At 49.2% G+C, this 71,331-nt stretch overlaps 3 protein-coding genes across 6 annotated transcripts; 1 reads left to right on the top strand and 2 right to left on the bottom strand.

Moving 5' to 3' along the window:
- Window positions 1-20,703: 20,703 nt before the first annotated feature.
- LOC122394287 (polyubiquitin-C) lies at window positions 20,704-25,984 on the bottom strand. Of its 2 annotated transcripts, none has more exons than XM_043391045.1 (2): window positions 25,878-25,984; window positions 20,704-23,790 (listed from the first exon to the last, which is right to left on the bottom strand). In XM_043391045.1, exon 2 carries the CDS (start codon window positions 23,788-23,790, stop codon window positions 20,821-20,823), a length of 2,970 nt encoding a protein of 989 aa, XP_043246980.1. In that variant the 5' UTR covers window positions 25,878-25,984; the 3' UTR covers window positions 20,704-20,820. The 2 variants fall into 2 exon arrangements, with proteins under 2 accessions (XP_043246980.1, XP_043246981.1); XM_043391046.1 differs by lacking the exon at window positions 25,878-25,984 and having other exon boundaries at window positions 20,704-20,847; window positions 21,076-23,790.
- A 347-nt stretch (window positions 25,985-26,331) lies between these two features.
- LOC122394288 (translation initiation factor IF-2-like) lies at window positions 26,332-39,212 on the top strand. 3 transcript variants are annotated; one of them, XM_043391048.1, is made up of 8 exons: window positions 26,332-26,505; window positions 32,360-32,524; window positions 32,970-33,080; window positions 33,537-33,634; window positions 34,614-34,753; window positions 35,244-35,395; window positions 37,954-38,426; window positions 38,752-39,212. In XM_043391048.1, the coding sequence occupies exons 2-8, from the start codon at window positions 32,380-32,382 to the stop codon at window positions 38,887-38,889; spliced, it is 1,257 nt and encodes a 418-aa protein (XP_043246983.1). In that variant the 5' UTR covers window positions 26,332-26,505; window positions 32,360-32,379; the 3' UTR covers window positions 38,890-39,212. The 3 variants fall into 3 exon arrangements, with proteins under 3 accessions (XP_043246983.1, XP_043246982.1, XP_043246984.1); XM_043391047.1 differs by having other exon boundaries at window positions 26,345-26,376; XM_043391049.1 differs by having other exon boundaries at window positions 26,360-26,505; window positions 34,617-34,753.
- Window positions 39,213-50,145: 10,933 nt separating this feature from the next.
- LOC122394289 (sodium-dependent noradrenaline transporter-like) lies at window positions 50,146-54,925 on the bottom strand. Its single transcript, XM_043391050.1, has 2 exons — window positions 54,367-54,925; window positions 50,146-52,617 (listed from the first exon to the last, which is right to left on the bottom strand). The coding sequence occupies exons 1-2, from the start codon at window positions 54,682-54,684 to the stop codon at window positions 50,314-50,316; spliced, it is 2,622 nt and encodes an 873-aa protein (XP_043246985.1). The 5' UTR covers window positions 54,685-54,925; the 3' UTR covers window positions 50,146-50,313.
- Between the last annotated feature and the right edge of the window lie 16,406 nt (window positions 54,926-71,331).

Raw genomic sequence — 71,331 nt, forward strand, 5'->3', positions numbered from 1 at the left:
GATATATATGTTGACCTCGAAAGGTCAAGGTCAAAGGTTGACCTCAGGTCACGTGACCTCGAGGTCATCATGCATATCATTCGATGCGTCTTGACGAGCTGAACACAATGAGACCACCCACGCGTCTGTATCTTGTTCCTGTACGGAGTTATTGGCCAAAAACCTTTGGTGACCTTTGATGACGTCACATGACCTCACAGCTGCCCAACAGCAAAACAGACTTCAAGGTAGTGAAGGTCGATCGTATATGAAGTCATGTATGGTATATGGGGCCATTCCAACCCGTTTTAGTGGTAAAAACAGGGAGTTGATTTTTCCCCCATTGACTTATAATGGGGAGGTCGCGAAATTGACCTGACCTTAGGTCACCGATATCAAAATTCTGAGATATACAAATTGTAGCTACTAATGACCTAATAATATCCTGCGACTTTCAAAGGCCTCCGACATCTACTGTAGCTCTGGCACGGTGACAAAGTTGCAAAAAAGTGACTTGAGGTTGGGTCATTCAAAGTGACCTGGTGACCTGACCTTAAAAGGTAGGAGGTTCAAACTTGCACACCATGTGTAAAATTGATGAGGGAATAGTCATACCAAATTTCGCGGCGCTACGCGCCGCGGTTTTCCCGCTATTCGCGAAAAACCTCAGGGGGGGCGGATATCCGCCCCCCCCCCGTCGGTGCGCGGGATATATGTGTCTTACAGACAAGAATGTTTTTTAGACGACAAGAAAAAAGAAGCGTTAGGTACTGTAGTGATTTTTCCTCAGTTGAAAGCTTTTAAAAACCGGCACTTTAACCCGCGCCCCGCTGGGGGGGGGGCAGAATCTGCCCCCCCTCCCGTTTTTCGCCAATAACTTCTAAACGCGTTACGCCAGCGACGTCAAACTTTCAGTACCTTATCATACATCAATTTGACACGTTCCCTGAAAATTTGAGCGAAATCCTTCGGAAATGTTTTGAGAAATTGACGTTTTAGTGACGTCATGTTCGCCATTTTCGCCTCAAAAACGGCAAAATTTCAAACGCCACTAACATCTTCATTTTTAAAGGAATCAAGACGTAACAAAAAAAGGTTATACGTGATTCTACTTTGTCTATCAAATGGCTATCTCGGTTTTTTGAAAATTTTGGATTTTGGCCAAAATTTTTCCAAAAAACTGCCTTTTTTGGGAAAATATTCATAAAATCCAAAATTTTGAGTTTATCGAAAAAACCGGAATATATGTCAAAGAAGTGGTCCATGTGCACCTACATACCAATTTTTAGAAGAATCGGTTCAAAAATGTGGGAGTTATTCAAAATTTTATGACGTCACGACACACAAATTTTTTGAAAAATGATTTTTTTTTGAAGTTCTAGACCTCGTACGGAAACAAAAATAGCACCATTCGCTTCGCCGGGAAAAACTGCATCGGATAGACACTTTTTTAGGCCTTAACAACCAACTTCAAAATTTGACCTCACTTGACCTGACCTTGACCTGACCTCGACCTGAACTTCATTCAGAGGTGGTCCATATCACTTATTGAGTGTGCCTGTTGAATTCCATGAGTAAAACGACCCATAAAACATGTGTCGCACATGCCCTTTTCTATATTTTGTTTTTGGTGACCTGACCTGACCTGACCTGACCTGACCTTGATCTTGACCTTTGAATGACATTGTGTGCAACGAATATTGTCTTGGTAGTCTAAGAACACGTTTTGGGCAATCAGTCTCAGTCCATTCTTCGGCAACTACGGTGCAAGGCCGATACTGTAGAAACTTGCATTTTGTACCCTTGACCTGACCTTGACCTGACCTCTGACCTACTTAAGCAAAAAAAATTGGGCTCTTAAGATCCGCCTTGTTGAGAGCTTTCGATTGCCGTTTTCCCCGTCTTTCTACGACCATCGGTTCGGAAGTTAGACAGGGGGGTGGCAGAATCTGCCCCCCCTCCCCCCCCCCCCCCAGCAGGGCGCGTATGGCTGAATAGCCCAGCGGGGCGCGGGTTAACATGCACGAGGTGAAACATACCTACCATAGCAAATAACCTACGGATCAAACTCGAATTTTCTCGTCGCGCATCAGTACTAAATGCATATTGTGCAATTCACATTTTTTGCGAATATGAATTATAAAAGAAAAAGGTTTTGTTTGTTGTTTAGTCACTAATGAAATTTCCACCTTCCACAATTTAGACAAATTACAACCTATGTGCTGTGTAGATAACACTCAAAAGTCAAAATACATTTAATGATCGACCAGTTACTGCAGCAGTCGGTCAAAATATTCAGCAAAGAAACCATAGAGTTCAGCGCCTCCCCTGCGGAAGGCCTGGGGGCGCCTCTGCTAATGGTTCACGGTTCACGGGCTGTCAGGGCCAGGCCAGGCTGCCGTGACTGTGACGTGGCTTTATTTCGTCGGCCACCGAGAGTTGCGTCAGGTTCAGCGATACCCAGCGTCACACGTAGGCGTTCAACAATCGCGTTCAACACGTGAACGTTGATGCGCCTTAGGAATAATGTATTCTGTTGAAATAAATTCCACTGTTTGTTTGACAAAGACACGGGCTGACAGACGATGAAGATGCTCGTTGATGACATTAATCGTCGTGATGACAGCTCGTAATTATTAGGACGAAACACAAACGAACACATTACGTACCTACGTAACCTTCGTACTCGTACTAACTATACTTTATTCTGAACGTACTTTCGAGTACCGTCACCTGTCTGCATTATGTAACAATAACGACGAGGGTCGTCGCCTCGCCCGTCCTCCTTTCCTGCGTGGCTTTGTGCTGACAAAGGCAGACATACTGGCCTTAGTACTGTTGTTATCGGTGTGCTCGACTTTTCACTCAGGTTAGAGGCCCTATATGCTGCGGATTGCGGTGTGTACTGTTTGTACATGTTCGTTTAGTTCAACTGAGGCTATAGAATTGCGGCCATAGTTTGCGTGCACATATATATTTGGAGACATATGTCAAAACTTAGTTTTCCTCGTCTCCTAAACCTAAACGTTACATTTCATTAGAGCTGTTCGTCATATCAGAGGCACCGTTTCTCAATCTAGGTTTTGCAGACTTCCCTTGCCTAGGTTCTCAGTAAAAATGAACCTTGCCATATCCACTCGTGCCAATGGACAATGGGGTTTCGAAGTTACATAACAAACAAGTTACGCTGTGAAACATATATGCGATGTTAACCAATGTGAGCCAAGCCCCTGCTGCTTTAGAGCTGCTATCATTAGTCCTCACGTCTTCATCGACATTGCCGAGCGTGTCCCTGCACGTCCATTGATTCACCCCGCAGTCCGCGCGGTCGGCTTGGCTCCGGAGCGCTCGGGAACGTTCATTGAATGTGCCCGGTCACGGTGACTCCCGCTCGCCCGGCGCCGGAGGCGCGCCTCAGCGGCCGTGCCTCTGCACGTCGACCCGTGACTCTCACAGACAGGCGGACTTCGGAACAAAGATTGTCAGAGAGGCTGGCTGCTAGGGTGACCACTCGTTCAACCTTGGTTGCTGTGGCGACTGTTGCATAAGCCACGTCCTTCGTGCTTTGCAGATAGAATGTTTAGAATATTTCCTTACTGCCCAATGTCTATCGACCCGAGCGTGTGTGGGTGGAAGGGGGCTTTCACCAGTGAATGTTCTTACTTCTTTGCTCTACATACGCTGTGTCCGAGCTTCCAAGTAGCTGATGAACACGATGAAGATGAAGTTCAGATCACTGCACTGTGCCAAGCACACACAAAATAGTGAGGAGTGTAGCACAGTATACGAGTATCTCCCCGTAGTCAATTCATATTTATTTAGATTAGGTGAGGCAAGCGACGTGCCAAGCTAGAACCGGCTGTGGCTGGCTCCAATTCGGTCTAAGCCAGCAGCGTGACGAGAGTCGAGATATCTAGAAGAAGGCACAGCTTTGAATCTATTAAAAGTGTAGGCATCAACACTTTATACGAGTATACACATGTTTCGAGTCGTTTTGCAGTACCTGCCTACTAAGGAAAAAATGTTTCGTTCGTCGCATTTAGCAGTAAAACGTCTTCAACGGACCCTGAGGCGGGGAACACAACACATAGGTACGGCACCTTACGTCATCATAACGCAAATCATAAAAGAATCAGTCATTGTGAATTATACGACATTTTTAATAAACAAACATCGAACACTCAATAACCACAAATACAGTCAAAATTGGCCGAAGAAAGAAAAACATAACCACGAAAAAAAAATGATCAAATGATTCCTAGGGAACGTGTCTATTATATCATATAATATATTATAGCCTCTCGTCTCATCACACTGCACTGTTCACAGTGTACAGTACCTACACACTGCACACTGCACAGCCTGAGGTCTGAATTGTTATCTTATGCGTGGTTCACACCGGATCCGTAATTTCCCATACCTGCTACATTGCATGATTAAATCGAGACATCCAGGCATTTAAACGGCACGTGCACTGTACCACACTTTTCAAAGTTTAATGCAATGCTTTAATATTACCAGCCGTGTGGTTCAAGGGGTGTGGTTAAACACGTTGAACCACACGGCTGCTGACGTCACTTTCATATAGTTGTGAGCTTTTTGGCAGGTATGGGAAACACCTTCCAGCCCTAAGGCCGGGAATTCAATAAATGTCACCTCGCTTTTTTAGCGAAAAGCACCTCGGGCCTAACGGCCCTCGGAGTTTTCGCTAAAAAACCTCGGTGACATTTATTGAATCATCCCGGCCCCGGGCAGGAAAATATATTCCTGCCCGGGGCCGGGATGATTCAATAAATGTCACCGAGGTTTTTTAGCGAAAACTCCGAGGGCCGTTAGGCCCGAGGTGCTTTTCGCTAAAAAAGCGAGGTGACATTTATTGAATTCCCGGCCTTAGGGCTGGAAGGTGTTTCCCATACCTGCCAAAAAGCTCACAACTATGATTGATAGTGACGTCAGCAGCCGTGTGGTTCAACGCGTTTAACCACACCCCTTGAACCACACGGCTGGCAATATTAAAGCACTGCATTAAACTTTGAAAAGTGTGGTACAGTGCACGTGCCATTAAAATGCCTGGATGTCTCGATTTAATCATGCAATGTAGCAGGTATGGGAATATATTGACCGTTACGTGCCGTAATGAATACGTCGGCGATTAAATAATATCTTGAAAGTGGAGGGCACAATGCAACGCGCATGCGTAGTTCGATTTTTTGGCGACGTAACACCGTATTCGTTACGGATTCGGTGTGCACCGGGAATTGCCATATTGAGCGCCGTCCTTCGAATCAAGTGCGCCAAAACTATTTTGCTTATAAACAATCGAAAAATGGGCTAAAGCTAAGAGCTGTTTCTTAATATCGGTGCGTCAGAATTTTAATTGGTTTTGCTCTCTTCTTTTTAAATTTATCCTATCACTTTTGCATAGTGGTTTATAATTGTATGGAGGCATATCATTGTTAATTAACTACAATTGTGGGCATGATACTATACAGAAAATCTTTTATCCTTTTTTGGCATAAACAAGAAAACATGCCTATGCTGGTCAACGCTGAAGTTCATTTTCTACACTCGTGAATCGCTGCTATCCATGGGCAAGATCAACGTACGCATCGTACAGTTTGCTCAATTGGCTTGCGAAGAGGCGGTGCAGTGTCCGTCCAAGCATCAAGTCTAGCAGGGGCAATATGGGCAGCGAAGTTGACTCAGAACTGCATAAAAGACGTGGCACTAGAATCTATGTATTGTAATTTATTTTGTGGACTTTGAACTTGACCTGTTAACATACCTACATGACAAGGGCTAGGCTAGGCCTACGAAGGAAATGTTATCTTTAAATAAACGAGTGAAATGTAATTACGGAACATAAATTTTATGTACAGTCCACAGCAGAAGTAATGTGTGGTTTCAGTCATGGGTTTGTTCTGCTTCTGAAGCCTAGGAACGATTAGCCAGACTGCAACGAGACTTTAAATGTAGCTTACATGTATCTTTACCCTTGCAGCTACAACTTTATCTATTGACGTCTTCTTTTCAATCAGTCCGCATTTAAAAATCGTCGGTCAAAGCCAACCGTTGAGATTGGTAAAATCACACATTACTTTAGCGGTGGGCTGTATGTCACTCAAGAGATACAAAGTAGGTTGTGATATACTGAAGGGCGAAGGCATACCTACATGAAATAATGCCTAAAAATCAGTCGGCGAGTTGATACGATTTTTTTCAAGTAGAAAGGTCCGCACTTGCACACGAGCAGACCGCTACCCGCTACCCAGACCAGCCCAATCAATCGCAACATGTGAGAAGGGGTGGGCACGTGCGCATGTGCCGACCAATACTCTCGCTGACCTTTGCAATCTGCATACTTTATATGCGTGGTGTCATTCAGCATACCAAAGTCCAAATGTGAGCGCTATCGGCCCAGCCGATCCCGAGATATGAAAAAGGGGTGCGCACGTGCGCACGTGCCGATCAATACCTTTGCCGATTTGTGAATTCTACATATAAGCATGTTATCATTCAGCATACTTGATATAAGCACTTTCGGCCCAGCCGATCCCCAGATATGAAAAAGGGGTGCGCACGTGCGCACGTGCAGATCAATGCTTTTGCTGACCTGTGCAATCTGCAAATAAACTTGGTGTCATTCAGCATACTTAATATGAGCGCTATCGGCCCAGCCGATCCCAAGATGCCAAAAAGGGGTACGCACGCGCGCACGTGCAGACCAATGCCTTTGCCGATCTGTTCAATCTTCATATGTGCATGGTGTCATTCAGCACACCAAATATGAACGCGATCGGCCCAGCCGATCCCCAGATATAAAAAAGGGGCACGCACGTGCGCACGTGCAGATCAATGCTTTTGTCAACCTGTGCAATTTGCATATAAACATGATGTCATTCAGCATACCAAATATAGGCGCGATTGGCACAGCCAATCCCGAGATGTGAAAAAGGGGTGCGCACGTGCGCACGCGCTGAGGCAATTCGAAATCGTCCTAAGGTCACGGGATGTGCAGTGTGCACCCAGCCAAAACAACAAACAAATGTTGAACCGTTTCCATTCAGCTGTTCCCGAGTTATGGTATGACGAGCTCTTTTGGAACCTCTCTCGTCGCACGTGACACGTGCTGTAACAGGCACTCATGAGTGATATCAATAGCACAGTTCAGGGTAGAAAGGATGCAGCCCCTCCCCAAAGAAGACCGCTCATCAAACAGTCAAACCGTTTTGGAGATACATGTCGATAAAAGTCATTACGGCGGCCGGTCGAGCCGAAAAGTTCAATTTTCCCAACTTCTGTTACGTTCCGTAACGAGTACGGTGGACGCTGCCAGTTTACGGCGACTGGTTGCCACATTTCAACTTCGTCTACAAAAGTCACAATGCTTGGGGAATCTTGAGAAATCTCTAGCTCATTACGTCCGTAACGGTTACGGCGTCATTACGGATCCGGTGTGAACCACGCATTACACTGCCGCTCTTCGGTGAATCAGCCGACCGATCACGTTGTACCGGATCTCTGGCACGTGACGCAACTGGGAGCTCTCCCAGACTAGACGGGCCTAGACTTCTAGGCCCGTTGAGGCCCGTCGGCCCGCCGCCGGCCGTCGGCCGTCTCCATCGTGCAGCAGCTGTCCGTCCATCCGCTCTGTCCGGCTGCATGGTCGGTTGAACTGTGGAACGGTCGGTCGGTTGAACGGTCGAACGGTCGGTCGGTTGAACGCCCTGAAGTGCCGTTGTCTGTTCAACCGTCGGTCGGTCGGTCGGTCGGTCGGTCGGTCGGTCGGTTGGTCGGTCGATAGCTCGGTTGGAACGGTCGATAGATCCAGTCGTTCGTTATGTAAGCAGGTTCACTCTCATTTCGGTTTTCACTGTTTACGCTGTAGATATTCAACCGACTATTTGCGACTTGACAAGTTGACAGAGCACTTCGAAGTAGAGGCTTTTGTGTACGAGGAAAATGAGACAAAGGAAAAGCATGGGGGTTTGAATTTTTACCTTCTTCTATAGCTGTCCAATTTTCTGCCTACAATTATTGCAGCAGTGAGCTAGCCAAAATACGCTGCAACATTTGCGGAGGCTTTCCAATGGCTCAATAGCACGATTTTTCCCCTGGCAACGCCCTTGCCTCCCCAGACGCCGGGCCTGGCGGCGCCCGTGCCGGCGTCCGCAGCGCCGCGCCCGTCCGTTCGCCGGCGTCCCTGATCCCCCCCCCCCCCCCCCCCACCTCCCGACCCCAGTCAGCTGACTCACAGGCACAAACAGCGATAGTCGCTACAGCTGGCGGGACCAGCCGGCCAGAAACGGCCCCGGCGGGTTTTAGCTTGACGGAGCAGGCTCCAGCCTGTCAACTGACATGTGATGACATGAAGAACTGACAGTGTATGTGCTGTGACATGTTCCAAAACTCTTGTGACCTGTCATAGCATGGTCCGGAAACAAAACCGGCGGTCAGACAACGGAAAACAGCAGCAAATGCGAGGTCGGGACTGATCTTTCCCTTCCGTGTTCCTGGTTATCTTTCGTCTGTTCAGACGGCACCGTTTCCGCAAAAAGAAAACTGGGGAGGCCTCAGGCATGGATAAGAGATGCCTAATCCGTATCTCTAATCCATGCCTCAGGCCAGTACCACGTGCGTGCCCCGTGCCCACTGTCCTCACTCCTTTCCCCACTGCCCAGTGACCCCCCCCCCCCCCTTACCTCTTACCCCCTTACATCCCCTTATCTCTTGGTATGCGACCGCGGCGTCCCCACACGAGGGCCCCTCTCCTCCATCCCAGCGAGAGGTCCTCGTGGGCAGACTGACGCGGGGGGAGGGCCGGCGTCCCTGGCGCCGCAGAGGCGTCGGAGGGTTCCCCCGCCCCTCTCCCTACCCCTCCCCTCTGCGGCCGCATGGTGTGTCTACTGTCTTGTGTCTATTGTCCGGCTCACAAGTCACAGGCCTGGACGGCAGTGGCGGCGAACACCTTCAATTAAAGGGGGGGGGGGCACTACAGACTTTTGGTCCCATTCTTTCCATGCAACGCCCATAGGGCAAATGTTAAAATGACAAAATCAAAGGGGGGCACGGTGCCCCCCCCCCGGTCCGCCACCTGCGCTGGACGGTAGACTCATCTCTATAGGACATGGGGCCCTTGAGAAGCATAGGCTTTGTTCGAATAACATGATGAGAGCGATATGATAATGCTAGATCTACGAGTATTTAGGATGCAGCTGAACAAGTAATGAGTTTCATTGATATTTATCAATCTGCAGTGGTGGGGTGCGACCAGTTGAAAACGATTGCGGCTTGGTCAATTATACTGATCACGCATATGACAAACATGGAAGATTGAAGAACACCACAAAACTTAAGTACGGTGACTGTCTACTGTCTACCCACGTGCGCACATTCACCTGGTCTTTGTTCCCTTTCAGGCGCACGCTCGCCTGCACAAAGAGGCCACGCAGAGGCCGACCGGTTCCAGTTTCTAACCAGGCTGCAGCTCCATGGCCTCGAGGCTTCGCAGCTCGACGAGCTCTGCGGAGCTACCGAAAGGGAACGGCGCAGTTGTCGGGCCGGCCGGCGGTCGTCTATTGATCCTGACGGGCCACGGCTGCGTCACAGGGATCGGGGTCGGCCGGCCGGCCGGCGCCCGTTGGGGCTTCACCCAGGCTACTGCGTCACATATGGCGCATTTCAGCATGGCGGAGCCGCACCACGAAACTACGCCAGGCTGAATCTGGGCTGAAGATGGGCTGTCTTGATGGACATCTGAATCTGGGCTGAATATGGGCTGTCTTGATGGACATCGGGCTGTGTGATAATGTCAAGCTGAAGTCGCACTAACTTGTAAATGTTGATAAAAACGCGCATCGATAATTCGTCGCCACCGCATTTATATCACGATCGACAACGCTACACAGAACTAATCAATACGATTTATGAGTTTCAAATAAACGCAGGCTTTTGTCCTACCCGAGTCACCAAATTGAAGAGGAGAACTTTCATATGATCTGTAAGGTAGTTGGGTAATGTCTAAAAATGCTGATGTCCCTAAAAGCATCTCCTTTTGGCAAGTTATGCGGCAGTGACCAAAAAATCATCGTTTCAGACAGCCAGATATGTTTTATAACAATATTGTGCACAACACCATCCGCATCTTTGCATCTCCCTAGTGGCTCTTTCCCTCCCAGGATGAAAGCTCTGATGTCCCCAATCGATGTGCTCCAACAGCTGACCACTCAGCTGGCGGCCGTTCTCGAGTCACAAAGGCCGGTCAATACCTTGGGGTCAATACAGACCCGGCAACGGACCCATTAGCCGGTAGGAAGGCACCAGGCATGTGACGGGCGTGGTCACTGGTCAGTTGTAGGTATCCTTGGATATTGGGGAGGGGGGCGTGGGTACTGATTTCAAGCTTCCGGTGTGGGCAGTTTGCTCTTTGAAGTTATGCAAATATTGTTTTTGTTTCTTCGATGTCGCGAATTTCTCGAAGCATTCCAAGCATCTGCCAGTTTGTTTTTAGGTTAAATGAATTGCTAAGGTTTTTTTAAATGACAGCTAGAATATAAGCAAACGGAGCAAACGTGCCATGCACACAAGGAAAACAGAAGCGAAAGACACAATTACATAAAAAACTGTGTTTACTTTACGGGGGTTATAAATGAACTTTACCGGAGTTATTACCGGGAGTATATACCGGGGCGAAAAAATATACACGGCTTGAAGTTTTTCTTTTTTAGTGCTGCAAAATCCATTTGTCAAGCGTCTTTACGCCATCAGCCTTGTCCGACAAAGAACTAGCGCATGTTGAACGAAGCTCTCTGTTCCCTCCCACGAGGAAACCGGGTTATAGTCGCCCACACGAGGCCAACTCTGGTTGGTAAGGTCCGGCTCTCCTTGTTTGCCGAAGCGAACCGAGCTGCAGCACGGCTCGATACGGGCCGGGGCCCAGCTGTCGGCAGCCCCGGGCCGAACAAAAGCCACTGGCGAAAGGTGAAAGGTCACTGGATCCCGCCGACCGCGTTGCCCCGCGGGACTTGGCCACGTGCCAACTGGTAGCGAGGGCTTCCAGGAACGCGTAGGAACACTGTTCGGGTCTGGAGACATAAGGGGAAATGCGTGTTTGTTTGTGGGAGCATGGTGTTGAACATTTCTCGGTATTCGGTATACAAGTGGCCTGAACCCTTAGAACGAAAACGGTATCGAAGAGTTCGACGAAGTTAAAAAAAAGGTAACGCCCGTATCTAAAAAATCACAAAAACGGCATTTAATTAACGGAAACGGTATTCGACGAAATTTTAAAAAGCAATTACCAAAGGCAGCCATTATCATGAATGGCCATAAGTAGTTCCAGAGAGCAAGATATAATTGGTCGATAAACACATAAATGATAAATGCAAGCAGCCGGAAAGTTAAACCTTCTACAATAGTCAGCGCGGCATCACAGAGTCATTATCAAAGAGTCGTGAGCTTTAGGGAATCTAAAGGTCAGGCTTCATTTGAAAGTAGGGTAGTTGAAAGTTCGATGTATTTCCATGCAATTGCGAACAAGTGAAACAGCACATCCTCCGGGCTTCGGCATGTGACAGAGTCTGAGACCTATACTACTATTTCTTTTTGCCGTGAATCGCTAACATATTCAATGGGATCATTTACATGTTCAATGAAATGTCATAATAATAATTGAAAGCTCAGTTGAAAGAATTGTATGTTTAATCATTGATTGCGTTTTTCGTGAAAGAGAAATGCCTACCTACTGTCCGTTTGTTTTTATCTACTTATTCATTGATTACCTAATTAAACTACAATGCCTTATGTCCCGTTACACATTTTGCACTTTAATCAAATAACTTATAAGATATAACTGACAGTCGCAATGCAAAACTAGAAATGTGTTGTTTTTGGTCTGCGGCATTGTGCGCAGCTCTAGCACCTGTAGAGGCTGACTAGCATTGTCTTCGAACTTTCTCAATAACACTGCCATGGTGCTGCGGTCGTGTGTTGTGGCTTAGCCAACACATGAGTCCTTGAAACCCGGTCCCAGCCCAGCCAAGCTGTAACAGCTGATTTCGTAACATGAATGGCTTTGGTTAGTCGTTGCCTTGCTATTGCTTGAGAACGCTCCGGCGTGGGGAAACTGCGCTCATAAGTCATAACATTTTCCTGTTCATTAATTTCCGGCAAACCCATCTTATCCTCAAGGAAGCCTACTATTGACATGAGGCCAAACCATTTCTACGAACGATTTAGTGTTATGACGTCATACATAGCCAAGAGATAGTGATGACGTGATGATCAGGAAACTGCCAAAGAACCTACGCGGTGCGCAGCTGTTTTCTTGGCACCTTCTCGAGTGATTTTGACGTCACCTTTCGTCATCACCATCAACGTCTTAAGTTTCGCAACTTTATTTTCCTCACTTGATGACCATGGTAACTGCGATTCAGTTAGCTACAAAGGGCAATACGGAATGCTTTAGACGAAATTCACCTACTGCTGCATCCACCAGCGCCAATGCCGCGCCGTCCGGCGCCACAGCATGGGCGAGCGCTGCGACTGCGAGGCGGAACTGGGTCGGTCTTGGCGCAGAGCCAAAGTCGTCAGCCGGGAGTTGGGACCCGAGCCAAGGCAACGCACAGATTTGGGCCAGAGCCGCCCGGTCCCAGCTGTTTTTCAAGTGTAGAGTGCGGGGAGAATGAGCAGGGCGGGGTGCTGTGCGAACAGACACATGACGCAGAGCTGGCGGACACATATAGATAGATAGATAGATAGAATAAATTTATTACATTAATCAGAACACGTACAAAACAATGCTTGCCAATTGGTGCAAAAGCAATATTGCTTAAATCGCAGCACCTTTCGGCTCTTACGTGCTATCGCCCGAGTCGGATCACCTCACCACTGCACGCACGCCCGCGCCGCACCCGCAGCGACCGCCGCCACGCCGCCGCCACCGCCGCCGACCCGCCCGACCACTCCGGCTCCGGCCAGGCCCGAGGGGCCAGCCCGCCAACCCGATAGACTACCTGAACCGTCCTGTATCGGATAAGAATTTTTGAAAGAGCTGGGCCACCACTCGGTCGCCACCTCCCGCAGGACTGGGTCCATTTAATAACAAAGTCAGCAACTCAGAGGAGCGGAGAACAGGAACGTTAATTTCTAGATGGATACTCAAGGCTCTAAATAGGCGATCACGAACATTTCGGTAAAGAGGACAGTCTAAAAGAAAGTGACGAACAGTTTCACTGGGTGACCCGCATTGACATTGAGGGGAATCAGAAAGCTGTAGGGGGAAAAGGTGAGCGTTGAGCTGAGACATCCCGACCCTAAGCCTAGTGTGAACCCTGTTCCCAAATTTGGTACCGTAGGAGAAATAGTGAGGAGGGGGAGGGGTTCCCAAGTGCTTAATAAGGGCCTTTTTGAAACGTTTAATGGATGTTTCACTGCGGATGTAATTAGGAAGTGTGTTCCATAGCTTGGTGGTTGATGGCACAAATGAGTTTTGAAATAACGTTATCCTGTTCTTGGGCAATGTCTGGGTGTTGGAATTTCTTAGGAGTCTGCCGGTGTCTTGTGATCGAGTGTTAGGAATGATGGAAGTGATGTATGTAGGAAGTTGTGATTGTGGTTGTCTGAGTGCATAGTACATTGTGAGCTTGTGAACGTTCCGTCTCGTTTTGAGGGTGGTCCATCCTAATTCCTGTCTCAGTTTGTCAGTTGATGTCCTGCGTAGAGTTCCTGTCACTAGTCTAGCTACCCTGTTTTGAAGTCTTTCCAGTCGTAAGGAGTCAGTCAGTGTGATACTTCCGTCATAAATAATGTCGCAATAGTCAAAGTAGGGTCGGATGTATATGCGGTAAAACATGATGCATAGTGGGCACTGGGCGAACGATGACACGTCGTTCCTCTAAGGTCATAATAGGTTCCAGGTGACGGTTACATAGGTAACCGCTGTACCAATCCCGCTGGCTACCACTGGCTACCACTGGCTGGCAGCCAGCGGTACCACTGTACCGCTGGCTACCAATCCCGTTCCCGCATGGCAGCCACGTCTAACAAACATAGTGAGCCTGGGTGTGAATATTTCATTTCGTATATGAAGCTTCTACCCTCGGATCCTGCTCCGTCCAAACGTTCAAACCATCCTACCGACCGGCCGATATGTATATTGAGGGCATGGCCTACTGGGCATCACATTGAGCCCCGCCGTAGTATTTTGGACACGGCATGCCCTTGGCCTGCCTGGGTCAGAGAGCCCCGGCCTACTTCCTTGTGGTTCCCTTGGCAGAAGGCGAGACAAATAAATATCGATGCTTTCTCGGCTGTTATTTCGCATGGCTCGCCGCTCGTACCTTATACCTACACACGCAAAATTTTACGAGTGGGCATTGGGCAAGTTCTATCAGGACTTAACCCTGAACGGCCCCCCTGTCCTTTTCCGTCGATATCTCCTAAACGGCTGGAGATATCGCCACCAAACTTTCAGGTCCCCTCTGGGCATCAATTTTACACATTGTGACTAAAATGTTTTTTCCAGAGGCTATGATAGGTTGGCTACAAATGACGTCGGAATGATGTCATGTTCTGCCATTTTCGACAGAAAAAAGACCTTCGCGAGAAGAGCTCTCAGGCCTACAGCTTTGAGAATACATTATTACAGAAAAATGATCAGGAAATAAAAGGTGTAGAATTCACAGGACTACAAAAATGCTATCTCGGATTTTTGAAATTTTTGAGTTTTGACCCCCAAAAATAAAAAAAAACAATTTTTGATATATTAGCCAAAAAATCCAAAAGTTTTTAAAGTTTCGAAAAAACCGGAGTATATGTGATAGTACCTACCGTCTTCTATATACATACCAAATTTCAGATCGATATCTCGTTTTTTGGCCAAGTTAGAGCGAAAAAAAAACTGTTCAAAAATGATAACGTCAAATTTTCAAACTCAATTTTTGGCAATTCTAAACTACGTAGGGTAAAACAAAGACTACCATTTGACTCCCCGTGACGAGCTGCATCGAATCAATGCTCATTTTCTGCAAAAATATCAACTTTGAAATTTTACCTCATTTGACCTGACCTTGACTGACCTTCACCAAAACGTGACCTAAGCTGGCCCAAAAGGCTGCCTGACCCACATAATCGCATTTATCATGTAAAATGGACCATAAAACGTGTATTACACGACACTTTCATATTGTGACCCCCTGTGACCTGACCTGGTATCAGTGACCTCAGATAGCGAAGTATGTGTTTGACGAACAATGTACTATCGATGGTTTTCAAAAACTTGCCAATTTACTCGATTTCACAACACATTTCTTGAAATGCCTGTGAACGGTGAAAATCTTACCTTTGACCTGACCTGTGACGTCATCGGTTTGACCTAGGTCAATGAAATTTGGTCACAAGGAGTTTTCTCGATGGGGCTATCGAACACCGTTTGAATTTTGAAAATCGGCCAGTAAATTTCCGAGATCTTGGGGGGGGGGGGGGGGCGGCGAAATAGGGTCCACCGGTAGCCCTACGGGGCGCCAGCATTAATGACTGTAGTGCGAAGCATGCTGGTTAAAATTAGGTACCTACTTGCCTCCGAATTGGTGCAATTATCAGTGTGTCTGCTTGTAAGTAGTCACATTGCTGTGGGTACAGTTGACAGTTGAATCATGAATGTTGTTCCAGTCCAGTTTCCAGTTTTCCACTTTTCACAGAGTCAGCTGCCTGAAGTGGAAGGCTGTGCCGCATTACACGGGCTGAGTGACAGTCTCATTTTGTGACCCAACGCCCACCAACGGACATACTAAATCGCGTGAAAAGCGGAACAACTTTGCGCCGTTCCATTCAAATGAAAGGTTTTGGGGAGTGGATCAGCATTATGTAGTCAACTGTCAGTGAATATTCATAAATGGATTTAAGTGTCACGGTATATCAATCTTACACAGATTGCTTATTTAGCAGTCCACTCCAAGCTAAAGTGCTTGATGCCTCACACTTTTATCATGAATAATCTGTAGAAATTTTTCCCATTTTTTTACAAATGGAATGGCAGAAGTAGGTATCATATCCATATGATGGGGTAGATGCGTTTAACGAAACGAAGGCGAAAAAATGGATAGTGAGAGAGTGAGAGGGAAGGACAGAGAGAGAGAGAGAGAGAGAGAGAGAGAGAGAGAGAGAGAGAGAGAGAGGGAGAGACAGAGAGAGAGAGAGAGAGAGAGAGAGAGAGAGAGAGAGAGAGAGAGAGAGAGAGAGGGAGGGAGGGAGAGAGAAAAACATTTGTACAGAGAAATCGCAAAGGGAAGAATATAGCAGTTAAAATGAAAGTTGAAGAAGCTAGAAAAAGTAGGTAGACATAGTCAGGAGTTACGACCAACAGTCAGAAGGGAAACCGGACAGACACACGAGTTATGATAGACAGCCAGAAAGACATGACAGTCAGAAAGAGCTAGAGATAATGGGCAATGGCAGAAGAGTGATAGAAATAAACGTTTACATTCGAAAATCAAATAAATGTGGTAAAAGTTAGAAAAACGTTCTTTTCCTGGTGGTAGGCTGCCCGGTGCCCCCAAGCCCATCCAAGTGCACTGTATGATTGATGTATCCCTCCGTTGCTCAACCCCGTGGCAGTCGACACTTACCTATATTGCGTTCTGCGGTCACATACACGTCCCGTGCGGTGCGTCAGCAGTCACTATCAGTGTTATCGCCTTCCTCCGGGACAGTACGGGAATGTACCAGAGCCGCGTGTTATCGCTGCCACAGTCTCCTGACCGATGTGTGTGGTGTACATACTCGAACCTCTGCTATCACAGCAGTCAGCCTCCTCGCCCGGCCCACCGCAGTCCGACGATGACGAAACAAAGAGGGCATAATACGAAATGCTAAATCTTTCTTGGATTTTATGTTTGTGAACATTATAATTACAGGTTTGGGAGCACAAAAAGACGGGGACGGGTATTATTAGAGATTGCAGCAAAGCAATACCTGACCTCGACTTCAGCTTTTCACGTCGGTCGTCGAAAGAAATTGAAAACATGGCTGCTTCAATTCATAGGCGGCGGAACGGGGAGGGCACCAGGGCACCGTGCCCCCCTTTGATTTTGGCATTTTAACATTAGCCCTATGGGCTTTGCATGGAAAGAATGAGACCAAAAGTCGGCAGTGCCCCCTTAACACGCACCCCGTAGGGGGGGGGGGCCGAAACGGTCCCCTCCCTGTCCTTTTCCGTCGATATCTCCTAAACGGCTAGAGATATCGCCACCAAACTTTCAGGACCCCTCCGGGCATCAATTTTACACATTGTGACCAAAAATTTTTCCAGAGGCTATGATAGGTGGGCCACAAATGACGTCAGAATGACGTCATGTTCTGCCATTTTCGACCGAAAAAAGACCTTCGCGAGAAGAGCTGTCAGGCCTACAGCTTTGAAGCTACAGAAAAATGATCATGACATAAAAGGTGTAGAATTGACAGGGATACAAAACTGCTATCTCGGATTTTTGAAATTTCTGAGTTTTGACCCCCCAAAATAAAAAAGTAATTTTTTTTGGATATATTAGTCACAAACTCAAAAAGTTTTTTGAGTTTCGAAAAATCCGGAATATATGTGATAGTAGGACCTACCATCTTCTATCTACATACCAAATTTCAGATCGATATCTCGTTTTTTGGCCAAGTTATAGCGAAAAAACTGTTCAAAAATGATGACGTCAAATTTTCAAACTCGATTTTTTGGCAATTCTAGACTACGTAGGGCAAAACAAAGACCACCATTGGACTCCCCGTGACGAGCTGCATCGAATCGATACCCATTTTATGCAAAAATATCAACTTTGAAATTTGACCTAATTTGACCTGACCTTGACCTGACCCTCACCAAAGCGCGACCTAAGCTGGCCCCAAAGGCTTCCTGGCCCGCATAATCGCATTTGTCATGTAAAATGGACCATACAACATGTATCACACGACACTTTCATATTGTGACCCCAAGTGACCTGACCTCTTTGACCTGACCTGTGACCTGAACTGGTATCAGTGATCTCATATAGGGAAATATGTGTTTGACGAACAATGTACCATCGATGGTTTTCAATAACTTACCAATTTACTCGATTTCACAACACATTTCTTGAAATGCCTATGAACGGTGAAAATCCGACCTTTGACCTGACCTGTGACGTCATCGGTTTGACCTAGGTCAATAAAATTTGGTCACAATGTAGTTCCCTAGTGGGGCTATCGAACACCCTTTGAATTTTGAAAACCGGCCGGTAAATTTCCCGTTCCGAGATCTTAGGGAACTACATTGTGACCAAATTTTATTGACCCCCTACCATCTTAGGGGGGGGGGGGCGAAACGCCCCCCCCCTACGGGTGGTAGGGTCCGCCGGTAGCCCTACGTGGCGCGGGTTAATTGAAGGTGTTCCGCCGCTACTGCTTCAATTCAATTAAAAAGTCAATTCTTGGCCAAGACAAGTAAATTTGAAAAGAAGTCAAACAGCAATGACTATCGCATTGAGCGTCTAGCGTCTGACAAGGCTTCATTCGCTTATTATGAATTCGGGAATTGCGTCCAAGTGCAGTACCTACCTCATGTTCAACGTCGCTACCCGTATATAGGTTTATTACAGCTAACCCTTGCGGGCCCGTGCGTTTTGTTTTTTGCCCTCTCGGCTTTCACGAATATTTTCGATAGGATAGTTCTCGGACTCTGTGAGCTAGAATCACGAAGCCTTTGTTACCTTTTATCCTGATCAATTTGATATCTTTTGAAGTAGATAATAGGCCTTGTTTTATCAATGGCGTCACAGTGTCGATTTGTGCACGGCACGGTAATTTGACTTAGCGACTCAGACGTGAATTTCAAACTGCTGCTCAAAATAGAGTGCTAGAAAACAGAAAACAAATTGCAACTTGCGAGCACGGTTGCCTAGCGTATGAACTATGTAAGTAGGACGTAGGTAGTTCATTAGTAGGTACGTACCTACATAAAAACATAATTTTGGTGATCTAAGGTCAGAGGTCAGGTCAAAGCCCTCGAGTTGGGATTTTAGTTTGTTTTCGCAAACAACTTCACCTGACCCCTGACCTTGTAAATTTACTGAGGTCAAAAACCTTAGATGCTCTAGAATTGACTCTAAGGGATTTTCGTTTGCTACAGCTTTTGTTTCCATGCAGATGCAGATTCTTTGATTATGACGCGGGGGGAGGGTGGTGGGAACGGCCCAGGCTCCGGTGCCGTTTAACCTGCAAGCCCGGTCGGGTTAACCCCGCCCTCCCCCCCCCCCCCCCCACACACAAGTTTGATGATGCTACGCTACATTGAACAATGGACAGTGGATGTTGCGTCATTGCACGGATGGGAACAGAGTCGCTCACAGACAGGCGTCAACGCAGAACTGAGTTGGGAAAGCGAAGCCATCTGCAGCCACCCAAGGTCGGTAGCCCCCCCCCCCCCCACCTCCCCTTACCGCGCGCCAGCTGATCGCGCGGTCGCTTGACGCGGCCAGCGCGCGGCGCACGACCGGTCTTTGTTCTCCCCGGGGCCCGGACTAACCAGATGATGTATGTATTTATGTATGTATGTACATGTAGAAATGCGAGAGAGCTAGAGTGTAGGTACAGTGAAGTACAAAACGCTAGGACGCCTTAGGGGGGGGGGGGACAGACGAGCGAGACAGTGATCCCTGATGATCATGCATAGGCGCGGGAGCCGGGGGGGGGGGCAGTGGGGGCAGCTTGCCCCCCCCCAACTCTGGGGCCGTGGGGGCGGTGCCCCCACAGCTTTGAGACGGAATACCACACTTTTTTTGCAAATGTTTTCTTTTTTTGTTGAAAAATCCGAGGGGTGAAAAATAAGTGGCCTAAAACCGGTGAGAAACCTAGATTTGGGGGTACCCTAGGTTAATCTCTATTATGGTGTGCCCCCCCCCCCCCCCAGTCGGAAAGAAGTTCCCGCGCCCCTGTGATCATGCGAAAGTTCCTATACGAGAGTCGAAAACCTCACCCGTCTGACCTGCATAGCAGAGCTGCGGAGTCGGAGTCGGAGTCGGAGTCGGTCGGAGTCGACAGCTGTGACCGGAGTCGGAGTCGGAGTCGGAGTCGATTTTAGAAACCCGAGCCGGAGTCGGAGTCGGAGTCACCGAAAATCTGTCGACTCCGCAGCCCTGCTAGGTCTGCGGAGTCGGAGTCGGGAGTTGGAGTCGGTCGGAGTCGACAATTCTGCCCGGAGTCGGAGTCGGAGTCGGAGCTGGTTTTTGAAAGCCGGAGTCGGAGTCGGAGTCGGAGTCGGAGTCACCCAAAATCCATCGACTCCGCAGCCCTGCTGCATAGGTCAGCAAAGGTCACGTGACCCAACTTTGCACGGCAGCAGATTGTGGCCCACCCAGTATATGGTGTAGACCTTTCATTTCATTTCATTTGTGTTTAGGGCATTTCGGTCAAAAATGGTGTAGACCATACTGTATCCGTATTCATGGCGACGAATTTCCGTAGACAATATAATTCAAGCCATCAGAACAGCCAGAGTCGCAGGAGGTTGAACAATCTAACATTCCACACGAGTGCATCAGCGGAAAATGACACGAAAATCCCCCCCGCACCATTCATGCTGCATTCGCTGAGCCCCTCTCTTCATGCTCCGTTATCTTCATGCCCAGACTCTGACAACTATCTGAAAACAGTCGTGAGCGTCGCGCTCTCTACCTTGCCCCTTTATCATCCCCTAAAAGACGTCTCTTGACCTGGTGTGTGTATTTCGAAACTTAATGGATTTGTATGGTACCGGATATCCATGAAACGGATAAAAACATTTACAGAAGCATGTGTTTATTTAGCATCACAGAACAAAACATATCACATTCCACCACGCAGCCGGAGAACCAGATGAAGGGTAGACTCCTTCTGGATGTTGTAGTCCGAGAGGGTCCGACCATCCTCCAGCTGCTTTCCGGCGAAGATCAGACGCTGCTGATCGGGAGGGATGCCCTCCTTGTCCTGGATCTTGGCCTTGACGTTCTCGATCGAGTCAGAGGGCTCGACCTCGAGCGTGATGGTCTTCCCGGTCAGCGTCTTCACGAAGATCTGCATACCACCACGCAGCCGGAGGACCAGGTGAAGGGTAGACTCCTTCTGGATGTTGTAGTCAGAGAGGGTCCGACCATCCTCCAGCTGCTTTCCGGCGAAGATCAGACGCTGCTGATCGGGAGGGATGCCCTCCTTGTCCTGGATCTTGGCCTTGACGTTCTCGATCGAGTCGGAGGGCTCGACCTCGAGCGTGATGGTCTTGCCAGTCAGCGTCTTCACGAAGATCTGCATACCACCACGCAGCCGGAGAACCAGGTGAAGGGTAGACTCCTTCTGGATGTTGTAGTCCGAGAGGGTCCGACCATCTTCCAGCTGCTTTCCGGCGAAGATCAGACGCTGCTGATCGGGAGGGATGCCCTCCTTGTCCTGGATCTTGGCCTTGACGTTCTCGATCGAGTCGGAGGGCTCGACCTCGAGTGTGATGGTCTTGCCAGTCAGCGTCTTCACGAAGATCTGCATACCACCACGCAGCCGGAGAACCAGGTGAAGGGTAGACTCTTTCTGAATGTTGTAGTCCGAGAGCGTCCGACCATCTTCCAGCTGCTTTCCGGCGAAGATCAGACGCTGCTGATCCGGAGGGATGCCCTCCTTGTCCTGGATCTTGGCCTTGACGTTCTCGATCGAGTCGGAGGGCTCGACCTCGAGCGTGATGGTCTTCCCGGTCAGCGTCTTCACGAAGATCTGCATACCACCACGTAGCCGGAGAACCAGGTGAAGGGTAGACTCCTTCTGGATGTTGTAGTCCGAGAGGGTCCGACCATCCTCCAGCTGCTTTCCAGCGAAGATCAGACGCTGCTGATCGGGAGGGATGCCCTCCTTGTCCTGGATCTTGGCCTTAACGTTCTCGATCGAGTCAGAGGGCTCGACCTCGAGTGTAATGGTCTTGCCGGTCAGGGTCTTCACGAAGATCTGCATACCACCACGCAGCCGGAGAACCAGGTGAAGGGTAGACTCCTTCTGGATGTTGTAGTCCGAGAGGGTCCGACCATCTTCCAACTGCTTTCCGGCGAAGATCAGACGCTGCTGATCGGGAGGGATGCCCTCCTTGTCCTGGATCTTGGCCTTGACGTTCTCGATCGAGTCGGAGGGCTCGACCTCGAGCGTGATGGTCTTGCCAGTCAGCGTCTTCACGAAGATCTGCATACCACCACGCAGCCGGAGAACCAGGTGAAGGGTAGACTCCTTCTGGATGTTGTAGTCCGAGAGGGTCCGACCATCTTCCAACTGCTTTCCGGCGAAGATCAGACGCTGCTGATCGGGAGGGATGCCCTCCTTGTCCTGGATCTTGGCCTTGACGTTCTCGATCGAGTCGGAGGGCTCGACCTCGAGCGTGATGGTCTTCCCGGTCAGCGTCTTCACGAAGATCTGCATACCACCACGCAGCCGGAGGACCAGGTGAAGGGTAGACTCCTTCTGGATGTTGTAGTCAGAGAGGGTCCGACCATCCTCCAGCTGCTTTCCGGCGAAGATCAGACGCTGCTGATCGGGAGGGATGCCCTCCTTGTCCTGGATCTTGGCCTTGACGTTCTCGATCGAGTCAGAGGGCTCGACCTCGAGTGTGATGGTCTTGCCAGTCAGCGTCTTCACGAAGATCTGCATACCACCACGCAGCCGGAGGACCAGGTGAAGGGTAGACTCCTTCTGGATGTTGTAGTCCGAGAGGGTCCGACCATCCTCCAGCTGCTTTCCGGCGAAGATCAGACGCTGCTGATCGGGAGGGATGCCCTCCTTGTCCTGGATCTTGGCCTTGACGTTCTCGATCGAGTCAGAGGGCTCGACCTCGAGTGTGATGGTCTTGCCAGTCAGCGTCTTCACGAAGATCTGCATACCACCACGCAGCCGGAGGACCAGGTGAAGGGTAGACTCCTTCTGGATGTTGTAGTCCGAGAGGGTCCGACCATCCTCCAGCTGCTTTCCGGCGAAGATCAGACGCTGCTGATCGGGAGGGATGCCCTCCTTGTCCTGGATCTTGGCCTTGACGTTCTCGATTGAGTCGGAGGGCTCGACCTCGAGCGTGATGGTTTTCCCGGTCAGCGTCTTCACGAAGATCTGCATACCACCACGCAGCCGGAGAACCAGGTGAAGGGTAGACTCCTTCTGGATGTTGTAGTCCGAGAGAGTCCGACCATCTTCCAGCTGCTTTCCGGCGAAGATCAGACGCTGCTGATCCGGAGGGATGCCCTCCTTGTCCTGGATCTTGGCCTTGACGTTCTCGATCGAGTCGGAGGGCTCGACCTCGAGCGTGATGGTCTTCCCGGTCAGCGTCTTCACGAAGATCTGCATACCACCACGTAGCCGGAGAACCAGGTGAAGGGTAGATTCCTTCTGAATATTGTAGTCGGAGAGGGTACGACCATCTTCCAACTGCTTTCCGGCGAAGATAAGACGCTGCTGATCGGGAGGGATGCCCTCCTTGTCCTGGATTTTGGCCTTGACGTTCTCGATCGAGTCGGAGGGCTCGACCTCGAGCGTGATGGTCTTCCCGGTCAGCGTCTTCACGAAGATCTGCATACCACCACGCAGCCGGAGAACCAGGTGAAGGGTAGACTCTTTCTGGATGTTGTAGTCCGAGAGGGTCCGACCATCTTCCAGCTGCTTTCCGGCGAAGATCAGACGCTGCTGATCGGGAGGGATGCCCTCCTTGTCCTGGATCTTGGCCTTCACATTTTCAATTGTATCTGAAGGCTCAACTTCAAGTGTGATGGTCTTGCCAGTGAGAGTCTTCACAAAGATCTGCATCTGAAACAAAATCAAAGATTATTGTCACACTTTGCGCCACATGCAACAGGTTTCAATAGGCAGGTGTGATCTATCATACGTCACGTTCCTATTCTGGGCCGGAAAAGGTCACCTGGATTAGGGTCACAGTACTTGCAAGGACAGTGTAGAATTGTTATTGTTTTAGTGACTCACATTACCCCAAAGCCTGGTTGATTGATGCTAGATATGTTGTCCTGGGGACCCAGGATGACAAAAAAAAAATGGCTGCTTCCTAATCTAGAGTTTAGCTACTCTGCACCATTATCAATTCATTCTCATCAATGGATATCATTTACTGCTGTCGGGGATGCAAAGCCGTAGAAATTTCAGAAGGCTCCAGCTCCGGGTGAAATGCCATGTCGGCTCCAGCTCCGAGTAAAATGGTCCTGCTCCGGCTCCAATAATCTGTGCATCCCCTATGCAATTAAATACGGGCGGAAGAAAAAAGACAATGGGCAGGGTTGCGGAGTCGGAGTCGGTCGGAGTCGACAGTTGTGACCGGAGTCTGAGTCGGTTTTTGAAAGCCGGAGTCTGAGTCGGAGTCGCCGAAAATCCATCGACTCCGCAGCCCTGACAATGGGATTGGTGCACGCTGCTTCTGTATTTGCATAACAAGGCTATTTTCATCTTTTGAATACCACATGTTTTACTGCCTGCCTGTCAAAGCTCAACTGTTGTCAAACCGAACTAGGTCAATAATGTTTTCCTCTCCAAAAGTAGGAGCCGGATTCGCCTCTTTTTTACAGTTCCGGCTCCGAGTTATATTGTTTCACGGCTCCGGGTAAAATATGCCGGCTCCGGCTCCAACTCCAGCTCGGCACCCCCTGGCTGCTGTAGATTCTATAAAGATAGCAAACCTTCAGGCTTCAGATGCAGGTTGAGGTTTTTGGTTATGAATTTTGGAAGTTGGAAAAGCAAAACATTTTGAGCTCATTTCATATACTATACAGAGTTGTAAGCTTGTGCATTACAGAACAAAATACTTAATTATTTACTTAAATAATCTTTATTAAAATCGTTTTTGTCATGGCAGCATCTAAGGAAACAGGCATTAACCCGTCAGTTGCTGGGGTATTTCGCCACCTGCTGTGCGGCCCCTGCCACGCACACCATTTAGCGTCAAAGCTAAATGTGGCCGCCAGCACCAGCCCTTAAACCGGGCTCTCCCCACCGGCTAAGCATCTAATTCCAGCAGCACTTTTATGCACTCAACTAGGGAGGGGACTTTATTTATGCATAAAAAACCTGATTGAAAATTGAAATCACTTATTATTCTAAGACACTTCTTACCCATCCTCAACTTCCCTTACATGCCATTGCCATTCAAATCTGATTTAGCAATGCTATCATGTAGAAAGAAAATTAACAGTCTTGACATGCTTTTTACAAGTGAATTATCAATTCGAAAGAAAACAACATCTTTAAAAACCTTCAGCACAGCATTTTAACATGGAGGTTTGAACTGAAATAGCAGTAACATAGCTTGAGCAGAGACTAGCACATATCAGGAGCTAATACGGCCTAACAATCAGCCAAGGCAAGATATTTCATTTCTCGTTCTGAAAGAGTGCCCTGTAGGGGAATATGTGCCTTGCTGAGGGATTCAGCCATGTCATCGTCAGCCGATCAGCATGCTGCTTATAGCCAAGGCTGCATGCATAGGTTTGAACTACACAATGTGATTGGTCAATGCATAAGCAATAAGTTTACGCGTCAAACATTATTCAATGTTATTTTATAGAGCAGTGCTTCCTTTATAAGAAATACAAAAAAAAATATCGTGAAAGTGAACAATTCCCTTTCAGTTTGTATATCAGAGCCTCGCTTAGATTGAGATATCAAATTTCCTCTTGATATTGGAAAAGTGTCAAGATTAAAAGATGTGGAGTAGAAATGAACTTAGGAGCTTGGATAAGCAGTATGACATTCTGTCGCCCGCATACCAAGTCGAAAAACACACAAGGGGCAAAAAAGTTGAGATTAAACGCAGGCATGCATTAAAAGCTCAAATTAATGCAAAATTAAGCGAACAACCTAATCCTCATCCAAAACCAATTCATACTAACCTCCGCAACTTATGACGCCTCAACTCAAAGATTTCTCAAACGCCGCGACACCCTATATATGGCCTTGCGCGACACTCAACACCACTCTTCTCGACGCAAACTAGTGCCTCTCCGCCCTTTGCGTGGTATATATACGTTTGATGACGTTAGGCATACGGTGGAAGATGATTGGTCGGAATCTGGAAGTTTCTTTCCTCTTTGTTCCTGCTGTCTTCATCCGATTACATATAGTTCCTTAACATTTTTACTTTACCCATGACCTTTTCGTAATAACTAGGCATTTTATATTTTATTTTGTTCATTTAACCAATGCATACAATTTTTATTGCTTACTTGCCTTCAAATAATATGATAAATCAAGACATAAGAATAAACAACTACATAAATCCATGTAACGGAAGCAAAAATGGCGCAGCTGTTACAAACACTTGCAAGTCGGACCCCACGTATATTGTGTGCGTGTATGTTGTTGTTGCAGAGATAGGGCGCGCAGCATATTGTGTGTAAAACAGTGCGTTTTACCCAAGGCTATAGAACTGTTTTACCCGTTTTACCGTCTTACCCACTGAACCAACACTGAACGTTTTGTTTTACCCAACCGTGGTTTTACCACTTAACATAACGGAAGGTTGGTAATTTATTTCAATTTCACCTTTTGAGATGAAACCATCGCCTATTATTTTTTTTTTCTGGGAGCAAAGCATACAACTCTCCTGAGAGAGTTTGAGTTATATAAGTAGGACACTTTAAGACCCTCATATGCCAATCTTTGGTGCAAGTGATTTTGCACTGAAATTGAAATCGGTAGTCGTGTAGCAGGCATCATGCTTCCGTGTTGTAGGTATATGAATGCTTACTGAAGAGATGCTTACCGAAGAGATAGGAGTAGGAGGCATGGGAGCGGATGGCTCATGAGGGTTGCCTCCTCTCATTGTTAGTTAGCATGTACTTGTCGAATCTTTTCTTGAATTGATTGACATTCTCACTTTGTATGACAGTTTTAGCCTTCAGGCAGGCAGTTCCACTTGTCGACAACTCTAGATGGGAAGAACTCGTTACGTTTTTGTGTTCTGTGTCTTGGCTTAATTAGCTTCATACTGTGTCCCCTTGTTCCTTGCTGTCCATGATCCAGGACCAGAAATGCACAGTCTGTTTTGATTCGGTCAAAGCCTTTGAGTATTTTGAATGTTTGAATCATGTCGCCTCTAGTTCTTCTCTTTTCCAGTGTGGTTAAGCCAAGTCTTTGGAGCCGCTCTTCGTATGGCAGATGAGACAGTGATGAGACAAGTTTTGTGGCCCTCCTTTGCACCTTCTCCAGCTTCATGATATCTTTCTTGAGGTAGGGGGACCATGCTTGAATTGCAAATTCCATCCGTGGTCTTACAAGTGCCTTGTATAGCGGCAGGAGGGTTTCTTCACTGAGACATGTTAGGGTGTTCTTGATACGGCCTAGCATAGAGTTTGCTGCTGCTGCTGCTCTGGCGACTTGCATGGCAGGTTTCAGGTCAGTGGTTATTAGTACCCCAAGGTCTTTTTCTTGCTCCGAGTGTGCCAGTTGGGCTCCTCCCATTTTGTATGAGTATTTGGGATTCCTTTTGCCTATGTTCAGTACAGTACATTTCTTCTCATTAAATTTAAGAAGCCACCTGTTGCTCCACTCCTGTAGCTTGTCGAGATCTGCTTGCAGTCGCTGCCTGTCTTCTGGACACTTGATGCGTCGAAAGATCTTTGCATCGTCTGCAAAGAGCTTCCCTCCTGGCTGGAGTCCATCCAGCAGATCATTTATATAGATGATACGACTTCCCTGAAATTTCTTTATTATTTGCACTGAAAGTTAGAATCTTATTCATGTCAGAATTAAGCTTCTTACCCTGCCACTTTCAAGAAATTAATGAATTGGCACAAAAGTGATGAAGTTGTTCCAGACTGCAAAGTCAAAGTGTGGCAGATGCACGCCCGAGGTGTGCCCAGTTTGATGGGAGTGCCCGCCTGGCAAGTATGAGTGCCCGCCCTTTGTCTGCATCCCTAGCACGCAGCATTTCAAGTTCAAGCTTATGTACCCAGCACAAGTGCAACAATACTGATATTGAGCATCTTAGTGACACTTACCATACAGCATTGAAAGTATCTCAGCAAGCAATACATTTGAACTTAGTCTGTCAGCAATGTCTTTCGTAGATTACCTTATCATCATACTTATATCGGGGACGGGGAACCAATATGCCTGACTGGCTCCACTGTCTCAGGGTTGGTTGGTTGGTAGGTCTACTTGGTGACTTCAGTTTTCTTTCAGTTTTCTATTTTAATGCTTTTTTAGTTGTTTTCTGCAAATCAAGCATTCATTAGAAGATGTACATAAACTTAAGTACATAAACTGACAGAGGCATCATTGGTGGTAAATACTGGCTAAGAACAACTGGTGGGACAAATGCTGGTTAACCTGAACTGACCCGCACCCAGCCTATCCCAAATGCACACATGCATTATCAAACAAAACTAGTGTGAAAATCAGAATCAGGACCCCAAAATATTCTAGAGAAGACTTATCTGGTTCTGCTTCACTTCAAGAAAATCTAGCAAGTCCAGCTTTTCCTGACAGGTCATTGATCTGACCAATGACCTGGAAGGTCAGTCAATGATATAAGAACTCAAAATCGGTACCTAAGTATTTGCTTCCTCTTTTTCACAAGCAATACGCTCATTTCTTTCCGCGAGGCTCTATCTCGATTAAGGGTTGAGCGGTTGGATGGGGACCCGACCGAACCAAGGTCCGCCGTCCGACAGAGATTCCTCTGCCCGTCTCTCGTATATGCCAGCCAGTCGCAGTGAAAACGCCGAATTTTAGGCAATGACCGCACTAGTGATCTATCACACTCGCAAATTTAATCACAATGAACCGCACTGAGCGCTCTCACAAAGGCGCGGTAGTTGCGTAGACTCTGTCCTCACATTTCGCGTTTATTTCATTAGCAAGCTTCGAGTGAGAGCTCACCAGGCATGTATGTACGCCCTGATTCATTCTTGTACGCCTGCACGCCTGGGCCATGCCTTGCACGCCTGAGTAAGACTAGCGGAGGCCCCGTGCAGTGCACGCCCGAGATCTCGTCGAAATCTGCCACGTTTTGCAGTCTGAGGTACGTTGTTGCATTTATTGATGTTGTGAGTGCCCAAACCAGTAATGGCAAACAAGGGACCACAATTTGGCCATCTCATCTCAAAACTAATGCTAAGCTAGAATGGTCACTTTAATGGTGAGCACCAGGTACGTAGCTGAGAGATTGTGACCGACTCCCAGCGTATCAGCTCGTCATGTCCCGGGGTGGCAGCTGGGAACGGGAGGGCTTTGCGGCCACGGGCCAGCACCATCTCTAGTCTCTACGTCTTGGTGCCTGATCCCGTGATCCCAAAAGTTTTTTTTTGCGGGATTCCGGGATCCCGGTCTTTTTACAAAAGTTTGTAAGAATTATTTTCTACTGACAGATTTGCGTCTTTTAGCTTACTACAAACAAAGAGGCAACCAAAAGCCATCCTTAGACCATGTCCTTTGCATTAAAAACGCTTGTATTTGTGAAGAAAGCGTTTCAATTTGACTAGCATTTTTTCCCAATTGACCTTTATAAGTCTGTGCGTTGGCCAGTACGTTTACTGTCTCGTCATTGAGACGGGTTCCGACTACCATTGATGGTAGGTCTGTCAATTGTAAAACTCGCGACCAGTGTAGGCCAGATATGGCAGCCTCCTATTTCACAATGTTTTCAAGACGTCGCTTGGCCATTTCACCTCCTTCCGGTTCCGCTTTCATCACTAATTTTCCGCAGACTTTGCTGCAAATTCGCTTAGAGGGCATAGTCAATGACTGGGAAAGCTCCACCCTGCCGTCTTTAACGTATAAATCAGTGCGCTCTGGCATCACTTGCGTGACATCTGTGACATCTTTCTGCTCAATCTGACATCTCAACGACTGTTTTGACCTCTTTTATTTCGGCCACGGACGGACAAGTCAGAATCGCTGAACGATCCATAATCCTGATGACGATGCTGCAGCACTGATGCTGCAATTTTTTGGCGTTCGGAGACCCTTTTTCGTACGTATTTAACCCGCGCCTTGCTGGGGGGGGGGGGTGTTTGAACACCCCCCCCCTTGTGGTTTTTCGCGAATATTTCAAAAACGGCGGCGCTCCGCGCCGCCGTTTTTGGTACACCTTATCATACATCAATTCTACACATGTTGTGAAAATTTCAGGCCAAGGTCATTCAAGGTCAGGTCACCAGGTCACTTGAAGTGACCTAACCTCATAAAAAGTTTCAATGTCTGTCATAGCTACACCGAGTGACCGATCGCTTTGAAACTTTCAGCGATTGATAAGGGTAACAGTATCTATAAAATGTATATCTCGGAATTTTGATATCGGTGACCTAAGGTCAAGTCAATTTTGCGACCTCCCCATTATAAGTCAATGGGAGAAAATTGAAATGCGCCTCTTTTGGACGAAAGACATTATAAACACTCCCTAAACACTGAATTACAAGTGGTTTAGACACACTGAACAAGAAAATGGTGTCCGTGACCCTTGTTTATGCCCTGAGGTCATCTTAGGTCACGAATGGTATCTAACAGTTTTTCGCAAATAACTTTTGATAGAGGCATGCTAGAGCGATGAAAACGCCTTAGATGTGTTCAGCTCGACGATACGGATCGACTGATATGCAACATGACCCTTTCCGGTCAGGTCATGACCTTGACCTGAGGTCAAATTTTCAAGTTGACCTTTCAAGGTCAAGTTATAGTTCATTCGATGCGTCCTGACGAGAGGAACACGATGCCGGTAAAAGTAAGCTTGTACAAGGCTTGGGTCAAAAGTTATTGCCGAAAAACTGTTTCCGAAAAAATCGGCTATTTTTGCAGTTTTTGCCCCTTGCGGGCAAAATCATTGACGTTAGGTCAAATCTGAGAGAACTACTCAGAAAGGGCGTTAATAGGGCTATCGAATGCGCTTTTCCGCGGCGCTGTAGCTCTATTGGTTCCCGAGTTATGCGTTGGCTTCTTGGAAATTTTCGATATTCGACCTGGAAATCGGCGAAATTTTGCCTTCAATGACCTCTGGTGACCTGACCTTTGACCTGACCAAAAAATTGACCGAAGTGATTTCGTCATTATTTTTTACGCTCTTTCGAACGCCGCCTTCCGCGTATCGCTACGTGGCCCAGGAGCCGAGTTACAAGGGGGGGGGGGTGTTCAAACACCCCCCCCCCCAGCAGGGCGTGGAAATCCAGGACCTCCAGCCGGGCGCGGGTTAAGCGGCTTATCCGCTGTGGGTGATACCCGGGAGCTACCAACACGGTCGATTGTGGACGGCCAATACGGAGTGTCAGCTAAATAATTTCTCTGCTTTATATCACGCAGTATTATGAACCGTTTAAACATGACTCATGCAGCGGCTGCATTCCCTTTTTTATGAAAAACTATTTTTTTGGGATCCCGGGATTGACAAAATTTTGGGATCGGGATCGGGATTAAAATCCCGCCTGGATTGTAATCTCGGCTGAATTAAAATCGCCTTGCATTTTCGGCCATTGAATGGGAGCAGCCATATTCAGGCTAGTGGATGATCGCGGCGAAGTCGACCTGGAGGTTATCGGCATGGCTGGAGCTTTTCCAGGGCAGTTTGGGGACAAAAAGCTGTCAAACCTACAATGTCCGATTGTTAAGTTAGATAAAATACAACAATGAATCAATTCTTTTCATTACATAGATAATATTTTGCATTACACAGAACAGTATCTCAAAACTTGCCAGTTTTGGGTGGGAAGTGACATCCGGGCAGCCGCCCCACCAACTTGTCTCTGTCCGTCATTGTCTAGAAATACAGCGATCCAGTTGAGCTGCGATCGCGGATCAGACGCTGGCGTGGCACAGAGTCGAAGGCCTTGGCAAAGCCCAAGTAGATAATGTCGACGTCGTAACCGTATTCGATGGTGGTGGTCCAGTCTTCGATTGCTTCCCTGAGCTGTGTCGTACGCGATCTCTTTAGGAGGAAGTTTTGATGGGCGCTGCTGATTATCAAGTTCATACGTGCATTCGGTGCAGTTGATAGATATTTATAATTACTCCAGAATCAGTTCATTCGGCGAGATGTTTTATTCATTCATTTATTCATTCATACATTCGTTCGCTCGTTCCTGCATTTATTACTAAGTGGCGAGCACATGTGTTCCAATGATTGATGATGACTTCATGATAAGCTCATTCGGGGAGAGGGTGTTTACTTAGTTATGTTTTAAGTTATTACACATTACGTTATACCAACGGGTTACATACTCATTGAATTCTCATTGAATAAGGCGTTGTAAGCTGCAGACTGTGGGCTGTGGTTTGAGGTCAGGTTAGAATGGTTAGATTATGTAAATCTACCTGCCTATCTTACCTTTCAACAGACACCTCTGAGACTGCTGTGCTGACTCAGCTGCGCGCTATGTTCCAGGTAGAGCTGCGCCGTTGACGATGGTCTCTGTACGCTTCTGCTGCCGGTCGGCGGACGGGGTCGGTAAGGAGACAGTCCAGCTGCCGCCCTCGTGTCTCACCCAGCCCGTACAGGCGGTGCGCTCGACGGCCGCGCACATGCTCGGCCTCACACCCAGTCAGCTCGGTGAGTTGTCACTAGGCGTGAATGGGGTAGCTGGTGCCCCTTTTGGTGGCAGGCCTAGAGGTGGAGGGGGTCACTTTATTTGTAGACGCGTTCTTTTCCGGTGAGATGGATGCTAAATGTATTTCAACAGTGTGTAGAGCTCTTTATATGCAACCAGAACCTTGCAAGCATTTCAAACCTGGTAAACATTGATTACATTTCAGACGATATGATTAAATGATTTTGCCTACCGGGCATTTCATAATAACGCATCGTGCGGTGCCGATTCCAATTGTGCTAAAATACTTATCACAATCCCCACGCCAACTGTTGCTCTCTGGCTGCCTGTCGCTTGTGCACTGTCCATGGACAAGTCACACCCCTCTCCCACTGTTTGTTGAAGAACGTACTGAAGAATGGTACCCCACCCACCCCGCTGACAGCACGTCGTCCCTCTCGCCTGCAGAGCTGGTGTACCGCGGCCGGCCGCTGCTCGATGACCGGCCGCTGAGCTCGTACGAACTGAGTGCCGCCAGCGTTTTACACGGCTTCCGGCGGCCGGCAGATGCCGATACTGGTGAGAAGGGCCTACGGGAGGCTTAGAGGAACGGGCTGCGGACATTTCGTGCACCGTTTTTTGTGAGGTAAATGGTCTACATAGACTCCATGGAGTATATTGTGTCATCTGAGGTAATTAATGCTGGGCACTGAGACTAAGGACAAATGTGTTGTCGTTGATTGACTTTTAAGGTCTTAGAAGTAGTTCAGTGGTTCATGTGATCAGCGGCTGCATTGTGCCATTGATACAAGTCAGTAATGTTTTGGTGGTCGAATGCCAGCAGTTATCAGATTTGGCGACTTCTGCTGTTCGCTAGTCTTAGCTATACAATAAATTCGAACCAGTTTCATATTGTACATTTTCACGCTAGGTAGTATTCCATTCACTAGGCTAACTCCACCACTATAGTGTCGCCCTCGCCCCCGACTAACATCCCGTTAACCATGACACCTTCACCTTTCTTTTCACGCGCAGCGGCGGCTGCGGCACCCACGGAGCCTGCCGACGGCACTCAGCTGGCCTGGACGCTGCAGCGTCATACCCAGGATCCGGTGCGCCGACATGCGTTCACGGTAAGTGGGGGTTGGCACGGGAGGGGCGGGCTGCGATGGTATGGGTAAGGGGGCAGTAGGGTTGTGGACATGGTTTGATGGGTTGGGATGATAGAATACATTAGGGAGGACTGAATGTACAGGCGGGTATTGTCATGTAACTAGTATGCAGCGTACTTTCTAAACGAAATGCACCAAAACGTCTCCTTTTATTGCTTAGATCAGATCTTTATCGTCACGTTTTTATTAAAGAGTTACTGTAGACCCTTACCTTATCCAGAATATTACTTTCCTTTATTCCACTGAAAGCGATTCATATTTATTTTACCTGATTCTGTGTTTTCACAACACCTTCCGGGAGTTTCCGTTTCGTCACCGTTTCCTATCCGTCCCAGCTGTTCGTCGTATCCGTCGACCCCCTCCCCCTCCCCCCTTCCTCCGTCGGGCGGCGGGCCAGGCGCCTGTCTGGCTCCGCGGCCGCCCACGCATCGACTCCGACGTCGGCCCCCACCACGGCTCGACGCCCGGCGCCGGCTCCGGCAGTCGCTGTGCCAGGGGTTACTCCGCGCCGGACTGAGCTACCCGCGGCAGTGACGTGCTCAGTCTTTGTGTGTGAGCTGAGGAGAATTTGGTCTGTGGTGAGATAGCGAGAGGTGTGTTAAGTTTGGATTCATGTACACTCACTGATATCCATTTTGGTATCCATTTTGGTCGTTAAAAGCGTCCCAGTCGGGATTTCCATCCCACACAGACGTCTCTTTTCACCCTTCCTTACACCAGTGTTTCACTTCCTCCTCCCCGCCAGCAGCGTATCGTGTTTTCTCTCCCATAGAAGCTTGTGGTTTCACATCCCCCCCACATAAGCGTTCCCATCCCATCTACCCCCAATCACCCCCTCTCCTCCTCATTTTCCATCAACTCTCCTCCCTTACCCTAAAGCAGCGTCTCACTCTTACATATTCCCATACATCATCGTCTCACCCCACGTCTCCCCTTACAGCAGCGTCTGGTGCGCCCGGAGACGCTGGACCGTCTGCTGGCCGCCGTGCCGGGGCTCGAGGACGACCCCATCGCCCTGGCCCTGCTCCAGGAGCCCGGTCTGCTGCTCCAGGTCGCCAGTCCGCGCACCAACGTCAAACGGTGAGTGGTTTTGTCAGGCAGTGTGGTGTTGATAGTGAGTTGGTGCGAGGAGATGTTGCGAGGTGATCTAGAAGGTTGTGTAACCGATGTTACTACACATTGCTGATTTGAAACTTTGCTTGCAGTCTGCAGCACCTGATGCTTTTGACATATTTCTTACGAAAAATCTGAAAAATGATCTGACTTACATTCCAGGCGATCGGTTTCATGCGAGCCTGCTCTAAAGAGGGTTCTACAGCCAGCATACTCATTACTCAGTGCATTGCTAGATAGGGTGCTGAAATAACCACATGCTACGTTTCTCACGTCGGTAATGATGAGGTGTCCTGCATTGCACTTCACCACTCATCAATGTGTGCACCGCCCCTTATTACTTCTTTTTTTTTCTGTCCATCTTCCTCTTCAACCCATCTAGGTGGATTTCACTCTTCTTCCCCGCGTTGGCCTTCAGCCGGTATCGTTATGTGACCGCCCGCTCTCCTATCTCCAGTCTGGTGGCTGCTCACCCGGTGCTGGCCACCGCTGCCTCTCAGCTGGCCGCTCTGCTCGGTGAGGGCTCGTCCGGCACGGAGAGAGGCCGGCCCGGCCCGTCCGACTCGCGGGCGGCGCCCAGAGTCGCCGAGGAACGACCCATGGAGCAGGGTGAGGAATGAAGAGGATAGGAAGTAGTGGTGTCAATCGGAACTTCAATCTTCGGAATTCCGATTTTGTCCAATGTCCAACTCGGAATTCGTTTGGACAATGAGAGCAGGCTTTGGACAACTTTGGACAATCGCTTGCTACACCTCAACATTTTTTTTTTTTTTTATAAAGTAATCGTGTTTAACATTGATCGCGAAAGCTCAGCTTTCGATATGATTAACCCGCGCCCTGATGGGGGGGGCCCATTTTGCCCCCCCCCCTGTGGTTTTTCTTAAATAGCGAGAAAACGGCGGCGCTGCGCCGCCAAATTTTGGGTACCTTACCGGACATCAATTTGACACCTTCACACAAAATTTCAAGTCACAGGTCACCTCAGGTCAAGAGTTATTGAGGTCAAACTGAGGTCATGTTCGAGTAAAAATGAGCAAAAAACATGACATCTTGAAACGCTCACCAATTCTACAGTTAACAAGCAATTTTAAAGTTCTGTACGTGGTTGTGTAGAGAAAAGACGGCGCTACAAAACTGCTATCTCGGATTTTCGAAATTTTGGGATTTTGACCCCCAAAAGTCAAAAAAATTGATTTTTTTTAGAAAAACTCAAAAAATTCCAAAATTTTTCCGAATTTCGAAAAAACCGGAATATATGTGACAGTCCCTGCGCTCTTCGATATACATACCAAATTTTAGATCGATACCTCTTTTTTTGGCCAAGTTATAGCGAAAAAACTGTTAAAAATTGATGACGTCAAATTTTTGTACTCAATTTTTAGCAATTCTAGACCTCGTAGCGCAAAACGGAGACCACCATTGAACTCCCCGTGACGAGCTGCATCGAATCGATACCCATTTTATGCAAAAATATCAACTTTGAAATTTGACCTAATTTGACCTGACCTTGACCTGACCTTGACCTGACCTTGACCAAAACGTGACCTAAGCTGGCCCTAAAGTCTGTCTGACCCACATAATCGCATTTGTCATGTAAAATGGACCATAAAACATGTATCACATGACACTTTCATATTGTGACCCCCCAGTGACCTGACCTCTGTGACCTGACCCGGTATCAGTGACCTCAAATAGCAAAATATGTGTTTGAAGAACATTTTCCCATCGATGATTTTCAATGAAATGCATTTTACACGATTTTACAACGCATTTCTTGAAATGCCTGTAAACGGTGAAAATTCGACCTTTGACCTGACCTGTGACGTCATCGGTTTGACCGAGGTCAATGAAATTGGGTCAAAAGGTAGTTCCCCGTTGGGGCTATCCAACACCGTTTACCGCTTGTCGCTATGTTGCGTGGTTCTCGAGATCTGAGGGGGGGGGCAAAATGCCCCCCCCCCCCCTCCATCAGACCGCGTTGCTCGGCAGACCCCATCTGGGCGCGGGTTAACACTTTTGAGCTGGTAACGATACATTAAAAGCAAATTAAATAACGGTGTTGAGTGTTAACTATTGCGTAGATGTCGGACATCTTTGGACAAATGGCTGGCTTGGACATTTTTGGACGGACAGTCGACGTAGGTATTGGACGTTGGACGGACATTGGACATACGTTTTCTGAAATTGACACCACTAAATTAGGAAGGGGATGGGAGCAGCAGAGAAGTCTCAGCTGAGGTCACTGGTTACGGAGCGAGCGAAGCGAGCGGAGTCTTTCTTTAGATTAACGGAAATTTCTGAGTATGAGCGGCCGGCCGGCCGTGCGGACGCTTTTGCGAGGCTTATATCTCAGCAACCACTTGACCGATTTACACGCGGTAATTTTTGTAGGGTAGCTTCATTCCTTCTACCAAGTATTGGGCTATTCCCGATGCATGTGGGTGACCCCTTACGCACGTGCCATGTGCAAAACGAAGAGGTGTCAGTTTTGTAATTGTTGCAATATCTCGGTAACTACTTGGCCGATTGCGCTGAAAGTTGGCATGTAGGTAGGCACCCACTAGGCACTGCATATCCAATATCCATGTGCCAGATTTGGGGTGCTGCTGCACGTGCGCACGTGCAGGGTGCCGCTTCCAGATCTCGAGAACGGCTGGGCCGATTGTGCTAAAATTTGGCACATCGCTAGAGACCGGCTAGTAGGGTGCCGTGCACAAGTTAGTTGGAGGTACCCCCTCGAAATTCGCACGTGCAAGGCTCACCCTCTTGCTCGCTCCGTTGCTCGCCCCAAAAGGCGTTATACTGGTGAAATTATGTATCGTGGCACGGTTGAGTAGAATGGTGTCGAAATGTGATTATGTGAAACATTTTGAAAGGTCGAATGCTTAAGATCATGTGTCAATCTTCATACGCATCTGACGTGACCATTGAATTACGCTAAGACTGTTGCCCGTTCACTCAACCGCAGTTCACAATACTTTAAACTGAATTAAAAAATGTAACAGCAGTAAAAATTGAAGAGCGAAACACACAAAAATAAATGGATTGCTTGTTTCTAACCTTTCAGTTGTTTGCAAGTACTTTATCTCGTCACGACACCCCCAGAATGCGGCACCTCTCCTGAGCCCGTCGCACAGTGCTCACCCTAGTCTTTCCCCATCCAACAGGCTCATTCGATGACGACGACGGTGACGACGAGCCGGCGGCGGCGGCCGGCGGCGCAGCGGCACCTCCCATCACACGGGAGCAACTGGCCTCGGCGCTGGCGGCCGCAGTGCCCAACCTGGCCTCCGCGGCCGCCGCGGCCCCTCAGAGCTCTGGCGTGGCCGGGAGTGCTGGTGGACAGACCCGGGCTCCGGCTGCCGTCAGACAGCAGCCCGCTCCGGCTCCGGCCCCGGCAGCAGCTCCGGCCCCAATGTCTACTCCGGCTCCGGCTCCGGCTCCGCAGCAGCAGCCGGTCGGAGTGATCTCACCAGAGATGGTCAGCGCCGCCCTTAGAGAGGCAATGCGCGCACTGCCTGGTGCCCAGCGTACACCGCCGGCTGCTCAGGCAGCTCAGCCCCAGCCGCCCCCGTCTGCTGCTGCTCCTGTTCCTCAGCCGGCGGCTCCTGTGCGGGAGGAGGCCGCTCATCAGTCACCGGTGAGAGAGAGAGAGGGGGGGGGGTTAGAGTAAGAAGTTTTGGGTTTTGCTTAGCACATGCCGATGTCGGATTCTTCGTTTTGACTTATGGGAGAGGTGGGTAGGGATCACGGTTGTACGCTTGACTCGTGTAAATAACATACATGATATATTTCAACGTTAGGCTACATTTGTTGATAAATGTAATTTTAAAGACAAATGAGCTAGTGAAGTGAGTTGAAGATCAACGCTTCTTATAGAATTCGCAGGCCGCCCGAGCCCGAGCCCGTTGTGTTCTCCCCTATCGGCCGTGCTCGGTACCACAGCTTCTGCATTTCTCCGCCAGGCGGTGGACGAGGCGGCGGTGCGGCAGCTGCTGGAACTGGGTATCACCGACAGCGAGGCGCTGGTCCGCCAGGCGCTGCTCGTCTCCGAGGGCAACATCGACCACGCGGTGGAATTCATCTACTCCAGCCTGCAGTGACGACGCACGATACAAGTCAGCGATCTACTCATTCTTTCCATTGCGTGGTCGGTGAAGAGAAAGTAACGTAACTAAATTTGCTGAAGATCGTATTTCTTAAAATATGGCATGATGATGCCTAGGTTCTGTGAAGTGATGGTCTTTCCCAGCTCTGTTCAGCGCTGTGCTACATTTACATTTTGTTGCTTGTGCTATCAAGCAGAATGTATACAATTATACATACTTACGACATGAATGAAACACTACCTCCTATCACTATTGACGCTACTTTACGTATCTTCCCTAATGATTATTTATGTTGAAAATATACTTACCAAGCGGAATCATCAATGTCTTCATTGCATTTTGGTAATGGTAGACCGTAGAAGTCATTAAGTTGAACTTATCTTTATTACGATAATTTACCTCCTGATGGCGTCTTTCAAAGTGACATATTGCTCACTTTGTTGTAGTTGAAGATTTTTTTTCTTCAAATTCCAGGGTTTGGCACGAACTTAAAACGGATGTTCGAAGAAAATATGCATTGTCAAAATCTGCGATAAATTGGTATTGGCATAGTGTTTCGCCGCAACTGAGGACAACAAGCAAAACAATGTCCAACAATGGAGAAAGGTATGAAGCGGCTCTGCATCCTTTTTTTAAGGTTGATTTCGCACCGAAGCTCGCATACATATTCGAACATCATATCACGAAACAAACCAACCTCACGTCCAATGTCCATTCCCCGCAACTACGCATCAGAATCGGTCTCCCAAATCTAATAGACGCGTGGTCTTCCGAACAGCTGTACCATACGTCACGGCGGGGCGATGGATATAAGACAGAGTTTACAACTTCCGTGAGTGACCTGATGTCCGTCGTACAGGGCTGACCGCTTCCTTTGTCGCCCGGGGGTATCGTGACACCTATTACACCGTAAATTTCGCTCCGGGGCCGGCAGGGAAGCGCAAGCGACAACGCCGAGTCGATTTTATATTTTGTTTGGTCATCGGCTGGAACGTGGTTTATGTTCGGCGTTTGTAGCCGTTGGCCCGTTCGTCTCTATTTCTTAGATTTGTCTCTCGATTGTGGCTTGGCTGTTTCCACTTTGGCACTCAAGAGACGGCACTAGTTTCGTTTCTAGTTTCAACTATTTTTATTCGGAGACTCAGTGGTTTGTTGCTGGAACTGTAAAATTTTAAAAACTGACGCAAGAAGGAGTGTGCTACATTGCTGTCATTTCTTTCTGCCCAAACAGCTTGGCCAGCATACAGAGAGGTCGCATTGCAGAAATCGCGGTTCTGATGAACTGCGATTTGAAGCTGTAATGAAGTGTCACCTGAGTAAATATCGATTGTAGTGCGTTCCGGTGTAGCTCGTATCGCGTTCCACTGACCCACGTTCAGCTGTTCGATTCGTGAGTTCCATTATCAGACGAACAGGTGTGTCTAACTGGTCCTTCTGTTGTGACTTCGACGCAAACAGGCGACACCAAATCAAAACGGCCTTTATCCCGATATGTGTCGACATGACGAAGGGTTCGGTCGAACCATTGTGCTGTGGCCTTGGTTCGACCCAACGCAATACCACAAAACCTATCGTGGGACCGCGTGCTTTGTGCGCCGGCCGCCTCCCGCCCCTGCCTGCCGCGTGCGCCCTGCATATTGTGTCGGCTATCGCCGGGCAGTGCACAAAACAGGTGCGTGCCGCCTGTCCTGCGACCGATACGACGCGCTGTGTACAGGTCCGGCGCCTGTGCAGGTTTACTCGGCAGTAAAAAGCCGGCAGCCTGTGTCGGTATGGGTCGGGTGACTCAGCCAGCTGAGAATGACAGGCAGACGAGGTGCCCGCACTGGCCGGGTAGGGAGTAACGCATTGTGTCGTTCAAACGTGTGTGCAAGGGAGGGTGGGTGGTGGGAAGTTCACTTCCGCTGTAGGTCAGGGAATGCTGCTTATTGTTTTTCTGCAAACGTAATGATAAGTTGCATAATGCTTAGGAATGTCTCGTTATGTTATGGGAAGTCGCATCATATTAGGCCATTGGATTCCAAGGGCGATTCATGGTTTCATGCGTTATAACTTACGAGTGCTTTTTAGGATGCAATTTATTTGTGCGGTGCCACGCGACCCGTTGTCATCCGACATACTACCTGACCAGTATGCTATGCTTACCCACAATTCTTGCCGTGTTGAACGCTCGAGTTTCTGGGCAGAGTTCCGGTTGGAAAGGGGGCAAATGAGCTCTTGAGTCTTGCTAGTGTCACCTTTCTGTGGAAGATCCTCTGGCTCTAATGGCGTTACGAAGCTGCGACATTTTGGGACCGTGCAGAGCTTCACTTTGTCGTCATGGGTCGGTAACCTGACCTGACCAGAAAATGCGGTTGGTGTCTTAAGATCTGGCTTGAATCAAAGGTCAGGTATGCGAAATTTCAACTACAGCGAGCGCGTGCCGAGCAACGACGAAAATAAAACGTCCAAGGAGGGGGCGCCCCCCCCCCCACCCACTTTGGTCAGATAAAGGAGAGACGAAGGTCATTTGAGTAGCGTGCATTTTCATTACTCATCCCAGCTCTCAGGTTTCATTTTGTGAACACGCAGTGTGTTCTTATTTGTGTGTGCGCAATTTACACAACATACCCGTACCATGGATTAGGAATACTTCATCCATGCCCGTACGCCGTAAATCTCCGCTGGTGCGTGCAGCCCGTCCCATGTGTATGTACTTAAACGTACCTGTGCGCCCATGGCGACACAAACAGTCCCATGTCTGTGCGGCCGTGTCGCGCTATCTGGCCGGATCCGCGCAGCGTGCCTATCGGCGGCACACGCCTGAGGTCCCGCGCGCCGGCGGGGACGAGGCCGGCACAGGTGCCTTAGTGTCGGCGGCGGGCCGGGGTCGAGCGACGACCGGAGTGGTGCTGGTGGTGACCTGCTGGTGAGCATAGGTGGATGGTGGGAAGTGGTGCTGGCTGGTGACTGTTGAATAGCACTCAGTGAAACCTGGGACCGTTGGCTTGTGCGCTTGGGATCGACTGTGAAATAGTGTGTGCTGTGGGTCCCAGAGCGCTGATTTGGCTTATACATAGTGCTAAGACTGGTGGCAGGCTTTCCATATCATGGAAGCTGGTGACTGAGCGCTGATCCGAGACTGACCATGACTCGGAGCAATCGGTACCAGCCAGTTCGGTTACGCGTGCACTGAGTCACCACACACACACACACACACGGTCACGCTGATACGCGACGGGAAGTGAGGACCGGCCACAAACTGAGGACCAGTGAATAACTGAGGTCCAGTGAGTGAGACCAACGTCGCTGCGCCAGGGGACGGTCAAACTAGACAAAGACAGTCTGAACTAGGCTAAGACAAGACCAAGACAATCTTCTGTCTGAACTAAGACAGCCGTCTGTAGCGTTGAGTGAGGGGCCCTGTCAGTGGTGTGTCAAGTGAGCCTGAGAGCCAGTGACGCTAAGTGCACCGAGTGAGTTTGCACTCTGTGACAGCTGCTGAAGATCCCGCGGTGAGACCGGGTCCGAAGAAACATAGAGACTGCATAAAGGTAAGCTGGGTGGTTTATTACCTCATTAGAAAGTCATTATTCACCCACATAATTGACAAATGTCTATTACTGAAATGGTTGAAGCCGACATTTTCATATGAACACAGTCTTCGTGGTTTTGTTACCACATAGTTACCTATATCACGCCCATGATGCGAATCTGTGAAAACTATTAGAAACTAATCTAACATGGATGAATATGTCATGCTCGTTCTTATGGTCGTGGGCACATTTCTATTTCGTTTTTTTCGCACTTCGACTTTTTCGCATGTTTGCAACGGCTCTTTCGCTGTTATGGTATTGTGAATGAAACCACTTGCCTATCGTAATTCGCTTTGGCACTGATTGAAGATGAATTAGACGAAGATTAATTAAGTGCAAATATGTCTGAAACGATCACTATGCCGCAGCAAAAGGATCGCAGCAAGTGATGCTTGCTGCGGCATCAACATAGGTATGGTCGAAGATTTGGATTACGGGTTAAGTGCTTATAGAGATATAAGCTGATAACTATAAATGTCCGTTTGTTTAGAAACCTTGAGCTCCTACGACATGTCCAATGTTGGTGGAAGATATCAGTTGGAACGTTCTTTGAGTTGCGAGGTCCACTATCATCTACCTATCGTTACAGTCCTGCCCTGTGTAGTTTGTTTGACTGATACGCAGGCTCGTCGGCTAGAGAATGGAGAGCAAGAGAGAGGGACGGAGAAGGAGAAAAGGGAGAGGGGTGTAGGTATACGGAGAGACATCCAGACAGAGAGGAGAGAAAGAGAAGAGAGAGAGAGAGAGAGAGAGAGAGAGAGAGAGAGAGAGAGAGAGAGAGAGAGAGAGAGAGAGAGAGGGAGAGACCGCGACCTTCCCAGATCCGCCAGTACCTATCGATGAGATCGCCTATCGGGTACCTAGGTAATATCGATACCTACCTAGCTGTTGAGAAGTGGCGCCTGATATCACCGATAATCGCCTGAACGAATGACTGTCAGTATTTAGTTTCATAATTTACAGCAATTGATAGTGTAACACATTTTTGAAGCAACATTGGTTTTGGCCTTGTCTCGATACATTGGTTTTAGACTTTGGCCAGGTTTGAAAATGTTGCTGTTCCGTCCAAGGACCTCCTATACCGTTCCGTCCTTTTTTCACATAAATCACAGAACATGAGATGTCTCGCGGGTAGGTGCACAATTAATTCGATATTTATGACAGTTCTTTTTTAAACAGCACGCTACTATAGTGCAGTGGACCCTGAGTGTTTAAGATACATAGAATCACGATTGATTGTCACACCACTTCTGCCTACTCTCACTCGTCCCTGATCGTCGTATTTACCTACCATCTTTTCACTACCGATTGCACGAACACTGCATTCCTGGTTCCTCCCCGTCCTAGATATAATCTTCATTCCTCGTTCTGCCAATAAGATAATGTAAAAATGAGACGTTTGTTTATGCGTCGCTGTTTCAGCTTTCCTAGCCATAATGCGTACCATGATTTCAACTTGCGGGAAATGCTTTTAGGCTATACATTATACAACCATAAACATTTGGTCAAAATTACATGGTGCAGATATCAAGGCGAGGCCGTTTTTGTTAAATATGCTTCGGATTTCAGGCTATGTCGTCCTACACGTAAGATTCACTTTTTTTGACAACTACTTTTTAGTGCTATAACGAAGGTTTTAACTTTTAATAGTTGTAGAGTGGGATTGTGCAATGTGCATGGATTTTTTATCACAACGTGTCACCAGAGTCGTGCCACATGAATGTCCTCCCGCATGGCAAGAGAAAGGCAGTTACCTACCCAAGTCGAGCCGTTACCTAAATATAACAATGATTGTATTTATAGCTCACGTTAAGTAAATGGTGCCATCATTTGCAGAATGGCGACTCGTGGCTGGTTCGTGGCTCGTAGGTGGACCGCATTATGATGCTAAGATAAGGCTTCTCGATCATGTAGTGTCCTATCTTTGGCTGCAGACACTTCGTGGCTTCGTAAATCATCATTTATTCTGCAATGTATGCATGCTAATAATGCCACACTTCGTGTCGTTATCGGAATACATTAGGGTGTTAGTGGATACAGATTTTTCGCATTTTCAGTCATGCTAGTGACAGTCATACAGCATACTTATCACACTCGTCACCAAGACTCCATGAGTCACAACATTTACACCCAGGGGGCATGTCCAGGTGACCTTCCCTGGTCGCGGACGGTCGCCACCCCGGGCGCGACCCGAACCCCGCCGTCTGGTTTGTCTTGCAACTGTCTATCCAGTACGCGGTCGCCCTGGCCTCCGAGCTAGCAACTGAGAGGCGCCGTTTACCAGGAACGTCTGAAGCTGAGCTGAGCGCTCCATGAGTCAGCGATCGCCCACGCGTCTATAAAGAACCGGAACAGTGCAGCATTTGGCGCAGTTGCGACAGACTGCGCCAGTTCCGGCGCTGCCGTGCCGTTATCGGTGCCATGTTCCGGTGATCGGCTCCACTGCGTGGGTGGAAGTGCTGGTCTGAAGGGCGTGCTGCACGACGTTAGAAGTGCGGGAGGGCAGTTAAGTCCAGAGTGACACGGCGGTGGGCGTCGTGTTCGCTAAGGGCGTCGACTTTTGACCGCTGCGTGTCGGCTGTTCGTCATAAACGCGCTGTGCGTTGGAGCTGCGCACATTGACGCTATCTAATCGCACGCACTATTGTGTGTGCCGAGTGATATTGGTGTGTCTGTTGTGCCGCCACGATGTCGCCATCGCCGCCGCCGCCAGCCCCGGCCCCACCGCCGCCGCCGCCACCGCATTGCATGCCTCACCCACCGAAACGGCCGCCGCCAAGACCAAACTGCCGCCATTGTGGGCGGAGAGTCTCAACCAGCGAGTCTTCCGATGGGATCGATGTCTCTTCTATATTGTCTTCAACCAGAGTTATCGTCCATGCTGCTGAAAGAATTGCGACCGCCGCTACCAAACCGCCGCCGCCGCCGTCGCCACTGACGCCACCACCGCCACCGCCGCCGCTGCCGCCGCTGCCGCCGCTGCCGCTGCCGCCACCACCTCCGCCACCGCCACCGCCACCGCCGCCGCCACCGCCGCCGCCGCCGCCGCCAACACCAAGCTGGCCTTGGCAGCGCACGTCATCCGACCTTTTGGCCTCTGCCACTTCGGCAGCTGCTTCAGCTGCTGCATCTGCAGCGGCGGCAGCATCGGCTGCCGCAACTGCTGTTGCTGCCGTCGATTCGACTCGGTCGCCTTCAGTATCGTACTGCTGGCAGTACTATCGTCCACCTCCTTCCCAGGATGCTGTTCTGTCTTCGATAGCTGCTGCGACCGCTGCAGCTGGGACCGCTGCCGCCTCTGCAGCTGCAGCCGCTGCAGCAGCTGTTTCCGCAGCTGCCAGCAGGCCCACCCCGGTCCACTCCACTCTTCCTCACTGTTACATCTGCCGCATCCCCATCGCCACCCCCGTCTCTCCGGTGGGACCTCCCCCACCTCCCCTGCCGCCGCATCTGCCCACCGCACCGTACCATCCCCCATACCGCCGCAGGTCCACCGGTGTGGCCGTCACAACCCCTACCAACACCACCACCGCCGCCACCGCCACTGCCATCGCAGCCACCGCCGCCAGCCCGCCGACAGCAGACGCCTCCGTGACAATGAGTTGAGCAAACAAACTTGTTTCAGAGACGATCAGACGCTTCATTCCGGGGCTGCGCCGACAAGAGAAACGCCTGTTTTCAGATGTTCACCGAACGCTGAAAGAGTTAACCGGGTGGGGCCGGTTTGTGTGATGTGCGATTTTCTTTTTCTCTGTTCTTTCATTCGCTTTGTTACACCCGGACCCAGCGCTCTCTCTCTCTCTCTCTCTCTCTCTCTCTCTCTCTCTCTCTCTCTCTCTCTCTCTCTCTCCCAACGTGTGTGGGCGAGTCTTTTATGCAAATATGTTGGTCGCTGCTTGCTCTTCGACCGCATCGTCACGCATGACTCGCCACTTAGTGTTCGTTACGGCTGGCGTTGACACTAAGGTATCATCAGCGCTGGACAGCAACTACATTCTCTGCAATTATCAACAGATAATGTGTACCTAAACCTAAGACTGACTGGTGAAGACGCTTCACCTGCAAGACCTTCCTGCAGTGCTGTGCCAATACGACGTGAAGCGCCATTGTGTAGTGTGTGCACTGTGCAGTAATTGTGCATACTGCATGCCTCCAAAGTTATAGGTACTTAAACGTGTGCCGTGCAAGCCCGCACTGCATAACTTGTACATTACAAAGCAAACGCTAGAAAAATGTGAGCCATATGTAATCCAACTGTTCTTTGTTTTGATGTTATCTTTAATCAAACGATGCAAATTGAACCATTACATAAGAACATATTTCAAATACAATAAATGGTGGTATGTAGTGTTACTAGTGCGTCCATTCTAGGAGGACACGTCACAACGAAACACGCATGATGTTTTCCTGTTTATGCTATGCCTTATCCCTCGCCGGCACAGGCCATTTTGCGTCCTTTGACGGCACAAGGGGGGGGGGTAGGTACGACCCCCCTCGCGTTTGGCCCCTGATCGAGCTAGAGCTTCGCGGAAAAGACGAGCGTGTTGCCCGTCACGAGAGGAAGCCGATGATACCCAATTTAAAGGTCCTAGGTCATCGGGTGACCTTCCAGGTCAGGTCAATGACCCGAAAACCGGGAAAATCGGGACCTGTTAGAAAGTCGTAAAGTGTGGCTGCTATGTGTTTTTCCGGGGTGCTGATCACGAATATCGTGTTAGTTTTGATCAGAGATTATGTCTTTAAGTATTTAGACCAGGTCGGGTCAGGTCAGGTCAGGTCAACCGGTAGGGGTTGTGACGGGTATTCGTAATACGTGTCAACCGCCTCTGACAGCTTCGTAACATGTTACGAAGGCACCAAAACTACTTCGTAAATGTTCAAATGGTTGCTAAATTCGAATCCAGCTCCAAAAACTAGCCTGGAAACATGTAAAACTCGAAAAAGTGAACCGAGGTCACTCGCGGTCACCAAAGGTCAATGACCTGACCTGACCTTCAGGTGACCTTGACACCCACCCTAACCCTCGCCGGCACAGGGAGGGGTTGATGCAACCCCCCTAAGGTTTTTCGCGAATAACTCGCGTAAAAAGCGGCCGATCGCGACGAAACTTTCAGTACCCTCGCATTGATCAATTTTACACCTACCCTGAAAATTTCATGACCCTGACCCAAATGACCTTTGACCTGTGACCTCTTTTCCGAGACCATGTTTGGCCGGAATCGCGATTCGGCGTATGTCGGCTCGCATTAGCCGCGCGTTTGCAAGCTTTTCGTGGTTTCAAACGTTCAAACATGTGATTTGATGTTGCTCCCATACATTAGGGTGGGTGTCAAGGTCACCTGAAGGTCAGGTCAGGCCATTCACCTTTGGTGACCTCGGGTGACCTCGGTTCACTTTTTCGAGTTTTGCCTGTTCCTAGGCTAGTTTTTGGAGCTGAATTCGAATTCAGCAACCATTTGAACATTTACGAAGTAGTTTTGGTGCCTTCGTAACAAGTTACGAAGCTGTCAGAGGCGGTTGACACGTATTACGAATACCCGTTACAACCCCTGCCGGTTGACCTGACCTGACCTGACCCGACCTGGTCTAAATGCTTAAAGACATCATCTCTGATCAAAACTAACACGATATTCGTGATCAGCGCCCCGGAAAACCACATAGCAGCCACTCTTTACGACTTTCTAACAGGTCTCGATTTTCCCGGTTTTCGGGTCATTGACCTGACCTGGAAGGTAACCCGATGACCTAGGACCTTAAAATTGGGTATCAACGGCTTCGTCTCGTGACGGGCAACACGCTCGTTTTTTCCGCGAAGCTCTAGCTCGATCAGGGGCCAAACGCGAGGAGGGGTCGTACCAACCCCCCCCCCCTCCCCCTTGTGCCGTCGAAGGACGCAAAATCGCCTGTGCCGGCGAGGGCTAATGTATGGGAGCAACATCAAATCACATGTTTGAACGTTTGAAACCACGAAAAGCTTGCAAACGCGCGGCTAATGCGAGCCGACATACGCCGAATCGCGATTCCGGCCAAACATGGTCTCGGAAAAGAGGTCACAGGTCAAAGGTCATTTGGGTCAGGGTCATGAAATTTTCAGGGTAGGTGTAAAATTGGTCAATGCGACGGTACTGACAGTTTCGTCGCGTTCGGCCACTTTTTACGCGAGTTATTCCCCCTGTGCCGGCGAGGGTTATTCTCTGCAGCCCTCCCAAGTAGTGAATGGTTGGTTGCCAACTTGCCAACGTCACAATCGTGTATTGATTTGTAAGTACTATGTGGGTTGTTGACAAACATTGCCTAAGTGCCCGAACGAAACCTCTTCTCATTTGTACTAAGCCATTTTACTGGAGCATCTCTATCATGTAAAGTTATTATCTGAAAAACACACATCCGCTGACCAACCATTGTCTACTCATTTGCTGGAGGGGCGTGTGTCCTCCCAAACGCGCGCACGCACACATTCCAATCCGAAACGCGAGCCCACCGCGCTCAGTTGTATGGCCGTGACAGGTCTTTAGCCGCTGACCGGTCAGGTGAACACGCACCACATCCGGTGTAGAACACGGCGCGGTGTCAGCTGCTCACGGAGATGGCCCGGCCGACCCGCGGCACCGTGTCAGCGCTCGGCAGGCCACGTTAGACCCGCTGCGGCCACGTGAGATGTGCCGTGGACACGTGTCACGGCGGCCCGTCTCAGGTTCCGGAGGAGAGGTCTGCCAGTCAGCGCCGCTCGTCAGTCAGCGGGTAGTCTGTCTTTGAGATTGGAGCTGCTGAGCTCGGCATGTTGGGTGTGTCGCGCTGCGCTAAAGACTTGTAGTGGACTTGGTGACCTGAGCTGGACCAGAAGCGACAACTGCGGGTGGGGTGATATCTATGTACCAAAATCTTATTCACTCGATTTTGTTAACATTTCGTCGCTGTTTTCAAGCTCAATCGATCGAGGACAAGTAAAACAACTGAGAAGTAAGATGCCAACATAAAGTAAGAGGAAAAATGAGGGTACGCTGTACTGACATTGCCGCTCACCCCTTCATCGCCGCTCCTGCCACCATAAGAGCACTTCTGATACAACCGGCGCCTGCACCTGGCGGTCGCCTGCCGTCCGATCCCTAATCCCGTCACCGGGCCATGTTGTGTCACCGTGTTGACGACTGCAGCCCGCCGCCGGCGACCGTCATATCGCTCACCCCTGCGCCTGCCCGGTGACGGGAGCCGATAATTAGTCGGTGACGTCCGGCCCAGCGACGAGCTGTTTACCGACCGGACCGGCGCGGCAGCTGTCGCAGCCCGACCCGACCAAAATAGCTCTCGGTCAGCGCCTGGCCCCGCCACTGACTCGCCTGCTTTTGTGCGCGATATGACCGGCTTCTATCCATTCCTCCACTTCATGAGAGGACAGGATAAAAGAGGGAAGTGATGGAGAGGGAAATGATTAAAGGTGACTGCGAAACGACTTCCGGTAGGTACTTCCGGTACTAAGGGATACAGCCTGAGAATTAATGGTCGAAACCATGATGCGACTCATACGCGCCGTTTCGTCAGTGCAATGTGAATGCACGTTATACGTGACGTACATTTGCTCCTTGTGTGACCCTTGTGTGATGTAGATGTGGGTCACTACTCAGTTCCTCCGTGCTTTCGTATTTAAGCACAGACACTCGCTTTCAAACACTTCACACACCAGCAATAGGTGAAAACATTCACGCGTTTTCAAGCCACACCTCTATATGTCCCGAATCTGTACATACATCATTCATGTCCACATTAGCGCTAACTCTAATAAGCAGCACTGAATGCATGAAAACACACAATGGAATACCACAACACTGGAATATAGTTGTCCCGCTTACGGCGGCCTTCCAGACAGCCGTCGTATCCTCTTGCCTTCTTCCATTTGCCGCTGGAACGGCACATACTTTTGGCTTTTTAGCGTATGATCGAAAATGGCCATTGCAGTGGGCCCTTCGAAGATGGACTTGCGGGTCGTTTGCTGCGGTCCCAGACCCAACAGAGCTCCAGAGGGGGCGATGGTGGGACGCGGCTCCTGGCCGGCGTCGGGCGCCGGGCCGACGCGGGACCCGGAGGGCGCCGTCACCACGAAGGACGCTGCCGGCAGGGCCGCCTCCGAGGGCGGCGCGATCGTCAGCTCGATGTCACCTCGCCACTTGTCAGGCTCAGCATCGGCCGCCTCGATGAGCAGACTTGTGTCCAGACCCAGGCACCACTTCCGAGTCGGCTGCAGCGCCTGCCACACGCCGTCCTTTCGAAAGTTGTACACTTGGAAAATGAAAAAGCCCAGCACGACCAGGAAGGGGTAAAAGGCAATTATGGCGCCAAGCATGTGCCACGCGTCTGCTTCATCTTCGCCGGCCAAATGGTTGTTGCTGTCGTCTTCTCTATTGAATGCTACCCACAGTAGCAAGAAGGGAGCTACAATGTTCCACGAGAGAGCCCAGTAGGGTCGCGATCCTCCCAGCTTCATGCCCATTTCTTCCTCCACGAGATCAAGTACGCTGCCGCTGCCGTAGAACACGCAGATGACGATGGTCTGCAAAGCGGCAATCACAAACGACATGTCCACGTGACCCCTCACATCCGTCACGTCGAGGACAAGCGTGCCACCTTTCGCCACGAATATGATACTGGCCGTGAAGCCCAAGATGCAGGTGACTATGTTGTACTGGTAGATGGAGAGGTTGGACGCTGTCTTCTCCGCGTCACCGTGGTGGTTGGTCAGTGAGTTGAAGATGTCTTTTCCGTCATATGTGGTCATTCCAATAACGGCAGCGAGATAGCCAAAGCTCATCAGAACTGTTGACGCGTAGCTCAGACAAACATACAGCCGTGGGAAGTTGAGCGAAGTTAGAGTTCTCGGCATCGTGTCAAACAAAATGTTTGTTTCTGAATCCATGAGTTCCTCTACCGACACTTCTGACACATGTGCCAGGTGACCAATAACCGCGAAGAAGCCCAAACCACTGACTAATGAGACAAGAGTGTCAATGCAAATGATAGCCAATGAGGTTTTTAAACAGTTCTTGTATGGTTTGCTTGCACTCGAAATGGCGGTCAGCAATCCCAAACCTAAACTCAGTGAACTGAAGCATGTTTTGATGGAATCTATCCATACATCCGTGGTGATAAGGGCAGACCAGTCGAACGTCAAGTATGCTTGTATGCCTCCCCCAGCGCCCGTTAGGCAGAACGCCTTAGCGTACAGGGCAAACTGTCCCAGAAGGGGCGCAAACGTGGTGAGATAGGCACTTTTTGCGGTTGTCGAGAATCCGTTGTAGCCGAGCAGATACGTCATTAGCCAGCAAAATCCGAGACAGAAGAACATTGGCCAGTGCACAGCACCGAGCTGTGCAAGAGATGCATCTTCCAGATTGAGCACCTGGCGGAAGTAAAACTCGGCTTCCGGGGTACGGCGAGTTATCACATGGTCAAATGGCACAGAGGAACCGTTCTTCAGTGTGCAGTTTTCGCCAGTGGAAGTCATGCCCAGTACTTGCGCACATATATCGGCGATGCTCGTGCAGCTGCGATTATAATAAACATAATCACTTCCAAGGGTTTGACAGTAGGCATCATCCGCTTGGGTATAACAACCGGCGTCATTTTTCTCTTCACACACTGCCCATGGAATAACGTTTCTCATTGTGTTCACAAGCATAAATAAGATTCTTGCCATATCCATTTCACTTCGCATAAATGAAAGAAAATTGTTGATGACCAGCGCGTATCCAATGCCAACAAAAGCTGGAACCAGCTCGTTCATGACAGCCACTGTCCCGTGACCGCTGTACTGGCCCAGCAGCGTCTCGAGAAAATAAAGTGGCATGCCCATGAAGATGACGGTAATCAAATACGGTATAAAAAAGGCCAGGCCACCGTGCCTTTTACACAGCTGTGGAACACGAACAAAATTTGCTAGCCCAATGACGCACGCCATAGACACCATAGAAAAGTCGAAATTGGTCGCCCAAGCGAAGCGGCTTTCTTCCCTTTCTTTTGTAGCCGTTTTGAATATGGACGTTCGCAGGTCCGGATTGACTGATCTTCGTTGCGGCATGTTTGATCTTGAGGCTTGTAAGAACTGCCTCATGGACATCTTCGTGCTTGATGGCCCAACAACGCTGCTGGGTACTCCCTGGGACAGAAAGGAAAAACATATAGTAAACATTGTCGTCATAACATTACGTATTTTAAAGGTTCTATTAGACCTATTGCTATACAATAAAGGTAAATCGAAAATGCACATAAATAGGTATGCTTTACTGTTCCTGTCTATGTAAATTCAATTACATTTATGGAATATCTAGCATTAGGTTGAGGTATGTTGAAAACACTTTTTTTAGAAGAGAATAAAGACTTATATCGTATTTCGTAACATATCGTAACTTCCCAACTTATATTGAGTTTGTTACTGAAGTGACTCGTACTTATTCGAGCTTGTAGAGAGCAGTCGGATTTATTTTACTTAGGCCCAGAAGGTCCATGGGCGTTACACATTTCTTTTGATTTTAATCGACCAGCACAGCGCTCATGGGGTTTCCAGCCCCATGCGCGGAACGGAGAGACGGGATAAAGTAAAAAGTTATCCCTGTCGACTACGAAGCCTTTAGCTGTAGAGTTACAGAGGACGGCAGGCAATTGCAATCTCAGTGAAATGATGCTTATAGAATGGTAGACCAAATACAATTCTCTTATAATTGAATTCGAGAGGTCAAAATTAGGATTAGGTACAATTTTAACTCACCCCTCAGCAAAGCTCGCCCTTACATGTAAGACATAAAAATACATAGAGGCACGGGTGGAGAATGTTTGAAAAAGTTACCCCGGCCGGCGACCGAAAGTCAGAAAGACGATGATGCTCAAATATTTGTCAACGGTTATCAACAAACCCCTATTCTGTGGCATAGAATAATGGATGTCTGCGTACGTTTTTAGGGAAAACTGCTGCACGCAGGTGCGGAAGATTTCGTAACTGTAACAACAATTTTGCAACACGCCTTAAAATTTCGGACGCATGTCACCTAGTGCTAGGTCAGGTCATCAGGTCAAATTTGCTGGATGATCGTGCTAAAAATGCCATCATGCCCTTTGCAAAGCTTATTCCGTGGAACTTGCAACCTCCCCCACAAAACAAAATGTCAAATTTGACCGTTTTGACCCTCTTATTGATTTGAGCTCGCACCTGAAATATTATTCGCAACCGAGCCTTAAACGAGTAATCGAATGTTTTGTTTGCAGTGTTTAAGCTCCGTTATGTTCATGAACTGTGAGAAAAGTTGTCGGAGAACGCTAAAATCAGAGAAATTTGGCTTTTGATGATCTATGATGATTTTATAATTGAGCTTGCCTAAAACATGACCAGATTTCTCTAGTCACGTTTGTCGCTCTTTCAAACGTCGTTCCGCTTCTCGCCTCGTAGCCCAGCAGCCGAGTTAGAAGGAGTGTGAAAAGCCCACCTCTCGACTCAACGTGTTACGATTAGGCCACCACCCTGGCGCGGGTTAAGTTGGAGGAGCCTTGAGCCCCAGCAGCTCGTCCTTCTATCTCACTGATATTACACGGCCCTTAAATATGATTTACTTCTGTTTGATGAAACATGTCGGGCTCCGCGATGAAAAGACTTAAAAACATCAAGCTCCAAAATGAAAATAAAGTAAATTTTCACGAACTTTTCAAGGTAGATAAGAATAATGAGAGACACTTTTATAGATGGCAGTTTTTTCGTATGGAGACAGCTTTTAGGATTTACAAAAGTGGAAAAAGTTACCCCGGCCGCGCCGGGGTCGGCTGAAAGTTACCCCGGCCACGGCCGGGGTGGCCGGGGTAGGTTCTCCACCCATGCATAGAGGGTAATGTGGAACCGTGCGAGTAGTGAGTACTTCACCTGAATGGGAGGGAGACGTATGGGCGCCGTGGATGCAGAAGACCTAACCACTGCTGGTGGCGTTGCCTCAATTTTCTGCTTGCTCTTTGTTCTGCTTTCTTCATCAATAGCCGCGTCCTGTTGGCCCTCATTTTCAGTTGAAATTCTGGGGTTACTGTCCGTTTGTTTTTCCTCCGCACCTTCACCTTGATTTATGTTTCTTTCTGAGTTATTTGAAATGTGCTCAGTCAACTTCTCTGCGCCCTTGAGTTCATCACCTTTGACTTCTGTTTCTCCTTCATTGTCTCCTATAACGCTGTTGGTCTCGGAGCTTGCCATTGCTGAATGGGTAAAAACGGACTATTTTACTGTTTATTGTTGTACATAATTATTATGTCCAAGCATTGTATCACCTTCAGACGGCTTATAACTTTTTCGCATTAAGATAAACGTTTTTGCTTGTGACGAAATCTTTTGAACAAACGAATCCAATTAGATAATAACAGGAACATCACAATATGCATTTAAACGTTGTTTTGATCAAAGCAAAAATGGTGGACAAATTGCCAACATGAATATTGAAAAAATAGTAAGTTCACGTGACGAAATTCTCGCCGTCTGCTGGTATGGGCTGGACATTTCGAACTGCATTTTACAATGTACGAGTACATACATGTACTGTATATAAGCTCAAGTAAATAAAAGTCAAGTCGAACATTTATTGCGCGTCGTATCGTTCTGAAGCTTCGCTTTTCGAAGGCAAATGAGACTCCAGTTTCACAGTGCTGTATTCTGGAATCGTGGCATTTAAACCGTTTATGGTATTTTTACTCGGGACATCTGAATTTCATGGATCTCGGCCATTGATCGGGGGACCCAGTGAGCCGGGCCGGCCTCCACCGCCGCGACACAGCGTTCCCAGACGAGCGATGGTGCATTGTGTCGCACTTCTGGCGCAGTATCGCCGGCTGCGGTGGCGGATGGAAGCCAATGGCCGCCTCCACAGCATCCTCAGACCGGCTCTTCCCCCGATGAATTCGCGGAACAAGGGTGGAGTGGGACCATGGCCGAGCGATCATGTCGGAAAGTTTGAATTTAAAATGCCGGGTTGTTTTATGAGAATATGCATCAAACGTTGCTAAAATTGTTGGTTGATATGATATGTCTTGGCGTTTGCGCAGAGGGAGTTATATAATACGGTTCACTTTAGGCTTTTTTTCATAACTTTATGCGTAAAATATTGACGACTAGGCTTCAGGACAACGTATGCTCAGGAGGAGCCAGTCAGAGCGCGTTCCAACAGCGCGCAAACCGCCATGGCATCTGGACTCCATATCGTATGAACGCAGCGTTCCAGGGCTAGATTAATATTTACGCACACGCCCTTCGGTGTCCCCCCCCCCCTCCCCCCCCCACTACACTAAATCCCCCGTTATGTAATCATGCCGGCTCCCTCCAGTAATGCTCGGGGATCGGGACATTACTGCAGCACGCAGCTGTTTCCCGGCTGTCGGGGCTCCATATGGCTAGCTGTCAGTATCCAGATCCGGTCAGCAGTCCGGCCTGATCAGGGCGGGCTCACAGGCATACAGACAGATCCGACCTTCATTGTGCCTCCTGGTTAGCTGCTGCTCTTCGCCCCCATGTCACACGCCTACGCTACGCTAATCCGCGAGAGGTGGCATACGCACACAAAGCAGCTGAGGGTGTGGAGGATGGGAAGGGAATGAGGGCTATGGGATGGAGGGGCACACACAATTGGCCGTCAGAGGAAATAGAACCGTCATGTCCGTCTGGCAGAGATATTGCAGGTTTATTGACATGAAACGGGTTGTGATGGTTTTTGTGCATGAAAATTGCTTGATGCAAATGGTGTGTATTTTTAAAGACTTTGATATTTTACATTCATAGCTCACCATAAATGAAATGTGAAGATCCAAGCATTAAGCATAACGAATAATTGAGACAGTCATTGGAAATCTCCTGTGCAAGTGCTAGGGAATCGGGTGCTTCTTTTTCTCCCGGGGCTTTTCAACCAACCGAGAACTCACATACAGGGCTGCGGAGTCGGAGTCGGAGTCGGAGTCGGAGTCGGTCGGAGTCGACAGTTGTGACCGGAGTCGGAGTCGGAGTCGGAGTCGATTTTAGAAACCCGAGCCGGAGTCGGAGTCGGAATCACCGAAAATCCGTCGACTCCGCAGCCCTGCTAGGTCTGCGGAGTCGGAGTCGGGAGTTGGAGTCGGTCGGAGTCGACAATTCTGCCCGGAGTCGGAGTCGGAGTCGGAGCTGTTTTTTGAAAGCCGGAGTCGGAGTCGGAGTCGGAGTCGCCGAAAATCCATCGACTCTGCAGCCCTGCTCACATATGCTTTGAATTTGTCGAGGTTTATGCTTCCCTGCATCACAAAGTTGCATGAACTTTGGAATCCATGGTTATCTATATTAGCTAAGCAATTGGTTTAACACTCGCCGGCACAGGCCATTTTGCGTCCTTCGACGGCACAATGGGGGGGGGGGGAGTTGGTACGACCCCCCTCGCGTTTGGCCCCTGATCGAGCTAGAGCTTCGCGGAAAAAACGAGCGGGCTGCCCGTCACGATAAGAAGCCGATGGTACCCAATTTTAAGGTCCTAGGTCATCGGGTGACCTTCCAGGTCAGGTCAATGACCCGAAAACCGGGAAAATCGGGACCTGTTAGAAAGTCGTAAAGTGTGGCTGCTAATTGCTATGTGGTTTTCCGGGGTGCTGATAACGAATATCGTGTCAGTTTTGATCAGAGATGATGTCTTTAAGCATTTAGACCAGGTCGGGTCAGGTCAGGTCAGGTCAACCGGTAGGGGTTGTGACGGGTATTCGTAATACGTGTCAACCGCCTCTGACAGCTTCGTAACATGTTACTAAGGCATCAAAATTACTTAGTAAATGTTCAAATGGTTTCTAAATTCGAATTCAGCTCCAAAAACTAGCCTAGAAACATGTAAAACTCGAAAAATTGAACCGAGGTCACCCGAGGTCACCAAAGGTCAATGACCTGACCTGACCTTCAGGTGACCTTGACACCCACCCTTATGTATGGGAGCAACATCAAATCACATGTTTGGACGTTTGAAACCACGAAAAGCTTGCAAACGCGCGGCTAATGCGAGCCGACATACGCCGGATAGCGATTCCGGCCAAACATGGTCTCGGAAAAGAGGTCACAGGTCAAAGGTCATTTGTGTCAGGGTCATGAAATTGTCAGGGTAGGTGTAAAATTGATCAATGCGAGGGTACTGAAAGTTTCGTCGCGATCGGCCGCTTTTTACGCGAGTTATTCGCGAAAAACCTTAGGGGCGTGCATAGGGGGGTTAACCCTCGCCGGACCCCCGTGCCGGCGAGGGTTAACAAACCTATCATACACCGCCTAAGGTTAACAGGGTGTGTGATAAAGTAGACATCATCAGGCTGACTTACTAGACCTCGTCCCTTTATCTGACCCTCACATTTCATCTGCATTTCACATCTTTGTTCCGTAGCATTCCCAGCCCCCAAACAAATCGTTGTGGTAACGACTCAAGTCAGTGCGTTATGCATCACCTTTTCGCCGACCCTGAAAAACATGATCGCCACCTACCGCGCTTCACAAAACTCTCCTCTCTGCCCTTCCTCGGTGAAGCCTGGGCTCCTCTGGTATCGCCTTAGCATCTACGCCTCGCCGCCTTGAGCTCTCCGTAGTCATTTGTCATGGCACATTCCTGCTACATACCCCATTCGCAGCGGCCGCAGGCACTGCCTCCGCGTCCCGCCGCCCTGTCCGTTACCATGGAAACGCCACAGAAAGAAGTGACACAATGCGCTAGCCCGCTGGGAGCGGCTCTCCTCAGATTTACTTCATATTTTGTAGCATTGTGCCATTTGGCCTTTTTGTGGTGGACAGTCACCACGGGCGGGCTTTGTAGGGTGGTTTTTCTCGGCGGTTTTTTAGCGGCCGCGATTAGCTTGGTCGAATTAGCGGCCAGGTAAGCGGGGGAGCTCACGGAGCTTCAAACCGTGTGAGAATCGCACAGGTGGCCGTGGAGTTCAAGGTGATGAGTCCCGTTGACGGCTGCCTCGTCTCTTCTCCCCCCCCCCCCCCCACACACACACCTTTTGGTGGTTGCATTGCACTTGGCATGCGTGAGCTGACCAACCTTTTAAATTTACAGATACTTATGTTTCACTGACTGCTGGGCACAATGTTATGAAATGATGGAATCAAGAGTTTCAGTCATCTGCGAGTGATGAAGTTACATGACTTTTGGTTTCTAAACCAAGGGCGGCGCCACCGTGGGGGCAGTGGGGGCAGGCTGCCCCCACTGACAGGAGGCCGTGGGGGCAAGACTATGTTTTTGCCCCCACAAAAATTGGCTGATGTGGAAAAGGGAACGTAAGACCGGTGCAACATTCATGATAGGCGGTTATAATAGTACGCTTGTTTTTGACGGTCCCCGTATCAAGTGCATCAGCAGAAAGTTCGTTCTCAGACCGTCTGTTGCATATCTCCTACTCCCACTCATTCTTCTACTCATTTTGATCCACCAGAAGGCTGCCATGTGATAGGTATGTATATGTTACAGGCCGTATGAAAACTCAGTCCGTTTGCAAACGGCCTGGCCCGATTCAGGCCGTTTGCAAATGGCCTGGACAGCCCAGTCAGTATGCAAACGGACTGAAAAGTCAGGCTGTTTGAATACGGGCTGAAATTCCAGGCTGTATGCAAACCGCCTGAAATTTCAGGCCGTTTGCAAACCGTCTAGGCCGTATGACAACTTTCCAGACACCAGGCCGTTTGCAAACGGTCTAGGCATTTTGAAAACAATCTGGTCTGCATAAAGTTACAGCTGGACAATGTTGAGTTTGTTGAAGCACGACCGTTTCATCATGCCCCCACTGGCGAAAATTCGTGGCGCCGCCACTGTTCTAAACGCAGTATTTCCCACAGTTACTGTCACCGATGGGAAAGAACGACCTTGACAGAACCAGAGACGTTGCTGTCATATTGACTCATTTGTCATTTGACCAAAAGTAGTTAAATAATTTCCCTGATTCTCTGCCCCATGCCAGCTCCCTTCCCAAGAACGAACGCTGCTGTCTCTTTTACATCCTAGCGCAGTCCAGATCGGAGCTGCTATTGATGACTTCTTAGAACTTTTACAGCATAATTAAGCGCGATCGTGCAGTGAGCTGTTAATTTGGGTCACATATCCGTCAATTTGAGCCGGTTAGTTCCGGAACGCTCTGCATTTGATTGCCGCGAGGATAATTCCAAACGAGAGGATCTGCATCTGATTGTTCAACAGATTAGCTTTCATTCATCCCTCTTCTGTCAGGACTGTTATCGCGCCATCACCATCGGAAAGGCGACTCTTGAAACCAATCGGTCTGGGAAACCATCCATAACTCGGGACAGCTCCAAATCTCCACCGAGACGAGTGAAAAATGACGAGAAGAGTAATAAGAAGGAATGGTCTATTGTGAAAATATCAAGAGCGGGCGCGTGTTTGTCTGCGAAATGGAGACGTTCGGTTTCCATCGCTTCTGGCGGCGCTGTGCCCGCTCCCGCCCAGACGCTGGCTCTCGTAAGTGGACGTTTCCTTATGTAAGGGACGTGTGGGCGTTTGGCCAATGATCGATCGGCGTCCCCACTGCTCCCAGATTGAATCTGTCCATAACAAAATGAATACAAATCGTCAGAAATCAGCCGAATGAAGTGCCGCCGCGCTGTTCGATTTCAGTGCTCCGTAATCAAACGCTTCATTCCGAGCTCTATGACTTGCTTATTTACCTTTCTGAATGCATCTGGATGCACTTATCCGGTGACAATGCAATACTAAAATCATTCAAGCTAAAATGATAAGAAATATTGTTATAAAACATGCAATGTTCATTTGGTAATCTGAATTCTGATATGTCGACTTGGTGGGTGCAATGCGAGTAAACAAGGTGAATGCGTACGAGAATATCAGCTCCGGGTTGAAACACTTTATTGAATCATACTGAATGTGAATGCCACACGCCTATGCACTTCCTGCTCTTGTGCCAAATTTCTTGCATGCACGTAAGTCCCCAGTCGTCGCCAGCAGTTTAACGCGGGCGAATTACCTGCGGCTATGTTAACGTCGTCTCGTTAATATGCTCCGTGTGACATTTTTAAATGTCCCCCTACCCTAGCTAAAGGCAGGCCTTGTAGCAGGCTGACATTAGTGTCTGTGAACTCCACAGGACGCTTAGTGAGACTGTCTTGTGTCACGGTTATCACATCCGGTGTCGTTCCATCCGGCCGTGACGGCAACTTCGTGACATGACGAACGTGACTGACAAACTGCGTGGGCCCGCGGTGGCTGGCGGTGGGCGGCGGTCGTGGCGCTGTGTGCGCCAGTTCCGGCGCACCGATGCGCCGCAGGTGACGCTGTTCTCACAGCGATCGCAGCCACGAGCCAAGGGCAGACCACGGAGCGACCGTATGGCACAACTTGCTGCAGAGATCTGTCCGACTTTCGCCTTTTGGGGTGCATTATGTCCATCCGATGCGGACCAAGTTGGCGGCGATTGAGTGGGGTTTGGTGCATCAGAATCGTCCGATATCGCCCACGGAATCGCCTACATCGCCCTGGGAATCGCCCCTGAACTCTGTGTCAACCGTGCCCTCTGTGAGGTTCATGGGAATATGGAATGGAAAACAGGTGGTGCCACCCTCCTCAGACGATCTCAGTGATGTTTGCAAGAGAGCGAGTTCTCTACTTGTGGCCCATTCCAGAGACTCTGACAGGGAAGTGTTAGCATCGAGCTTCTTGAGTTTAGATCTCACGACGAGTTTGGGGTTAGTTCACGCCCTTTGCTGTGCTTTATGCAGTTGGTGGTTAGAACTTGGAAGTTTCGAACTGGGAACTGGAAAGACCATTTAATCAAATTCAGCAAAATAAGATATTTTTCTAAATGAAAGCAAATGTGATTTGTGTTTAATTCAGCAATTTAGACTAAGTCTTCTTTAATGATAGCAAATGTAATTTGTTTTTAATGCTTCCAAGCCTTATGATAAAAAAGAACACGATGAGTCACAAGCGCCATTATGTCGTGAAAAAAAAACACAATTAAAGACATATGGTGGTCAAAGAACAGATTAGCTATCGCTTTTCCGTGCACTATACAACAGTGTCTCACGACTTTACCGGTGCCTTTTGGACCATCTAAATTCTAAACCAGCTCGTCTTTCGCCTGCTGGCGCTGTTGAGCGCGCCTGCCCCTGCCGCTCGCATTACCCATATCATTGACATTCATGGCCACAGTTTAATCAGCCCCCTGTGGAATGAGAGACATGAAGATTCTAATCAAGCCCAGCTTGATCAGAACATCCATTCGGCCACCGCTAACCGATCTCTTCTGAAGACAACTGGAGCGCCATCAGAGTAATGTAAACATACCCAACAGCGGGGGAGGACCCGGGACAGATCACTCTAACGGATTCAATACGCGGGAGACCCATTCGAAACACAATCGAGTGCGGTGGAAGCAGGAATGACCCAATCACCTGGCGGGTAAGTGGCTGCTCAGGGGCCCGTGTGAGACCGTAAATGGGCCGCGGCATGGAGCTGTGCAGTGATTGCAGTCTGCAGATGCTCTGGGTTGAGGCAACGACGGAAGTGGCAGCATGGGCTACATGGCAATGATGATATTAAATATAAGCGCTGACAGTAGCAGTAGCGATGACAGAGAAAGCAGCAGTATCGGAGGCAGAGGACATTAAATGCAAATATCAGTAGGTAGTGGAGGCGCTAGCAGTAGCGCTGGCGGTAGCATGAACCGAGGCGGAGGATGTAAAATGCAAAGGGTAGTAGCAGAGGTAGCAGTAACGGAGGCGGTAGCAGAAGCGGTAGCGGCAGCGGTTGTGTAACGTCGCCGATGCGGCCGCGGCAGTGACGACGGTTTCCGGGTCCCCAGGTGGCCCCCATCGTGTCGGGTTAGCCGCCGGTAATGACATTGTCTCCGGCTATCTGAGCACCCATGAGATTAGGCCGCTCACTGCCAGTGTCCATGTAGCCCGCGCACAGCTTCCGAGAGTAGCTAAGTATCTACTCAACATGCATGGAAATGACCACTAAAACCTATTTAATGTCAAATAAACATACGCACTCTTGTTGAGAAACGCACACTTCATTACACGTGATTATGCGAAATAACTTGTGCCTTGCGGAGATCAGATAAGAGCATAGGAAGTATTTTCAACGCAATGTTTACCTCCGGAAATAATCATAATCTACGTTACCGGGCGGATCACTAGTGCCGCGACATCATGCTCGCAGTCTGCCGTCGTAGCATCGCACCCCTCACCTTACCGCTGCTGTGGGTGCGGCAACAGGTCGCCAGGAGGCCTGTTCGGTAATTGAACGGGTCGCCAAGCCGTCAGAGGTGCCGCCATCACAGTGCCGCCGAAGGACGATGTCGAGCGGGAATAAATCGTTCAGCAGCGCTCAGCTGGGAGTGCCGGTGAGCTCTGTCGGGTGGGGCCAGTGAAAGGATGGGGTTCACAGTGGCCACCTGGCTAAGATTGCTCTGTTGGTCGAGGCTGTTGGGTGGTGCTGGTCAGTGTACTCGTGCTCGTTTAACTTTGGTGACAACACGGTTCTCATTGCGGGGCACTGCCTTCTTGGTTATTGAATAGGACATTAGCTCGAGTCAACAGCTCTCATAGGTGAGCCTCAAAGGGCCCCGCCTCGGTAAAGCTATTAATGGGACACAATCAGAGCTGGTCCTTGTACCGGTATACAACACGACTGTGGCGACTCCATCAACTAACGCCCGCGCCCGAGTCGAGTGAGATGTCGTCTCCGGCTGCACGCGCCGGCCGCCGGCGCCTCCAGTGCATTGTGCACACGTCTGCACCCGTGCACAGGAGATTCTGCATCGGGCGGACAGCGGGCTGAGACCCCGCTGACTGGCCATTAGAAGCTATACAGCCCCGCTGCCGCCCCCGCCCGCCGCGCCGCCCGCCGCCCCCGCCCGCCGCGCCGTGTCGCAATGCGGCGAACGCGGCGCGTGTGTGCTTACGGTGGCGCACCGTACGGCTCTCGCGCTGCCGAGCGCAGTAAAAACGGCCGATTTATGAACAAATATTTGATATGCGAAGTGGTGAGATTTATAAACGGCCTACCGCCGGCGAGTGACCGCGTCGGGTTTCTCTGCGGCGTGCGTGGTGCAGCGGCGGCGTGTGCGGCGCAGCTGTGGCACGGCGGCGCGCCGCGGGATGTCTCCGGTGCGCTGGTGGGGTTGACGCTGCGGTGGGTGGCGCGGATTCCGCACGACGGGCGGTGCGTGCTCCTTCCTGGTGGGACGACCCATGCGCGACTGGCGCACGGCGGGGGGCGGTGCTGACGGCCGCCCCCGCCCCCGCCCCCGCCCCCGCCCGCTGCGGGCGCAGATTGCACGGTGGGCGGAGGAAGAACAGCCGCATATTGTCGGCCCAAACTGGGGAAGGGGATGCAGTGCAGCTGCCAATGGCGAGTCACGCCGCTCGTCCAATGCTGCAGGTAACGGCTCGGTCGTGCTACCGGGTTACGAGAGAAACGGTTACAGCACATAAAGCAGCAATGACAGTGCGGCGATTAAAATGAAAAAGCTGAATTTTCAATGTTTTTTTTCAGCGCAAAGAAATCATCATTTGACTTCGTAGGTGTTTTTTTTTTTTGCGAAAAGGAATGTCTTGTTTTGGAAAGCAGATCTGCGGTGATATACAGTAATTGCATGTTTTGCATCATGTCTCGTTCCCTTTCTTATCATATTTACTGCCCAATTTAGGTTTATGAGATGCCATTTTTCATCCATGCATATGAGAGCTCATATATCCTGTTTTGCAATGGCCAATGCGCTACATAACCTGAACAACACCTTCCTCATTTTAATTATACAGCTTCATAACTGCTCGCGTTTCGTGGCTGTGTCCCAAGGAGACCATAAGATCGCAGACTGACTATCTGGTGCTTCAAATCATGAATAACTCGTAGTTACCAGATATATTGTTAGGATTTTTTCTTTATAGCTTTACATATCTGCAAAAATTAATTTCGCCCTCTGCTGCTATTTTCGAATAATCAAACCAAACTCATCCGCACATATCAGTATATCATAATGTCACCCACAAATTATTTGTGTACCTATATATTTCTCTCGCTTTTTCAGCACGGGTTCACACCATCAAAATCACCCACGGCGTCTGTTATGACGGGAGCCGTTGGCTTGTCCGGTCAATTTCGGTTGGCGTGCGGAGTGACCACTTTTTGACCACATTTCTGTGACGCACCTGTCGCATTCCTGGTCGCTGGACATGCGCGACAACTGTGGCGCAGAGGGAGGAGATGTGACGCGGGTTAGGCTAGCACGCGGCTGCATTGTCCTGTCGGGTCGCGTTGGTACCCAACCCATCCGCCCTGGATCACACGCGGTGGCGGACTCGTGCGTCAGGTTTTTGCTGTGAGCTTCGGTATGAGAGGGCGAGTGTCGGCGTCGCTAAGGTGAGTTGAAATAATGGTCGGAGGTGAGGTACAGGTGAGGTGAGATGATATGTGAGGTGAAATGTAAGACGGTAGTATAAGACGGTCAGATGATGAATGAAATGACACCGGGGTGGTGCGTTGGCCGTTGATGCCAACATGGAGTGTCATTTGTAATGGGGAATAAATGGACCATGTCATGCTCTTTTCTTCAAGTGTGCAATGTTGATGGCGCATTGTGGATAGAAGGTACCTTGTCACCGGAAGAAGTGTCGTTCAATACGTGATTTTCTTTTTACGAGATGTTTTTAGGTATGCAGCTCACATCTTCTTAAGCATTCACGCATTTATAGTTCCTTTGTTTATAAGATCTTTTGTCCAAACTGTCCTCGTAAATCAATGATATTTTAGTATGTTTTTACACACGAATCCTTAATAACCAGTATAACGCCTTTTGGGGCGACTAACGGAGCGAGCGAGAGGGTGGGCCTTGCACGTGCGAAATTGCGAGGAGGTACCTCCAACTGACTTGTGCACGGCACCCTACTAACTGGTCTCTAGCGATGTGCCAAATTTGGGCACAATCGGCCCAGCCGTTCTCGAGATCTGGAAGCGGCACCCTGCACGTGTGCACGTGCAAAATGGGTCCCAACTGACTTGTGCACGGCACCCTACTAACCGGTCCCTAACCGTGTACCAAATTTGAGCGCAATCGGTCCAGCCGTTCCCGAGATCTGGAAACGACCCCTGCACGTGCGCACGTGCAGCAGCACCCCAACTCTGGCACATGTATATGCAGTGCCTAGTGGGTGCCTACCTACATGCCAACTTTCAGCGCAATCGGCCAAGTAGTTACCGAGATATTGCAACAATTACAAAACTGACACCTCTTCGTTTTGCACGTGGCACGTGCATAAGGGGTCACCCACATGCATCGGGAATAGTCCAATACTTGGTAGAAGGAATGAAGCTACCCTACAAAAATTACCGCGTGTAAATCGGTCAAGTGGTTGCTGAGATATAAGCCTCGCAAAAGCGTGACCACGGCCGGCCGGCCGGCCGCTCATACTCAGAAATTTCCGTTCTAAGGAAAGACTACGCTCGCTTCGCTCGCTCCGTAATCAGAATTGGTATCACTTTACGCAATAGTTATTGATATAAACCAGTATAACGCCTTTTGGGGCGACTAACGGAGCGAGCGAGAGGGTGGGCCTTGCACGTGCGAAATTGCGAGGGGGTACCTCCAATCTGACTTGTGCACGGCACCCTACTAACTGGTCTCTAGCAATGTGCCAAATTTGGGCACAATCGGCCCAGCCGTTCTCGAGATCTGGAAGCGGCACCCTGCACGTGCGCACGTGCAAAATGGGTCCCAACTGACTTGGGCACGGCACCCTACTAACCGGTCCCTAACCGTGTACCAAATTTGAGCGCAATCGGTCCAGCCGTTCCCGAGATCTGGAAACGACCCCTGCACGTGCGCACGTGCAGCAGCACCCCAACTCTGGCACATGTATATGCAGTGCCTAGTGGGTGCCTACCTACATGCCAACTTTCAGCGCAATCGGCCAAGTAGTTACCGAGATATTGCAACAATTACAAAACGGACACCTCTTCGTTTTGCACGTGGCACGTGCATAAGGGGTCACCCACATGCATCAGGAATAGTCCAATACTTGGAAGAAGGAATGAAGCTACCCTACAAAAATTACCGCGTATAAATCGGTCAAGTGGTTGCTGAGATATAAGCCTCGCAAAAGCGTGACCGGCCGGCCGGCCGGCCGGCCGCTCATACTCAGAAATTTCCGTTAATCTAAGGAAAGACTACGCTCGCTTCGCTCGCTCCGTAATAACTGTTGCGGATGTATAAATCGAGCTGGATCGATTGAATTGTTTTATATACATATACACAACTGTGCTCGTTTCATTAGAATATATGACCTTCTCCTCTGCAAATGACAAAATGAATAAAAATGATTATTTATTGATGATTATCTAATGATTATCTAATCATTTTCATTCATTTTGTCATTTTCCGAGGAGAAGGTCATATATTCTAATGATACTTCCTACATTTATCATGTTCCTCGCAGCAGCTCTGAACGATATACTTTGTTTGTTTCATTAAAAATATTATGTGACTGAAATTTCCGGCATTGAGCGACGATTTCCGGCGACTTTCATGCTTCATATGAGCATCACTTCAGAGCCTGATCTCGGTGTACGGTATAAGGCATTAGACACGCGTTTTCCAAGAGCAGCCACCGTGCTGCGTCGTGCCCCATGGCTGGCGGCGCGGGGTTGATTGAGGCAATTCTCGCGGTCCGTTCTCATCTGAGCGCGATGCCACCCACGGCCGATCGAGTTGTCGGCCGGTCTCTGATCTCCGCAGACCGGACGGAAGCCAAAGGTCACGGGATCAGCGACCGAAATACCTGGCGCACGGCATTCTGGACCGTTCTGGGAGGTGCCAATTTAGTGCGGCTGATTGGACCGGTTGTAGACCGCCACCCGCGCCCGTCTTTACGGCCCCGTGCGTCCGGGTGGGTGAACTGAGTGGCTCCATCGCTCCCGATCAGCGCAACGCGCCGAAAAGAAGACAAAAATCTCGTCAGCACTCAGCATTCGAAAAAAGTTCTTTTTTAGAACCAAAACGACAAAATATATGTTTAAGAACCTGAGGCTAAAACCATGGGAATGCAGTGGTCATTAGCAGAAATAACTGACCTCCCACCGTTTCTGTCCCACGGCCGATGTTCTACACACTCCCTCCCTAATAACGTGCAGGGTTTTTATCATTTAGCTCGTGCGCGAGCTGGGTGGCTGGGGCGGCTCGTGAGGGTATCGCCCCCACCTGACTGGCGAAGCTGCTCATCAGGCCTCCAACAATGACGCCACGCCGGCCATCAGCCGAATGCATACGTGATGAGCGGCGCGGCGAATCTCTTCCTCCGGGAGATTCCGGGACGGAAGCGCGGCTTTGAGGCTGACGGCGCCGGTCCGGGCGGCGGTGGTTGGTAGTGGGTGATGGGCGATGGGCGGTAGATGGTGGGTCGTTGGTGGTCCCAGTGAGCGGTGGTGGGCGGTGGGTGATGGTATAGGTGGGCGGCAGGGGTGGTGGGCGGTGGGTCGTTGGTGGTTGCGGTGAGCGGTGGTGGCCGGTGGTGGTGGTAGGTGGGCGGCGGGGGTGGTGCGCTTTGGGCGGTGGTGAGTGGGCGGTAGCTGGGACGGATTCGGATGGCACAGAGTGATAATAAAATAATCGAAGAACACCACTAATCTGATCGCCACTAGATTGCAATAGGCTCTTTAACAACTTCTGGTCAATCCATGAAAACATACAGATAGGTTGTCGTATATAAAGCGTCCAATCTGATCAGTGTCCTCGGATTACTTGAAGCTGATCAGCTCAGGGATAGGTATTACAGACATCAAATGCAGCTCTCGTATTGCACCAGAGGAATATCCGATGCATCCCTTGTTCTGCGCATTATCAGATGCATAACTGTTCTTAGATCAGAAGCTTTTTTATATACTGAGATCTTATTAACCTTGGAAATTAACGGTTGACTCGTTTGTTCCCAAGTTGACGCCGGACGTCCGCTTTGAGGAGTCGTGTACTTAGTTTGATAACAAAGAAACCATCATATATATAACCTCGCACAGATCGTCCCTTCCCCTGGACTCTGCCCACCACGTTCCGCCGCAGCTGGGTCGGTGAGGACATGAGTCGCTGTCATCTGGTGCTAAAGCGATGGCAGACACTGCACGTCAGAGCGTCATTAACCCCGGAGCACTGAGCCGCCACGTACCGCCCGCCGCGAGCTAAGGACTTTCTCGGAGACAAGTTATGGAACTGTGTGACATATCGCCCTTTCTTGTGCGATCATAAAGCGATGATACGAGCCGGCCCGGGCCATCATGTCGGACAAACGGAGACATCACATTTCATTGCGGCTGTTATTCATCGTGCGCACGGGCGCGGCTGTTCGAGCCCTGTGCGTGAGCGTGCGCGCGTGATCTTATCTCAGTCACACGCACACTGACGCTGTAACGAGCGGCCTTAGTTATCCATCGACAGATTCGAGACGGCGGATACTTCTGCTCGATAAGGCCTCCGAGGCAGACTTATGTTGGAGTGGCCTTGGGTGTACTCTGTAGTCTGTACAGACGCATTATTGCCGAATGGATGTCGTTTTAATGACCGAGTTCGAGTGATGCGTTACGATTGTTGGCTTCTACATAATTGGGTGCGTTCATACACATGTGGTTGTTATTTTCGATATGGTCTAGGAGTGGGTAAAAAAAGCTTTCTGTTTTGTCTTCCTTCACCCATATGCTCAAAAGCCTGCATTGTACTCAGCCAATCCTTGAATTTTAGAAACACAATATAGCACTGAATTATCCCTAGCGCACGTACTAATATTGTCGCACATCGAGACGGTGTTAACAAATATAACTCGCGCTCGCAAAAGCCTTCGATTCCAGCGTCTGTGGGACCATCTCCACACTTCGGAACAGGGTCAGAAGGTGATGCTGACTGGCCGAGGTCATGTCACCGAGCCAACGCGCTCCATTAACAGATCAAACAGCGCCGCGTCAGGAGCCCCTCCCCTCCCCTCCCCAGGGGTCATCAGATAGGGGTCGGGTCACACGAGACGAGGTCACACATAAGACGCCGCGGGTCAAAACGGAGACGGTCACCCGATCACTATTCTCGACTGCAGTGTTGGACACGACTGTCTGGAGTCAGACAGAGGACGGCCCGGTCCAGCCCGTTGCAGGGTGGTGTGTGTCTGGGGACTGACTGGAGGCTGTCTGGGTCCTGGCTGTCAGAGCCGGGTTGTCTTTTCATACATATAAAGGCTGCCTGTCTCGACTCGTACCAGATGATTGTCTAGAACATAACTGCGTCTACCAGACTGACTGTCCGGGGACTGATTTTCTTCTCGGTTCCCAGCATGTTTTCCACGTATGTCTGAATACCCATGAACATTTGGCTCTCCCTGATTTTACATTGTTGAAAATTCCTCTAAAGCTTTGGTTACGTAAGGCGACTGAACGGAAGACCACTTAAATTATTGTGAGAGGATATGAAACCACATGAACCTCAATTTTGTGCTCTGGGAACCATAAAACCATTTAAGTCGGTCAAACTGATTGTTCGGTGGATGGATATCGCTTTGGTTTTTACGCTGAAAGTTGAGTAATCAACGATTTCCGAAAGTGCCTAGGACGCAGCGTCCTCCAAATATAGCACGACTTTTCCATATCAACCAAAACTGCTACATTAACCTCATTCTACCAGAAAAGCGCATCTCCTATCGCCCATTTAGTGAACTTCAGAGCATCCCCTTTACCATGCAGACCTCTCCATTTTTCTCATTCCACCCCCTCAAACTCTTGGCCGCAATGTCAGTGACCCGACGTTTAACTGAGCGAGCTCGCACCTGGAGTGTTCCGTGGCGTTTTATTGTTCGTCGCAGACGGTGCAGTCATTTGGCCTTCTCCGGAAATCGATGTGGAACGCCCGTCGGAACGCGCCAAATGAGCAAACTTCTGGCCGCTCTTCTCGACATCCAGTGTCTTAATCAGCACCTCACTGAGCCGCCGGTCATCTCTGGGATTCCGCGAGCGGCCGAACAGCCCCCACAAGCTACCTGGTGAGCCCAACATCGCCCATTATTGGACAAGATAGTGCTGTCTTGATTGGACAGTGTACACGCCGCTTTAGGAAATCCGAGAAATGCCGCCGAGTTGTGGACGATGTTTCGAGGCGATGAGTGGGCGGACATGCTGACAGATAACGGTGATTTGTCTATCGATTATGTGTCACAGCGGGATTCGATGCTACAGTTGCTGTCGCGCATTGAGTGGTGCTAGCCGGTTGTGAGCTATTTTAGTTTTAACTGCTACTGGTTGTTGATTTGAGTTGCAACTGCGTCATTCAACTGCGTCAACAGTCATTCGTCAAAGCTGGATGACACTGAGCGTGTATCGAGCATTTAGGTCAGCAACAATGTTTTAGATTAGGGTCACCTAAGGTCAGGTTACCAGATGTCACAATGATCTTATCTTGAAAAAGTGGATCTCATGTTATATAGCTAAACCACTGATCAATTGTTTTAAATATTTCAGAGATTGACAGGAATGAATTCCGCGATTTTTCTGTAATCTATGTAATTGTGTTTATTTCGGATTTTCGATAATCGATATGTATGACCTGGGGTCAGGTTAAGTCCTGGCAGTGGAATATGTGTTATACAGATGCAACCACGTCAGATAGGTACAATATTTACAATATCTAGAATATTTGTTACAATATTTGTTACAAAATTTATTACAATATTTGACTGACCGTCTCCCGATTTGGGACAACAGTCAAGGGACACTGCTGAACACAAATGTCACAACCAACAAGGTCACAAAATGACTAACGCCAAGGCCTGCTGTGTGAGGGGCTCTATTACACATTACGGCCACAATAA

The sequence above is a fragment of the Amphibalanus amphitrite genome, unplaced genomic scaffold (assembly GCF_019059575.1).
Source record: "Amphibalanus amphitrite isolate SeventyFive unplaced genomic scaffold, NRLGWU_Aamphi_draft 000583F_arrow, whole genome shotgun sequence".
NCBI classification, from domain to species: domain Eukaryota; kingdom Metazoa; phylum Arthropoda; class Thecostraca; order Balanomorpha; family Balanidae; genus Amphibalanus; species Amphibalanus amphitrite.

Coding starts and splice junctions, on each gene's coding strand:
- LOC122394287 (XM_043391045.1), bottom strand. CDS start 23,790: ATGCAGATCTTTGTGAAGACTCTCACTGGCAAGACCATCACACTTGAA.
- LOC122394288 (XM_043391048.1), top strand. CDS start 32,380: ATGGTCTCTGTACGCTTCTGCTGCCGGTCGGCGGACGGGGTCGGTAAG. Junction 33,081..33,536: donor GCCGGCAGATGCCGATACTG/GTGAGAAGGGCC, acceptor TTTCACGCGCAG/CGGCGGCTGCGGCACCCACG. Junction 34,754..35,243: donor CCGCGCACCAACGTCAAACG/GTGAGTGGTTTT, acceptor TCCTATCTCCAG/TCTGGTGGCTGCTCACCCGG.
- LOC122394289 (XM_043391050.1), bottom strand. CDS start 54,684: ATGGCAAGCTCCGAGACCAACAGCGTTATAGGAGACAATGAAGGAGAA. Junction 52,618..54,366: donor TACGTCTCCCTCCCATTCAG/GTGAAGTACTCA, acceptor TTTCTGTCCCAG/GGAGTACCCAGCAGCGTTGT.